The 72,089-nt window shown below is 38.4% G+C and overlaps 5 protein-coding genes across 5 annotated transcripts; 3 read left to right on the top strand and 2 right to left on the bottom strand.

The window, feature by feature from the left end:
- Positions 1 to 50,827: 50,827 nt before the first annotated feature.
- Positions 50,828 to 51,298, top strand: LOC105165882 (uncharacterized). Its single transcript, XM_011085038.1, has one exon. The coding sequence runs from the start codon at positions 50,828 to 50,830 to the stop codon at positions 51,296 to 51,298; it is 471 nt and encodes a 156-aa protein (XP_011083340.1).
- Positions 51,299 to 51,394: 96 nt separating this feature from the next.
- Positions 51,395 to 53,557, top strand: LOC148784679 (uncharacterized). The gene is made up of 4 exons (XM_088876506.1): positions 51,395 to 51,611; positions 51,923 to 52,110; positions 52,313 to 52,570; positions 52,787 to 53,557. The coding sequence occupies exons 1-4, from the start codon at positions 51,395 to 51,397 to the stop codon at positions 53,555 to 53,557; spliced, it is 1,434 nt and encodes a 477-aa protein (XP_088732632.1).
- A 105-nt stretch (positions 53,558 to 53,662) lies between these two features.
- Positions 53,663 to 54,135, top strand: LOC148784678 (uncharacterized). The gene is made up of 2 exons (XM_088876505.1): positions 53,663 to 53,864; positions 53,909 to 54,135. The coding sequence occupies exons 1-2, from the start codon at positions 53,663 to 53,665 to the stop codon at positions 54,133 to 54,135; spliced, it is 429 nt and encodes a 142-aa protein (XP_088732631.1).
- A 13,009-nt stretch (positions 54,136 to 67,144) lies between these two features.
- Positions 67,145 to 68,029, bottom strand: LOC105165883 (uncharacterized). Its single transcript, XM_011085039.1, has 2 exons — positions 67,923 to 68,029; positions 67,145 to 67,745 (listed from the first exon to the last, which is right to left on the bottom strand). The coding sequence occupies exons 1-2, from the start codon at positions 68,027 to 68,029 to the stop codon at positions 67,145 to 67,147; spliced, it is 708 nt and encodes a 235-aa protein (XP_011083341.1).
- A 2,051-nt stretch (positions 68,030 to 70,080) lies between these two features.
- Positions 70,081 to 70,730, bottom strand: LOC148784677 (uncharacterized). The gene is made up of 2 exons (XM_088876504.1): positions 70,439 to 70,730; positions 70,081 to 70,295 (listed from the first exon to the last, which is right to left on the bottom strand). Exons 1-2 carry the CDS (start codon positions 70,728 to 70,730, stop codon positions 70,081 to 70,083), a joined length of 507 nt encoding a protein of 168 aa, XP_088732630.1.
- Between the last annotated feature and the right edge of the window lie 1,359 nt (positions 70,731 to 72,089).

Genomic DNA, 72,089 nt, shown 5'->3' with positions numbered 1-72,089 from the left:
AGAGAAATCCATTTGATGCATATGCCCAAGGATAAATTGATTAGATTAAGTTATATTGGGCTTGCCCTTATTATTTAATAAGTTTAACTTATTATTTAATAAAGGCTTATTAGACTCATATATTTAATTGGATTAAATATATGATGGACTTAATTAAGTGGACTTTAATTAAATTGAATTTAATTAATTGAGCTTGGTATTTTAATTAATTAAAATCAGCCCAAGCCTATTAATTAAGTTGATGGAAATGATTGGAAAAGAAAATATTAATTGACAAAATCATGATCGGAAAATGCCATGTTAGTCATCCTTTATTAGGAATAAAGGATTATTATCTTATGGATTGTTAAATGAACCTAGACATGTTTTAACGCATCCATTCAATATATATATATATGTATATTAGTTATTTGCAATAACTAATTAATACATAATAAAGCAAGAAAATAATTTTCTACTCTCCTAATTCCACTCGGCCGAACCCCTCTCTTGTGCACGCTTGGTGTGTTCTTCTCCTCTATTCTTTTCTCGCAAATTGAATTGAAGAACCCCAAGTTTCGGTGTGGTATGAACACAATTTTAGAAAGCCTCTATGTTGAGATCTTGGGTGAACAAATCAACGAAGGTGGTTCGAAATAAATCAAGGAAAGGTAATTCTTAATTTATGATTTTTGCTCCTCTTATTTTTTTTCATTATACCAATAGCCCTGTTAATTTTATTGTCGTTTACTTTTATTAACTACATCGAATGCCCGGGAACTCCATGGTTTCATTATGATTTTATTTTATTTTAACCGCTTCCGCTTGCACGTTCCCAGGCTGATCCACTTGCACCTCGCTGTGCTCTTCAAGTGGTATCAGAGCCTGGTTCGATGTATGAGCTATCGTATTGTGTGAATAAGCATGAAAATATGTTATTTATTGCTTTTGAAGCATGATATATTTTTTGCTTATTCTTGGATAATTATAGGATAAAATTAATTTGTTTAATTTTTTTGCCATTTTGAATGATTTAAGTATTCTATGAAAATTGTACTTTCTGAAAAAATACTTATTTTAATTTCAGTTTAATTTTTGGAAATAAAAAAAAGGGGAGGAAAACTGGTACTGTAGCAGTGCACAGCGTGCGCGCAGGCCTGGGCAGCACGCACGCTGTGCGTTTTTAGCCTAAGAATAATAAGGCTTGCTATCTCCCTCCTAATGTACCCCCGACTTCTAATTAGGGTTTCTTATTCAATTATAATGAAAGTAGTATAGGACATTTTTGGTAAGATTTTTTATTTTGAGCAAGCCAATGGAGAAGAAGCTCACGAAGGAGGAGGTCCTAGAAGAAGGCTGCCCATGGAGATATCACAGGGCCTATCTATATGTTGATGGGTGATATTACTTTGTAATAGCATAGGAATACCTTAGACAGACTTTAGACTCATTGCAGGCTCAATGGGTCGCATAGGTTGGGCTTGTGATCATCCAACAAGGGTATGCTAGATTTCATTGTATGCGATGCATTTATTTAAATGCTTTAAATATTTGATAATTGTTGTTTCGAACATGGGATGATGCATGCTAAATCTTAAGAAACGAGACCTGCAAAAAAAGACGTTAGCACTCCGGTGCCCAAGTTTGTACTAGATTTTAGAAGAGATAATCGAGAAAATAAACAAAATAAGAGATTGAAATATAAAGATCGAATCATTCTAGAAAACATGTTTATCCTGCAAAAGAATGCTCAAGTGAGTGTTAATAAGAATGCTTGAACGTCTGGAAGGTTTTCCCTACCTGGGGACCAAACCTGTAATTATAGAGGGATGCCCCCATATAATGGCGATCTGTAGAAATTCCTTGATTTTCGGAGGAAGAGGATAAAGGTGGTTTAGATAAACCAATCCTGCCTTAATCTACTGCTAGGGTCATTTTTCACCGCTTATCTTCAGGTTGGGGGAGACCTTCCATCGGTGAGGACTCTTAACTGCCAAGTAGTCCAAGGCTCTAGGGTGACCTTCCCTGAAATGTGTCTTCCCAGCTGATAGGGAAGCACACCTGGGAAGCCAAGTGTATGCCACGTGGGGATGGCTAGGTGCGGACCATGGGCAATCATCCTTATTAGGCCATACTTCTAGGCTGAATTCAGGGACACCTTAGACTCCTATCCTCCTTCATGGGCCATTAAGCCTTCTGGGCGGTTGGCGTTCAGGTACTAGTCATCCTTGATCCTTTTTATACTTCTTGGGCTAAGCTTTATTTGGGCTACACACATAATTCATTCCCCTCCCCCACTCTATAAGTGATCTCTAACGTTTAAATAGAAACGTGAACGCGCCTTTACTTATTTTTACATCGCACTTGTAAAGAATTAGTTATGGTAGTTATTCAGCTAAGTGATATGTACATATAGACAAGAACAATTGTCTTCTTCGTTGTGAAGGAAACAAGAATCACTTTGTAACAATTCTCTCTTGCAAACACTCTCTCTGTAATTGTGAATTCATCAATGGAAGTCTTGACTTTCTTTGGGCAAACTGTCGCCATTTTTACATGATATCAGAGCGATCAATGATGGTCTTTGGTCTGTGTTAAACAATCTTTACAGCACTTAATCACAATATTATTTCATGAGACTTCAAAAAAATGGAATAGCTAAAGATCAAGAAGTTCTGAAGCTTCATCCTAGTGAAAATCTTGGTCAGAGCCTTGTGACAAACCCACTAGATAGGTCCAACTACCTGTCCTGGAGCAGATCAGTTAAAATAGCACTAGCTGCCAAGATGAAACTAAGTTTCATCAATGGAGAAGGCATTAAACCGACAGAGAATGGAAAACAATTAGAGCAGACTATATGATAACCTCTTGGATTCTTAATCTATATCCAAGGACATTATAGAAAGTTTTTTATACACATCTACAGCTAGAGAATTGTGGATTGAGCTTTAAATTAAAATGGTTGTGGGATGAATTGGCATGTATTACACCCACAACTCAATGTACTTGTGGTGAATCTAAGGAAGCAGCAAATACTAAAATGGGGGATCAATTGATGCAGTTTTTAATGGGCTTACATGATGACTATGATCATATAAGGAATCAAATACTTATGATGGATCCACTTCCTAACACTAGTAGGGCCTATTCTATGGTTTTTGAGGATTGAAAAACAAAAGGAAATAAACTCAGGGCATTGCTATACAAGTCTCTAAGAGACTAGAAATTCAAAGAAATTTTCAGAGGAAGAGGAATTTTACATACAAGAGAAATAAAATATGCAAAGAATGTGGTAAATCTGGACATCTAAAGGAGGTCTGCTTCGAAATACATGGGTATCCGAATAGGTAAAAGGCACTAATTGAGCAAAGAAAGAAAATAGGCCCTACAGTAAATAAAGTTGCAGCAGCCACTACACTTGAGGAAACAGTGCATAGTGTGGTTGATGGAAGATCCATGACAGAGATTATAAGGTCTAAGCTTCATAGATACTTTGGAGGGATGGAATCAGAAATACCAGCCTCTTCAAAAGAGGACAATACAGAATTTTCAAGTAAGTATTCTAGAAACACAGTTTTAGATAATTTGTTTGTTAATGCCTGGATTTTAGACAGTGGAGCAAGCACTCACATATGTAATGATTCTTCACTCCTTGATGAAGTTAAATTATGCAATGGCTCATCTATCAAATTCAAATTTTCCATGTCTTATTTTGTGTGCAGGACCACAAGACTAAGATCATATAGAGGTTGTTATAGTTTCTTCCAGCAGAGAATGTCGACTTAATCCACCTTATATTTCGCCAGAAACTTGGAATAGAAGACTAGGGCATTCATCACAGAATGTAATGCTTCATGCGGGAATGATAAAAGGCAATGTAACACAACCTATACTTTGTGAAGTCTGTCCTCAAGCTAAATAGCAAAGGCAGCCTATTCCCACTAGTACAACTACTTCCTATAATTATTTTGATCTAGTTCACATAGATATATGGGGACCATATACAGAGTATCCAATTTCAGAATGTACATTCTTACTGACCTTAGTTGATGATTACAGTAGAGCTAGGTGAACCTTTTTAATGCATTTCAAATCTCAAGCTATTAATTTGCCAATTGACTTTCACAAAATGATACTCACTCTATTCGATAAAAGAATTAAGGTCATAAGAAATGATAATGGATCTGAGTTGCTTGGTGAACGGTGTCAAAATTTCTTTAAAAGAGAAGGAATAATACATCAAACATCTTGCATTTATACTCCCCAATAAAATGGTGTTGTAGAAAGAAAGCAGAAACACCTTTTACAAATAGCTAGAGCATTGATGTTTCAATCAAATGGGCCTAAAATGTTTTGCACAAATTCAATTCTTGCATCATATATAATTAATAGGATACCTTCACATGTTTTACAATGGAAAACACAATATGAAGTGTTATATAATAAACCAGTGAATTACAATCATTTCAAAACTATTGGGTGTTTGTGTTTTGCAACAAATGCACTACCCCATAAATCCATTTGATCTTAGAGCACATAAGTGTATATTCTTATGCTCCAAACCAGCTATATGACTTGAATAGAAGGATTAATTTAATCTCTAGAGATGTAACATTTAAAGAGGATGTTTTTCCTTATATGGACAACAACCTGATCCTGTGACTTGTCCCATACCTCAAATGCTTGACGATCTGGACCAGAAGGAAACTGTTAACTCTGAGCGTGCCTCAGAAACTGATTAGAACAATGAAAATAGGTATTCTGCAGACAATTCACTTGAAGAAGGAAATGAAGAAGTTAATCATAGACCTAATGAAACACTTTGAAACACTAAGAAGATCTTCCAGATTAAAGGTTAGACCAATAAAGTTCCAAGACTTTATATATTCTAGCAGCCTTAATTCTTCAGACTTTATCCACAACCACTCAATGCATACTTGCTTACTCACAGCTTCCCAGCTTCCAAAAGAGCCTAGAACTTATGCTCAAGCAGCCAACAAATGGATTTTTAAGATCAAGGTCAAACCAGATGGATCTATATAAAGATATAAAACTGGATTAGTGGCTAAAGGTTATAACCAAATAAAATGTATAGATTACATTGATAGTTTCTCACCTGTGGCCAAGGGTGTAACAGTGAGAGTTCTTATCGTTGTTGCTACTAAACTAAAATGGCATTTACACCAATTAGATATAAATAATGCATTCTTGCATGGAACCTTAGATGAAGAAATATATATGAAGCCACCTGAAGGATATAATGTCCCTGAAGGGAATGTTTGCAAACTAAAAAGATCTCTTTATAGCTTAAAACAAGCCTCAAGACAATGGAACTTAGAATTTACAACAAAATTGGAAAAATTTGGCTTCATTCAGTCAAAACATGATCATTGTTTATTTACTAAACTAACACCTGCAGGATTTTTTTTGTTTGCTTGTATATGTGGATGATGTCTTAATTGCAGGTCCATCACAACTACTTACAGAAATTAAGTAATACCTAGACAGGTTTTTCACTGTTAAAGACTTTGGACTAGCAAGGTTCTTCCTTGGTCTGGAAATTGCAAGGTCTAATCAAGGGATTACAATCACTCAAACAATATATATAAGAGAAATTGTCAAATACAAGACTTATGCAGGCTAAAGCCACTTCAACCCCTCTGCCAATAGGTTTTAAACTCACATTTTTTGAAGAACAACAAATGTCAAATCCTGAATCCTATAGAAGGTTTCTGGCAGACTATTGTACTTAGGGTTCACAGGCCTGATATTTGCTATAGTACTCAACAACTTAGCCAGTTCATGCAACACCCTTGCAAGGCACATTGGAACACAACACTTTTTCTTGTGAGATATCTTAAAGGGACTATGAATAGAGGATTGTATCTTCCTTTAGAAGCATATTTCAATATCACTGCATTTTGTCATGCAGAATTGGCTACATGCAAGGACACCAGAATGTCCGTGAGAGGTTATTGTGTGTTCCTTGCAGAAACTTTGATATCATGGAAGACGAAGAAATAGACCATCGTGGCTCGCTCTAGTGCTGAAGCAGAATATCGAAGTATGGGATCAACTACTTGTGAGCTTATATGGATATACAACCTTCTTGCAAACTTATAGATTACAGTACTTACTCCAATTCCATTCTTTTGTGACAACCAAGCAGCCCTTTACATTGTAGCTAGTCTTGTCTTCCATGAGAGAACAAAATACCTTGACATAGACTGTCATTTAGTGCAAGATAAGTACAAACAATGATTCCTTGCACTTAAACACATTCCAACCAAACATCAACCTTCTTATGTTTTTACCAAAGTTTTATTGTACAATTCTTGAGAAATTATTATGTTTATTGTACAATTGAAAAAGTTAAAACTTTTAACTAGTATAATGGTATTTTAATTAGTACATGTCTATATTTTATGTATCTAAATATTTATGCTTTTTGTATTTAATATTTTATGCAGTGTATTTCATATTGAATCATTAGATTTGACGTTGAGATTTTTTGCATTAAAATGTGTTGATATTTCTGTAATTTGCATTGAATCTTAGATTTTACGTTGAGATTTTCTACATTGAAACGTGTCGATATTTTTCATTTATGTTCATTGTTTAGTTTCCTTCAAAGATAATCGAAATCTTGGAGAAATTATCATTTTGAATTCTTACATACCATCTACTAAACAAAATTTCTACTATAAAACCCCCAACATTGCCTCACTCTTTTCTCGTGCAATTTCTCCTTTGATCTCTTTTTCATCAACTTGCTCACTTATATTTCTTTCTTGTTCTGTTATTTTATATTAATATTATTCATTTTTATCTCTTTTTTATCTTAAATTACTCTTGATGGTCGACAAAATTTGAGTGCTTCATAAATGATGACAATATTTGATTTTTTTAAAAAAAATTTTGTATTTTATTTTTATTTTTCTTGGTATTTTTTCATACCCCTGAATAATTTCTTTGATTAATCTTAAGGATAAATGAGGACAATTCTATGTTGATTAATCAAAATAAATTAATTGTTATTATTATGGATCACTCCAGGTCCGAGGAGTGGAATTGCACTAAATCAGACGCCTATCTCTCTTCTTGATGGTAAAATTATTTTTATAAATTTTTTCATGCAAGTAAAGATTTTGATGGTAATTTTTTTTTCTTTGAAAAAAGAATAAGGAAGTCTTAATTATCTATAATCGAATGTTATTATTCTATATCTCAATTTTTAAGGGCTAGTGTTGTAAATTTTAAATGTCAATTGACCTGATTTTGTTTCTTAAGCATTTTTTTAATTATTTGTACACATATTTATATGTTACCATGATATTAGTCTTGACCATAATTTTTATTTTAATTTAAAAATTAGAATAGGAGAATTTTGTTTATTCCTAAAGTACAGCCCTATGTATCCAGTAACAAATTACGGCAATTCTCTGAGCTAGTCAAAAAAAAAAGAGGAAAAATTTAAAGAGTAAATTAATCCGCATACGCCTATAATAATATACCATATACGGACATGGTCAACAAAATTTTCTTCTATTATTTTAATTGTATGATGATGTAGCCGGTGATATATCCCTAGTTTGTTACTGGATACATTGGACTGTTACGTTAGGAGTACGCAAATTTGGGCTAAATTTCACCACATCAACTAGAAAGTACATGCTAAGCTGCAAGCTTGTGGATGTCGATGGGGATTAAGGAAATTATTAATGAAATCACACAAATGCCCTTAAAATGGGCATTTACTATACGTTCAGGCCGAAGTTCCTTGCACCGTCAATCGAGATCGGGTCTGACCTGCGACTCGGCTCAAAGGATCCATTACCGAGGGCCGTTGATTTGCCTGTTATCCTACAAAGTAAGATCACAATACATGGCACAATTCAAGTGAACCCCTTTAGATAGGCAAGGGGATCTAATCAAACATTATAAATGCATCATGTACAGTTCATTTATGGTAAGATATTCATTACACCGAAATCTACAATAAATACATTGAGATTCTATCTGAAACCCTTTTACTAACTTAAACATATGAGGCTTTTAGTTGTAAACCTCTCAAGCCTAATGATTTGCTCTTTTCTTAGGTCCGAAAACGATTTCGAGAATGCGAGGTAGCTGAGCGACCGGGATCAGATGCCAAAACTATAAAAATTATGAGGAGCATCAACTGCAAGCTTCACTTGTCATTCGCCTCAAAATGGGTTGCGCTATCACAAGGAACTCACGTTCGAGTAGGTTAGGGCATGACCCGTGGCGATTCAAGCTTGAGATTGCGGCACCTCAAAGGGGTTTCTTTTGCTTTTCAACTGACAGTATAAGATTATTAGTCTTGCCTTTGTTAGAATCTTCATTGTTACCGATACTTTCTTCAGATAACTTTGTGCTAAATTTTTTCCATTCTTTCTTTACAGTTATGATAAGTAATATAGTTTTGTTAATTCTTTTTTTTTTGGAGTCAAATTTAAAATAAATATATAAGGACTATTTGCGAGATTTAGGACAACGAATACTACGAGATGGAGTTTTTCATGTCAAGATTGGAGAAATTTCACTTACTTATTGGGTTAAATTCATTTTGACCCACTTGATATGTAGCACCCCCTTCGCTACAAGGGCCATATCTACACTAAACATCATACTTATAATAATCCCTGTGTTTATATATATAAATGCACATAATCATCTATCAATATGCATACGTAGTCACAACATCATAACGACATAGTCAACCCACAACATCACATATATACAAATCAAACACCACAGTTGATCGCTACGCCTATGTTCTCTTTATACAAACAAAATAAGATTTGTACTCTAGCTGACAAGAGGAGAAAACAGCATACTGGCCCGACCTGCCTGAGTATAGTGCGTAGACCTATTCTTCAACAGTCAGACACCTAAAAGTCTACTCTTGAAATAAAATGTCAACATAGGGATGAGCCTGCCACTCAATAGGTAAATAATCAGCCCTATCTATATATGTATATCAAACACAGCCCAAACAGAACAAGTAGGCAACATGCATGGGTTACAGTCAATTTAACTCCAACATAATCAATTGTAGTACACCACATAGCTATCTCACAATAAAATAATCAATTAAACTTCCTTTTTCCTAGTTTGCTTACCAGAAGGTGATATCGTGTTTTTCCCGTCAACTCAATCTCACCGTTTTATAAATTTAAGTGAATCCCCTTGACCGCCGGCTCATCAATCTCATTTTGCATCATAGCTCTTTCAATTCGCATCATAGCTCTTTTATTTCGCATCATAGCTCTTTCAATTCGCATCATAGCTCTTTTATTTCGCATCATAGCTCTTTTCACATCACATCTTTATCATATCGCATCAAAGCTCTTTTCATTTCATTTCGCCTTATAGGCTTTTCAACACATCAAGAGGTATTCACGCCACAATTATATTCAATTTCCAACACTCCCTCATTTACACATATCACCATTCTTGTAAGCAACTAGTAACGTAAAACAATATATTAACTCATTCTCATTTTCATACTTCCATAATACATCAAACAAAAAACATAGTATTTCAACGTATTTTTTCATTCCACATACACAATATCATCAATCAAATCAAATCATCCATCACTCATATACTTTCAGATAAATCCATGTCAGCAAAGATACATATATCGATAATACTAATTATTTACTTACCTCGACCTTACAATGTTTCTTTCTACTCAATTGCTAATTGTCAGTCCTTTCACTTCACCCCGTATCCTATAATGAGTTATACCACATACAATTAATATATCGAGAATATCGTGATTTTTTTTAAATATAATATTAAATATTATCCGTACAATTTCTACTAATTCTTTAATATTTCATTTCTATCGAAATACAAATCTTCATTTTTCCTCTTTATTAACATACCATTTATTAAATATAATTTTTGGAATATTTCTATGAATTTTCTATCAATTTCTCGCTATTATACTCTTTAGTTGAACAATAATACATATAATTGCGTATTTGGTTAATAATTCCGATGGAATTATATAAATGAACTATAGTAATACTCAAATCTAATAAATTTAACAATCTAATCGACCAACGATATCATTTTTATATCCAATTTGATATTTAATTCGACACTATTTTAAATAATCAAACTCGTAAAATATTCTGATTAAATGGTATATCGCTCAATATAATCAACATTTAATAAATGGACTAATCAAATAATATTATTATATAAATTAATAAAAAATAAAATAAAAACCTTACCTCCGCCGCGAATTGCCGAAACAGAAATGGAAATTGCAATTTGATAACTTGCAGATTATTCAACTTACATATATATATATATATATATATGTGGGGATGGGGCCACCCCCAAACCCTTTTGTCTTTTCTTTTTTCTTTTTTTTTTCTTTCTTTCTTTCATATATATATAATATTATTAAATAGTATATATTATATATATATATAATATTATTATTATTTTATTTATTTGATTAAACTTTTCTCAAAATATCATTTGCGTCCTTCTTAATTTTCTTAATTAATATAAGGCGTAATTGCAAAAATAGTCCTGTAAGTAAGGAGGGGTGGCGTTCTTGGTCCCGTAACTATAGGACTGGCAATTTTAGTCCCGTAAGTTTCAAAAAGTTCGTAATTTTAGTCCTCCGCACAAATCTGATAAATTTTTGGATAATTTTACCCTTTTCCAGCTTTAAAATGTGCAGTTTAGTCCAGTTTCAATTATTTTGCATTCTAATGTATATTTTCCACTCATGCTCAACAAGAATGGTATCAGAGCCTAGGTTTATTGAAGAAATATATGTTTATATTACATTTTGATATTATCCACTAATGGAGGAGACTTTTTCAAGAAAAAATGGAACCGAACGAAAGTTCGAGTTGCTCTGAAAACAGGGAATATTTCCAGATTCTGGAAATACAAAGAAGAGAATTTCTCATGAAAATTCTTGACAAGTGTGACAATGGTCCCAAGAGGATTGATCTAAAACTTCTCACGCCAGAAGAAGAACAAGAGTGGCTGAGAAATTTTGAAGTTCGACAAGTACTACCAGGAAATGCAGTGAGACGTCTACACTCCACTGAAGTCCATGGTAGAATTCCAGCCAGGAGAAATGGAACGGGTAAATTCCTACATAATTTCAGTTCAAAAAATTATGACTGATTGGAAGGAACTCGAGCCAGATACATCAAAGATCTCCCAAGATCTGAGGGAGATACAAAAGACGGTTCAAGACTATGGACATAGGTTAATACATATACCTATGAAAATAGAATCTTTGAGCCAAAGGGTGGACAAGATACTTAAGATCCTTCCGGATCTACATAAGGGCCTTACAGATCCGAGGATAAAAATTACAGATCTAAAGAAAAATCAGAGAGAAAACCCTGAAACCTCTAGATCCAGACAGGAGCGAATCAGGGACGCCCTCGGAACAGTACCCCTTCTACACCAGAAAGGGAAGGCCACGGAGATTCGAAAGCCAAAGTCAAGAGAAGATCTGATCATTGCATCTATCAGATCTATAAAATAATGGAGATAACAAGAGCAGATCTTTTAGATTTACAAGAACTGGCAGAATCCTTTTCCCAACTCAGGATCGTGGATTTAGTCAATATCCAAACAAATGAGCTCACTCCAGCACTACCACTGCCGGAAGGAAGTACAGGTTCTAATGATCCTCCACAGGATCAACCGATGAGGGAGAGTGGGGATTTCCACACTAATGCCACACCAACATTTGTGGGAACCAGATTAAAGGAAAATCCAGGAAGAAATCCAAAAAGAGCGCCGGAGAATACACCTTGGGCAAGGACCATGCTCCAGCCCTTACATCCATAAGGCGCTATACTAAACCTGGATATTATCGATTTCCGAGATACTGAGAAATTGATAAACGAATGGGTTGCAGCAATCAAGATAGCAGCGACTACCCTAGAACTCGACAAAGAAAACTTCATAAAGCTTGTGGAGTTGAGCTTGGAGGGATCTGTAAAAATCGGATGGGATAATACCCCAGAAGATACCAAAGCCAGCATCCTTGCCGGAGATTCAAAAGGCGCGATAGCTGACCGGCTAGGAAGGCTCATCAAGATACACTTCATTGGAGATGGATACTTCGAAGGAAGTAGGGCAGAAAAAGCTAGGGAATATGCACAAGCTCTTTTCAGCCTCGAATTAAGAAGTATTTGCGCAGTAGATGAATATATCTATTGGTTCCGCAAGTATTTCTTCCAAAGCGGAGTAGCAACAGAAGTAGCAGCTCCAATGTTTTTTGCAAAAATATGCAGTCCATGGAGGGAAATGTTGATTCAATCATACAAAGTACCTGAAGGACAACTAGATTCAGTGGCACGAAGAATGTCTTTCCTTAAAGACAAGTTGAAGGATTGGTGTTATCAAGCATCCATCCAGAAGAACATGAAAAGACTGAGAGGTAAAATCAAACGAACCCCTCTCTGTTGTGATAACAATGATTTTCCAACTATTATAGGAGAATCAAGTGAGCCAAAGAAAAGGAAGAAGCAGAATAATGACTCCTACACTAGGAGTTCCAGAAGAACTTTTTCCCGACGGAGATCATGGTGGTCCAAGTCCAAAGCCAGAACATACAAATCTGGACAAAGAACAGGACCAACAAGGGTTTCATCCCAAGGATCTAGACGAACAGATGCAAGATCCACCGGAAGAACCCCTACAAGAAGAACTTTCAGACGGGCCCATACCCGAGCCAATGAAAGTTTTAAAGATTGCAATTGCTGGACTTGCGGAGCAAAAGGACATATATCTCCCGATTGTCCACAAAAACGTGATGAATTAAGAAAATTTGAAGCCACGGATGACATCCTAGATGCAGTTTACTATGGTGACTTGGTACCCATCTACCAATTCGAAGATCTTCCTTCAGATGAAAGCGTATATGAGGAGGAAATAGAGACTGATTCAGATGGATCTTCAACCGAGTCAGAATAACTACAACGAAGGAGATAGGCTTCAAACCTCCGAAAGCCTATCATGATTCTTTTCCAGAATGACGGTGTCAAACAAAACCATGGAAAGAATCATGCGGTAAGATTCCAACCTCAGCCCATATGATGGATTTAGGATTGGAGGAATTGGAAAAGTCCTGAACCAGATAGGACTAAACCAAAGGAAGCATCACATAATCTACAAAGTAAGTTCAGGTGAGTTTGCTATACCTATGGAACTTACTGGTAATGTGATGGAAATGCAGTTAATTCCTAAAGAAGAAATTCTTGAAGAATTGAGTAAGCTTAGAGAAGAAGTAGCCATTACTATGAAATGGATCCACATAGGAACTATTGAAGTAGTAATAAAAGCAACTTTTAAGGAAGGAATTGATTCAGAAATACATTTATCAATAATGGATAGAAGAATCAATAACTTAAGAGATGGTTGTCTTGGAACAATGATAGGTAACTTGTATGCAGGAAAACTGATGTTTGACATTCATCCTAGGATTGCATACAACCTAGCAGACCAAGATTTTAGTAGAGTCTTAACCCTTCATCAAGATTTTAAAAGAAAAGATCTAATGAGAGAAGGAAATAGACCGTATTCTATAACTTATAGAATTGCATATGCCCTTTCCAATACGCATCATTCAGACTTGTTTCTTAGGAAAGAGTATATTGAGATTCCTAGAATTTTCAAGGAGTTCGCCAAAGTCATGACACGAGACCCTATTAGAATTCCTAGAATAGGTGGTGTTGATATTATTATAAAAGATCACCCAATCTTAGATCGGACACTTAACTCTAGGACTGAGTTTAATAGTCGAATGTCCTTTTCGGAAGATAGGATTATAGGCTACAAAGGAAAGGAGAAAGAGTTACAAAAAGCTTTAACTCCCCAAGAGATTAGGGTTGATAACGTAAAACTTAGATGCCCTGAAGGATGGAAAGAAATACAAGTTATATTTGACATCACTAAGAAAGAAAACTTTTTTCCTTGTGATGACTATATCATTTGCAGCAACCTGTTGTTGGAAAATATGAGGGCATGCTGGAAATAGCGGGCCATGAAATTTTAGTTGCAGGTGTTGCAGGAAGAGAAAATGGGAGTATGACTTTGGGGTTAAGTTTCCTCGAAGATCATAAGCCATGGGGAAGAAAAGGTAATGGAATGGAATTCAGTCTTGATGGTGTCACCATAAGGATTGAATGACGAGTCCCTTTTCTATATACATATCTGTTGGTATGTTGTATGATCAATATAAGACGGAGTAGTTTGCAGCTTATATTGATTCAGGATCAGGTATTTGCACGGCAAAACCTGGAGTTTTCCCTAAGGAAGCAAGGGAAACCTTACCCGTCATTGCAGGAAGGGGATTTTCACAAAAAATCCTGATACTCAATAAGGGAATACGAGAAGCCAAGATCATGATTGGAGGAGCATTCGGATCACCCTGGTTCAGGGTAAAAACACCTCCTATCTACTTTCATGATACAGGTGCCGATATCTTGTTAGGTAACAATTTTATTCAAACATTTGCAAGATATATGCAGGATAATCAAAGGAATCTGTTAATCTTTACTACTAACTGTGGTAGTGAGATACAGGTGTTGTGAAGAGAAAAGGCATTTAACAGGATAATGCCAATAAATTTTCGGAGCAAACATGGTGATTTTGATGCCAAATTAACTCATCCAAAAATGCAGGATAAGAGAAAATTTGGTAAGGTCCTTTTGTCTTTCAGACAACAGGGACTCATAGACAGCGATAGCTTCTATAAGAAATCCGAGGAGGAAATCCTGAACCTTAAAGAAGCACTATTGGGAATAAAAGCACTCGACATCAGCGAGGAGAGCAGACTTTCTCGAGAGAATGTCAAGAGGCTTATCCAGAGGAACTTCAGCGAAAATCCTCTGGCTTGGTGGGATAGGAACAAGATCGAAGCTACTCTGAAGGTCAAAGAAGAATGCAAATACGAGTATGTTAGATACAAACCTATCTAGATGAACATGGAAGATAAGAAGGATATGCAGATGATAATCAAAGAGCATATCAGTCTTGGACTCATCGAGCCTGGAATCTCTACCTATAGTAGCCCTGGATTTTTGGTAAGAAACCATGGCGAGATCAAGAGAGGTAAACCCAGGTTGGTAATTAACTATCAAGGCATTAATAAAATTTTAGAGTTTGATGGTTATTACATTCCTAGTAGAGAACACTTAATTGATTGCATTAAAGGAGCAAAATTGTTTTCTAAATTCGATTGCAAATCTGGTTTCTATCAGATTAAAATGGAGAGCGAATCAAAGAAATTTACTGCATTCTCCACACCACAGGGACAATATATCTGGAATGTGCTTCCAATGGGTTTAGCAAATGCACCCCAGATATTTCAAAGAAAAATGGATAATCTTTTTAAAGATTACTTTGAATTCATGTTTGTCTATATTGACGACATATTGATTGCATAAAAAAATATGAAGGAACATATTAGACATCTTGAAATATTTTCTGATGCATGCTATATGAAAGGTTTAGTACTTTCTGAAAAGAAAGCTACTATTATAGTCAATAAGATTGAATTTTTAGGAATCCTTATTGACGAAACAGGAATTGAGTTGCAGGACCATATTGTGGAAAAAATCCGCAATTTTCCAGATGTACTCAAAGACAAGAAGCAATTGCAAAGCTTCTTGGGAGTTGTTAATTTTGCAGGAATCTTCATTAAGGATCTTGCAAGATACAGAAAGGATTTCCGACCACTTCTGAAAGAAACGGAGAGTTCAAAGTGGAAATGGGAAGAAATCCACACCAAAAGGGTTCGTGAGCTGAAACAAGTTTGCAGTAACCTTCCAAAACTTGCTATACCGCAGGACAGGGACGAATTGGTAGTCTACACAGATGCCAATGATTACAGATGGGCAGCAGTGCTCATGAAGAAGACAACTACAGGGGAAGAACCCTGTAGATATACCGGAGGGTTGTTCTCAGAACAACAAGCCAAAGTTTGGCACATAAATGAGAAAGAATTCTTTGCGGTTTGGAAGGATTTCAAAAAATGGCCTTTATTTTACTTGCGAAAGAATTTACTTTAAAGGTTGATAATACTAATGTCAAGGCTTTCTTAAAAAATAAATTAGAATAAAAAATAGAGAAAGCTCGTATTATCAGATGGCAAGCAGAATGCCAATATTATTGTTATAATATTGTCGTTATAAAATCTCATGAGAATGTTCTTGCAGATTTCCTGACAAGAGATGGAGGCATCTGAAGCAAACTCCATCATGTTGAGACTCAGGCACCTCCGGGAAAACCTCGAGGAGCTTGACAGAAAGTTCGGACAGCTAGCAGTTAATGCTCAAGTTGCCGGACAAATCCAAAGAGCTGATCTAGACACGGTCCAGGTCGCAATAAGGAGTTCCTTATTAGCATTAACTTCGCTATGGAACGACTTACGAGAACCAATTCGAAAGGAATCACCTTCCGAGATGACTCGCGAGTTGAGGGAGCATGACCCAAAACATGCCTTTAGAGTACAGGGCTCTACACCTGTAGCGTCGGATTCAAGTACCGATTCCACAAGGCCATCACCAGACACTGGTGAAACGGCAACAATTGAGTCTCGGGAAGTGCAAACTCCTGTTGATTCAAGTCAACCCAACACCTCTGGGGTTAAAGAGGGAGAGATTAGCCTTAGGCCAATGACGGGCACCTCTAAGGCTAATACTAACGAATCAATATCTTCTTCTGCTTGGCAGGATTATCAACGTATGTGGGAAAAATTAATTTCCCGCAAAGGAGTCAATCCGGGCAAGACCATTATCGAAACGTTTGGAAAATATAACAGAGTCTGGATGTTAGAAGGGTCTAAACCAGAAGATGTAAGAGAATGGTATGATTTTGGAGCTCTTTCGGAAATCTCAAAACTCCCGGAATGGATTAGTGGGGCGGTCTTTGATTCATGGCAAAACAACCCCCACTTAAAAAGAGGCGATATTCTGGAGATAAAATTTATTTCAGTAGCTCCAGAAACTGCAGGAAAGGGGTCTCATCCAACATTCCATTTCATGAAGCTGCAGAGGCCAGATATGGTAGCTTTTAACAAAATCAAAGCTGTCTCAGGAGAAGTTCCCTTGGTATCAGCCATTAGTGAAGATAGTATCTCTACCAGGAGAGCTTGGGGACTATGGGTCTGTCTCACAGAGATGGACAAAGTCAAGTATCCATTCAAGATTTTCTCAAACAAAGTGAATGGATCATTCCTGTTAAATTCCATGACAGGAAAAAGCACGGAGTTTGCTGAAAGCTTATTCGAAAAGAAGAGGATGTTAATCTGGGAAAATAAGCTGCCAGCAACCGAAGCCACAAGGATGAAGACGTGCAACATGTTGCATGTTGGGCAATGACATAACCATCTGTGCCCTTGCTGCGAGAAACAAGAAAAGCCCCTGTTCGGGACAAAGATTCGGATAACGAAAAATAAACCCGAACCGGACCAAGACAAGGGAAAGAGAAAAATTTTTACCAAGAGAGGTAAAAGTTAAACGATGTAAAGGGTCGAAAGGATAAGACTGTCGGTAGAAAACAACAAAAGCCAACAGTCAACAAAACAAGGAAGACAGCTGGAAGTCACATGGCCGACAAACCATAATGACCAATAGCTGGAAAGGACGGGGCAATGACGTACGCAATGACGTCATTTGAAAAAGACAAGGTGATGACGGAAGCAATGACGTCGTCAAAAAATCAAGTTGGAGTCCAAGTTTGAAGTCCGCGGACCCCTATAAATAATGTGGCAATGAAGCAGAAGGGGATCATCAGAAAAACTTCTCCTACTCTTCAAAAGAATTATTCTGAGTGTTTTCAATATTTCTAGTATTTTAATCTTTCAGTTTATGGGGGTTTCCCCAACGAGTCTAGTCCTCTATCCTATGAGAGGCTAAACAGTTGTCTCCTCCAACGGAGGAGTAATATCTATGTAATATTTCTTATATTTCTTCAATAAAAAGTTAGGCTTCTGTTCAATTTGTTTATCCAAAACTTTATTAAGTCCCAATATTGGAGTCCCTTTCACGCCCTAAGGTAGGAAACGAAATAGGGCTGTGCTGTTTGTTGCTGAAGGAGCCAAGTACCTGCGAACCATCTATTGCGGTTGTGTGGTTGGAAGAAATCCATAAAATCAAGGACTTGGAATACCCGGGAACAAGGCGGTCGAAAAAAGGTATGAATTTATGAGGGCTTAGTTTATTTCGGAAGCATGTTGGGCCAAACTTGAAGCATGATAGGGGCTAAGGTTCATTTTTCGCTAGAACGGCAAAATGGTCCTAAAATAGGCTGAAGGACCAAAATTGCGAAAATTCGAAAGATACAGGACCAAAATTGCCACCGCGATAGTTAGAGGACCAAATTTGCCATACCCCTATACATACAGGACGAAAAATGCAATATTGCCTTAATATAAATTGTCCCAAAATATTATAACGAACTTCAATTTAATTCATTCAAGTGTTATTATATTTCAATTATGACCCATAATTTATTTAATAATTAACTAAATTTTATAAAAATTTATCAATTAATCCCCCAATTATATATATTATTATTTTTGGGGCGTCACAATTCTCCCCTCCTAATAAAAATTTCGTCCTCGAAATTTAACTAACTTACCGGATCAGGGAATAAATATGGGTATTTTTCTCTCATGTTCTCCTCAACTTCCCAAGTGGCTTCCCTTGGAGAGTGGTGACTCCATTTGACCTTCACCATTGGTATTTCTTTATTTCTTAACTTCTTTATACTCCGATCCAGAATTTCTATTGGCTTTTCTACATATGTCAATCCCTTGGATATTTCTATCTCTGGCTCATGCAAAATATGACTAGGATCGGATCGGTATCACCGTAGCATAGAAACGTGAAACACGTCATGTATCTGCGATAATTCTGTCGGTAATGCTAACCGATAGGCTAGTGGTCCAATTCGCTCCAGAATTTCATATGGCCCAATATATCGCGGACTCAGCTTTCCCTGCTTCCCGAATCTTAAGATTCCTCTCTATGGTGATACTTTTAGAAAGACTTTTTCCCCCACTTCGTATTCCATCTCTTTACAATGCTTATCGACGTAACTCTTCTGCCGATCCTGTGCTGCTTTCAAACACTTTTTAACTTTTTTTATCTTGTCCACTGTTTCTTGGACTAACTCCGGCCCTTCAAGCTGTCTCAACCCCTCAATATCCCAACAGATCGGACTTCGGCATTTTCTTCCATACAAAGCTTCATATGGAGCCATACCAATACTGGAATGAAAACTATTATTATAAGCAAATTCCATCAGTGGTAGATAATCATCCCAGTTTCCTCTGAATTCAATTACGCAAGCTCTCATCATATCTTCCAATGTCTGAATCGTCCTTTCTGACTGTCCATCCGTCTAAGGATGAAACGTTGTACTGAAATGCAATTTTGTACCTAGCGCCGTTTGCAAGCTTCCCCAGAAATGAGAAGTAAAGCGAGGATCTCTATCAGAAACTATAGAAGTAGGAATACCATGTAATCTCACAATCTCTGAAACATATAATTCGGCGAGCTTATCCAAGGAATCATTTTGACGAATTGGCAGGAAATGTGCAGATTTAGTCAATCTGTCAACAATCACCCAAATAGCATCATGTCTTCTGAACATACGTGGTAACCCAATGACAAAATCCATAGTAATCTTTTCCCACTTCCATTCAGTTATAGTCAAAGGATGAAGTTTACCAGCTGGTGCTTGGTGTTCTGCTTTTACCTGCTGACAAGTTAAACATTTCGCTACGAACTCTGTCACATTTTTCTTCATTGTTGGCACCAGTAATAGGGTCTCAAATCCCGATACATCTTGGTACTGCCAGGATGCATAGCATACGGTGCGTAGTGCGCCTCATGCATAATTTTCATTCTCAACTCCTCTACGTTCGGCATGCATATAAGTTTTCCATTGAACAATGTACCATCTTCTTAGATTATAAATTGATCGCTCTTTCCTTTTTGCACCTTAGCTTTCATCCTTTGTAGATATGGATCTCTAGCCTGTGCATCTTTAATTTTATCCTTGAGGGAGGGCTTCACTTGTATCGTAGCCAGTAGAATATCACTACAAATGCTAAAGTGTACATCCATAGCTCTGAGGGCAGTCAAATACTCCATGCTATAGCAGATCATACCCGCAAGTTGGTCCACCGTCTTTCTACTCAAAGCATCTGCTACAATGTTTGCCTTCCAGGGATGATAGTCAATGGTGCAGTCATAATCTTTCAAAAGCTCCATCCACCTTCTTTGCCTCAAATTCAACTCTTTTTGAGTTGGGATATACTTTAGACTTTTGTGATTTGTAAATATTTGAAACGTCTCCCCGTATAAGTAATGCCTCCAGATCTTCAATGCATGTACTGTGGCTGCTAACTCAAGATCATGGGTCGGATAGTTTATCTCATGTGGCCTCAACTGCCTCGAAGCATAAGCTATAACTCTCCCATGCTGCATCAAAACACACCCAAGTCCTTGTCGTGAAGCGTCAGTAAATACCACATATCCTCCATCTCCAGATGGCAAAGCAAGGATAGGTGCTGAAGTAAGTATCTTCTTCAACTCCTCAAAACTCTGAGCACATTTTTCATTCCAATTAAATGGTGCATTCTTCTTCAACAAGTTCGTCAGAGGTTTTGCGATTATAGAGAAGTCCTTTACAAATCTTCTATAATAACCAGCCAATCCCAGAAAACTCTGGATCTCCAACACATTTTTAGGTGGCTCCCATTCTAAAATAGCCTTAAGTTTTGCTGGATCAGGTTGTGCTCCTTCTTTGGAAACAACGTGCCCCAAAAAAGCAATTTCCTCCATCCAAAACTCACATTTGCTGAATTTACCGTACAACTGTTTCTCTCTCAGGATCTATAAAATTATTCGTAAATGTTGTTCATGTTCCTCGGGACTACTCGAATATATCAAAATATCATCAATAAACACAATCACAAATTGATCAAGGAATGGTTGTAACGTCTTGTTCATCAGAGCCATGAAAGCTGCAGGGGCATTCGTCAATCCAAATGGCATAACGACAAATTCATAGTGGCCATACCTGGTTCTGAAAGCTGTCTTTGGGATCGATCTTCCTCAATCCGTAGTTGCCAATATCCCGACCTCAAATCAATTTTAGAGAAAACAGTGGCACCCTTTAGCTGATCAAGCAGATCGTCAATCCGCGGCAGAGGATACTTGTTCTTGATTGTGATTCGGTTCAGCTGTCTATAATCGACACACAATCTCATACTCCCATCCTTCTTCTTTACGAATAATACTGGTGCTCCCCACGGTGAAATACTAGGTCGGATGAACCGTTTATCCAATAGCTCTTCTAACTGCTTCTTCAATTCTTTCAATTCTGATAGAGCCATTCTATACGGTGCAATTGAAATAGGTGCCACTCCAGGAATAATATCTATTTCAAATTCTACTTCTCGATGAGGTGGTAGTCCAGGTAATTCATCAGGAAAAACATCAGAAAATTCCCTCACCACTGGAACGTCTAATACACTCGGACTAACTTTCATGATATCGTGCACACTGGCTAGATACGCCTCACATCCTTCTTTAATTAGATTAAAAGCAGTCACAGCAGAAATTAAACAGTTAGGTATCACTTTTCTTTCCCCCACTATAACCGTCTTCATCTGCCCATTGACTTCAACCATCACCTCTTTTGTTTGACAATCCACTAGAGCATGATTACTAGCTAACCAGTCCATCCCCAGGATGACATCAAATTCCCTAAGGTCTATTACAACCAGATCTGCATATAAAGTAACACCCTCCACCACTATTGGACAAGATCTCACCACCGTATTCACTAATACAAACCCACCAGCAGGCATAGACACATGTAAATCATGTCCAAATGGTTCTATCTTAGCATGTACATGAGATGCAAAATCACGTGATATAAATGAACAAGTAGATCTTGGATCAATCAATACATATGCACTAAAATCGCAAATAGAGAAGGAACCAGTGATAACCTCGGGTGCCGTAGGAGCTTGTTCTTTTGTGATTGCATACACCCTGGCTTGTGCTTGAGGCTGACTACTTTGTCCTGTTGACGTCATGGAAAGATTCCTGCTACCTCGACCACCTCTACCTTGTCCTCTGCTCGTACCTGCCCGTTGTGTGTTTTCCGCCACATTGCTAAACTCTGAAGTCTGAGGTCTTCTGGAATTATCCCTCCATGTAGGACAGTCCCTGATAATGTGTCCTGGTTATGACAACGATAACATACAATTGGTTGAACTCCCCAACATTCACCAGTGTGTCTCCTACCGCAGTTAGCACAAGAAGGAATAGATCCTCCACTGAACGATCTAGCTGGACCCTGTCTTGCTCCAGATCCAATCGAAGTATGCCCGCCTCTACTCGAGAACATTGAAGAAGACCTGCTAGTTTGACCCACTCCTCTGCCTCTGAACCAACCTCTCTGCGGACCAGAGCCCCTAAAGGAAAATGCACCACTCTGTCCCACTGTAGGATTTAGGTTACCTGTTAATTTCTTTCGTTTAGCTTCAGTTGAGCTCCTTTCAATGGATGTCTCCTCTGCCCTCAGTGCCGCTTCCAGCAGCGCACCATACTTGGAGGTTTGTTTGCTATTTTCTCCCGAATCTCAAGTCTCAACCCCCTTTCAAATCTGTCTCTTCTCAATTCATCGGTACTCACTTCTTCTGGGGCATATTTTGATAATCTCACAAATTGCAGTGCATATTCAGCAATAGATAACTCATTCTGCCTTAATTCCAGGAATTCAACTTTTCTACAGTTTCTGTAACTGGTGGAGTATATTTGTCAGCAAATTCTTTCAAGAAGCCATTCCACGTCAAAGTGGCTGGTCGGTTTCTGCTCCCTGGGACTGTTTCCCACCAATCTAAGGCATCCTTCTCCAGTAAGGACACTGCATACCTCAACTTTTGCTCAGAAGTACACTCGATCCTGTCCAACACCCTTTCCGTGTTTCTCAGCCATTCCTCTACTTCAGCAGGATCAGTTGGACCGGCAAATACCTTCGCCCCCTCTCTCCTTACTATTTCATAATTTTTATCAATAATTGCATCATGCAGTTGTGATTGTGGCGATGGAGCCATCCTCTGCATCATTTCCATAAACTGTTGCATAAAAGGGTTTATTTCTGATTGTGGGACATTTCTATTTTGGGATTTTAACCCCTGATGTTCTGATCCTGAATCATGACCCTGCACAGACTCTATTGACTCAGTTGGGCCAGCAGCGTTTTCTCTTGACGCTTCCATCCTATATAAAATACACACATGTGAGTAGATTCCTAACATATACACCTTACATATAAAATGACATTTCATCTACTGTTGCCAAGAAAATCTAATCCCTGCTCTGATACCACCTAATGTAGCACCCACTTCGCTACAAGGGCCACAGATGATCCACCACAGTTGATCGCTACGCCTATGTTCTCTTTATACAAACAAAATAAGATTTGTACTCTAGCTGACAAGAGGAGAAAACAACATACTAGCCCGACCTGCATGAGTATAGTGCGTAGACCTATTTTTCAACCGTCAGATACCTCAAAGTCTACTTCTGAAAGAAAATGTCAACAGAGGGATGAGTCTGCCACTCAGTAGGTAAATAATCAGCCCTATCTATATATGTATATCAAACACAGCCCAAACAGGACAAGTAGGCAACATGCATGGGTTACAGTCAATTTAATTCGAACATAATCAATTGTAGTACACCACATAGCTATCTCACAATAAAATAATCAATTAAACTTCCTTTTTCCTAGTTTGCTTACCAGAAGGTGATATCGTATTTTTCCCGTCAACTCAATCTCACCGTTATATAAATTTAAGTGAATCCCCTTGACAGCCGGCTCATCAATCTCATTTCGCATCATAGCTCTTTTCACATCACATCTTTATCATATCGCATGAAAGCTCTTTTCATTTCATTTCGCCTTATAGGCTTTTCAACACATCAAAGGGTATTCACGCCACAATTATATTCAATTTTCAACACTCCCTCATTTACACATATCACCATTCTTGTAAGCAACTAGTAACGTAAAACAATATATTAACTCGTTCTCATTTTCATACTTTCATAATACATCAAACAACATAGTATTTCAATGTATTTTCTCATTCCACATACACAATATCGTCAATCAAATCAAATCATCCATCACTCATATACTTTCAGATAAATCCATGTCAGCATGAACCACAAATTCAAATAACAGTAAAATCAGAAATAAAGATACATATATAGATAATACTAATTATTTACTTACCTCGACCTTATATAGCTACATATATAGATAATTATTTTCTATGAATTTTCTATCAATTTCTCGCTATTATACTCTTTAATTGAACAATAATACATATAATTGCGTATTTGGTTAATAATTCCGATGGAATTATATAAATTAACTATAGTAATACTCAGATCTAATAAATTTAACAATCTAATCGACCAACCATATCATTTTTAATTCGACACTATTTTAAATAATCAAACTCGTAAAATATTCCGATTAAATGGTATATCGCTCGATATAATCAATATTTAATAAATGGACTAATCAAATAATATTATTATATAAATTAATAAAAAATAAAATAAAAACCGTACCTCCGCCTCGAATTGCCGAAACAGAAATGGAAATTGCAATTTGATAACTTGCAGATTATTCAACTTACATATATATATATATATTTATGTGGGGATGGGGCGGTGGGTGAGGGCCCACCCCCAAACCCTTTTGTCTTTTCTTTTTTCTTTTTTTTTTCTTTCTTTCTTTCATATATATATAATATTATTAAATAGTATATATTATATATATATAATATTATTATTATTTTATTTATTTGATTAAACTTTTCTCAAAGTATCATTTACGTCCTTCTTAATTTTCTTAATTAATATAAATTGTCCCAAAATATTATAACGTATTTCAATTTAATTCATTCAAGTGTTATTATATTTCAATTATGACCCATAATTTATTTACTAATTAACTAAATTTTATAAAAATTTATCAATTAATCCCCCAATTATATATATTATTATTTTTGGGGCGTCACATGATATATCAAAATATAAAAAATTTTCTTATAAAATTTAAATATAAAAAATCACCCCTACATTTTTAATAAATAATCACACTGCCCCCTGGTCAATTTGAGCCTATTATTTAGAAACAATGACTAAAATACTCCTTCTAATCAACCGATCAAACTAGGCCTATTAATATATAATTTATAACTAGTAAAATATATTAATGATATATATAATTATAATTTATAAAAAAAATTTAAAATAATAATTATAACCCCCACCCCCACCCACTTTGACCCCACCCCCACTCCCCACCCCTCACCACCTATCTAAGCGATGCAATTGCCCTCGCTGGAGATGGGCAACGACCGTCGCCGACGCCGCTGCTTTTTCTTTTTAACATATAAATTAATTTTTAATTAAAGTAATATTTTATTATACAAATAATTATTTTATAAAATAATATTTTATTATTAATAAATATATATAATATTATATATTAGATGTGGAGAAGGACAAAAGTATCAAAAAACAAGCACTTTCATAGTAATTTTGCAGTCAAACTCGTATGGCCCAATTACTGTAGGGAAGGAATTTTTTTAACTTTATTTTATATTACAGAGAGGTATTTGATTCTTTAATTTTCATAAAAAAAAAATTTAAACATTCTTATTATTTAAGAAATAATAATAAGTATATATAATATGTTATATTTTAAACATTCACAGAGAGGTATATATAATATGTTATATTTTAATATATATTTGTATTACGTTAAAATTTAATAAATTATAATTTAATAAATTTAACAACAACTTAGTAAATTATAATTTTGTATAATTAAAATTATTATTTAATATGACATATATAAACTTTATGTTATATTTAATATATATTTCTTAAATTGACAAGTAGTTCACTTATAATTTTTTATTATTTATAAATTTATATCAAAATTTAGTAATTCTTATGAATTAATCTAAAAATCATAATAATAATAATTATAATAACAACAATAATAATGATGATGATGGTGGTGGTGGTTGAACAATTCTAATTATTATTTTATTATATATATAATGAGATTAAAAAGTTTAATCAATAATTACTATATCTTAAAATTCGGGCACCTGATTCATACGAAATTTAAATATATACATGACTGTGTCCATTAGATCATATCCGACGGTATGATTTAAAATCACATGGCCCGATTCAACGATACACCCTCTTGAATGATTACTCTTATGTTTCTAGTACGATATCTCAATATCCGTATATCAAATAAATTTAAAACTTTATCAAATTTATTTTTTTGTGAGTTTTATCATATCTAACGGTTTGATCTGAATTTTGATGGCCCAATTAACCCATGTTGTTCAACAATGTAGATGATAGTTACATCAATGTTATACTAACATTTATAAATATATAAATTCTGTAGATTGTGAACATATATAAATTTCAACTATATCTATGTAAAAATTTTATAATTTGATTTCATGATTTAAAATAATAATAATAATAATAGTAGTAGTAGTAATAATGATAATAATAATAATAATAATAATAACAATAATAATAATAATAGTAATACAAGAAGTCAAAAATAAAAAACCCATCACTTTCTCTCTCTTGTTCTTGTTTCTTCTTCCTCTTTCTTTCTCTCTCTGTTTCTTCTCCATTTTTTCTCCTCTCTCAATTCTTCCCCAAATCCATCTTAGATCCATAATCCCAAATTCACGGCAACAAAGACGGCAGGTTGGCAACGAGTTCGGCGATGAGTACGGCTTCCATCTTTCTCCACTCATTTCTTCCCCAAACCCATCTTGTTTAATTTTTTTTTTCTTGGGTTTGGGTGTGTTTTTCGGGGACTATGATTTGTTTAATTGTTGTTGTTGTTGTTTGCTTTTGTAAAAGAGTTGTAATGTTGTATGGAAGACGATTATCATTAGCAAAATTTCTAAAAAATTTTGTATGTAATGTTGTAAAATTCCTCTCCTTCCCACCTCTATTCTGCTGCAATTTCTGGAACTCACTCAAGTTCGAGCTCAACCTCGGCAAGCTCGTCGAGCTGGAGCTGGAGCTCTAGCTCGAAGTTGCAGAGTCGACCTCGACTCGTTGACAGGCCTAAACATGACAGAGGTATCTCCTATGCACTTGGAGATGCGTCTACGCTCTATAAAGTTGTGCCCACACTCATTGGTCGAATACGAAGAGGATGTTCCTATGTCGAGCAATTTGGCATAACACGATTTCAAGTATTAAGCATAGACGCCTAGACCAGGATGGGAACTGATGCCCTATTTCATGCCCTAGACTATGGCTGGGAGATGATAGAAGGAATGACTATACCTATATGGAGTCGGCAGCCTAAAAGCACACATGGATTTTCGCTTAGTCTCTAGTGCCATGGACCATTGCTGGATAACCACCCATGGTGACGGACTTTCTTGGACAAGGTTTGATAAAAAAATATTAATTAAGTTAGATTTAATTAATAATAGTATTGGACACTAGCCCAAGTCTAGCTGAAAGGTGAACCTAGAGAGACACAAAAATCACCAAGAAGGGATGAGGAATTAATTGGGAATTCATTCCGTAAGTAATTGGATTACTTATATGTGAGAGGAATCCATTTGATGCATATGCCCAAGGATAAATTGATTAGATTAGTTTATATTGGGCTTGCCCTTATTATTTAATAAGTTTAACTTATTATTTAATAAAGGATTATTAGACTCGTATATTTAATTGGATTAAATATATGATCGACTTAATTAAGTGGACTTTAATTAAATTGGATTTAATTAATTTAGTTTTGTATTTTAATTAATTAAAATCAGCCTAAGCCTATTAATTAAGTTGGTGGAATGATTGGAAAAGAAAATATTAATTGACAAAATGATTATCGAAAAATGCCATGTTAGTCATCCTTTATTTGGAATAAAGGATTATTATCTTATGGATTGTTAAATGAACCTAGACATGTTTTAACGCATCCATTCAAATATATATATATGTATATTAATTATTTGGAATAACTATTGAATACATAATAAAGAAAGAAAATAATTTTCTACTCTCCTAATTCCACTCGGCTGAACCCCTCTCTTGTGAACACTTGGTATGTTCTTCTCCTCTATTCTTTTCTCGCAAATTGAATTGAAGAACCCCAAGTTCCGGTGTGGTGTGGACGCAATTTCAGAAAGTCTCTATGTGGAGATCTTGGGTGAACAAATCAACGAAGGTGGTTCGAAATAAATCAAGGAAAGGTAATTCTTAATTTACGATTTTTGCTCCTCTTATTTTTTTTCGTTATACCAATAGCCCCGTTAATTTTATTGTCGTTTACTTTTATTAACTACATCGGATGCCCCGGAACTCCATGGTTTCATTATGATTTTATTTTATTTTAACCGCTTCCGCTTGCACGTTCCCAGGCTGATCCACTTGCACCTCGCTGTGCTCTTCAAGTGGTATCAGAGCCTGGTTCGATGTATATGCTATTGTATTGTGTGAATAAGCATGAAAATATGTTATTTATTGCTTTTGAAGCATGATATATTTTTTGCTTATTCTTGGATAATTATAGGATAAAATTAATTTGTTTAATTTTTTTGTCATTTTGAATGATTTAAGTATTCTATGAAAATTGTACTTTCTGAAAAAATAATTATTTTAATTTCAGTTTAATTTGTGGAAATAAAAAAAAGGGGAGGAAAGCTGGTACTGTAGCAGTGCACGGCGTGCGCGCAGGCCTGGGCTGCGTGCACGCTGTGCGTTTTTAGCCATAGAATAATAAGACTTGCTATCTCCCTCCTAATGTACCCCCGACTTATAATCAGGGTTTCTTATTCAATTATAATGAAAGTAGTATAGGAATTTTTGGTAAGATTTTTTATTTTGAGCAAGCCAATGGAGAAGAAGCTCACGAAGGAGGAGGTCCTAGAAGAAGGCGGCCCATGGAGATATCACAAGGCCCATCTATATGTTGATGGGTGATATTACTTTGTAATAGCATAGGAATACCTTAGACACACTTTAGACTCACTGCAGGCTCAATGGGTCGCATAGGTTGGGCTCATGATCGTGATCATCCAACAAGGGTATGCTAGATTTCATTGTATGCGATGCATTTATTTTAATGCTTTAAATATTTGATAATTGTTGTTTCGAACATGGGATAATGCATGCCAAATCTTAAGAAATGAGACCTGCATAAAAAGACGTTAGCACTCCGATGCCCAAGTTTGTACTAGATTTTAGAAGAGATAATCGAGAAAATAAACAAAATAAGAGATTGAAATATAAAGATCGAATCATGCTAGAAAACATGTTTATCCTGCAAAAGAATGCTCAAGTGAGTGTTAATAAGAATGCTTGAACGTCTGGAAGGTTTTCCCTACCTGGGGACCAAACCTGTAATTATAGAGGGATGCCCCCATACAATGGCGATCTGTAGAAATTCCTTGATTTTCGGAGGAAGAGGATAAGGGTGGTTTAGATAAACCAATCCTACCTTAATCTACTGTTAGGGTCATTTTTCACCGCTTATCTTCAGGTTGGGGGAGACCTTCCATCGGTGAGGACTCTTAACTGCCAAGCAGTCCAAGGCTCTAAGGTGACCTTTCCTGAAATGTGTCTTCCCAGCTGATGGGGAAGAACACCTGGAAAGCCAAGTGTATGCCACGTGGGGATGGCTAGGTGCGGACCATGGGCCAATCATCCTTATTGGGCCATACTTCTAGGCTGAATTCAGGGACACCTTAGACTCCTATCCTCCTTCATTGCCATTAAGCTTTCTGGGCGGTTGGCATTCAGGTACTAGTCATCCATGATTCTTTTTATACTTCTTGGGCTAAGCTTTATTTGGGCTATACACATAATTCAGTCCCCCCCACTCTATAAGTGACCTCCAACGTTTAAATAGAAACGTGAACGCGCCTTTACTTATTTTTACATCGCACTTGTAAAGAATTAGTTATGGTAGTTATTCAGCTATGTGATATGTACATATAGACAAGAATAATTGTCTTCTTCGCTGTGAAGGAAACAAGAATCACTTTGTAACAATTCTCTCTTGCAAACACTCTCTCTGTAATTGTGAATTCATCAATGGAAGTCTTGACTTTCTTTGGGCACACTGTCGCCATTTTTACATGATATCAGAGCCATCAATGATGGTCTTTGGTCTGTGTTAAACAATCTTTACAGCACTTAATCACAATATTATTTCAAGAGACTTCAAAACAATGGAATAGCTAAAGATCAAGAAGTTCTGAAGCTTCATCCTAGTGATAATCTTGGTCAGAGCCTTGTGACAAACCCACTAGATAGGTCCAGCTACCTGTCCTGGAGTAGATCAGTTAAAATAGCACTAGCTGCCAAGATGAAACTAAGTTTCATCAATGGAGAAGGCATTAAACCGATAGAGAATGGAAAACAATTAGAGCAGACTATATGATAACCTCTTGGATTCTTAATCTATATCCAAGGACATTATAGAAAGTTTTCTATACACATCTACAGCTAGAGAATTGTGGATTGAGCTTTAAATTAAAATGGTTGTGGGATGAATTGGCATGTATTACACCCACAACTCAATGTACTTGTGGTGAATCTAAGGAAGCAGCAAATACTAAAATGGGGGATCAATTGATGCAGTTTTTAATGGGCTTACATGATGACTATGATCATATAAGGAATCAAATACTTATGATGGATCCACTTCCTAACACTAGCAGGGCCTATTCTATGGTTTTTGAGGATTGAAAAATAAAAGGAAATAAACTCAGGGCATTGCTATACAAGTCTCTAAGAGACTAGAAATTCAAAGAAATTTTCAGAGGAAGAGGAATTTTACATACAAGAGAAATCAAATATGCAAAGAATGTGGTAAATCTGGACATCTAAAGGAGGTCTGCTTCGAAATTTATGGGTGTCCGAATAGGTAAAAGGCACGAATTGAGCAAAGAAAGAAAATAGGCCCTACAGCAAATAAAGTTGCAGCAGCCACTACACTTGGGGAAATAGTGCATAGTGTGGTTGATGGAAGATCCATGACAGAGATTATAAGGTCTAAGCTTCATAGATACTTTGGAGGGATGGAATCAGAAATACCAGCCTCTTCAAAAGAGGACAATACAGATGTTTCAGGTAAGTATTCTAGAAACACAGTTTTAGATAATTTGTTTGTTAATGCCTGGATTTTAGACAGTGGAGCAAGCACTCACATATGCAATGATTCTTCACTCCTTGATGAAGTTAAATTATGCAATAGACATCTATCAGATTCAAATTTTCCATATCTTATTGTGTGATACAGGACCACAAGACTAAGATCATATAGAGGCTGTTATATTTTCTTCTAGCGGAGAATGTCGACTTAATCCACCTTATATTTCGTCAGAATCTTGGCATAGAAGACTAGGGCATTCATCACAGAATGTAATGATTCATGCAGGAATGATAAAAGGCAATGGAACACAACCTATACTTTGTGAAGTCTGTCCTCAAGCTAAACAGCAAAGGCAGCCTATTCTCACTAGTACAACTACTTCCTAGAATTATTTTGATCTAGTTCGCATAGATATATGGGGACCATATACAGAGTATCCAATTTCAGAATGTACATTCTTACTGACCTTAGTTGATGATTACAGTAGAGCTAGGTGAACCTTTTTAATGAAATTCAAATCTCAAGCTATTAATTTGCTAATTGACTTTCACAAAATGATACTCACTCAATTCGATAAAAGAATTAAGGTCATAAGAAATGATAATAGATCTAAGTTTCTTGGTGAACAGTATCGAAATTTCTTTAAAAAAAGAGAAAGAATCATACATCAAACATCTTGCATTTATACTCCCCAATAAAATGGTGTTGTAGAAAGAAAGCACAAGCACCTTTTACAAATAGCTAGAGCATTGATGTTTCAATCAAATGGGCCTAAAATGTTTTGCACAAATTCAATTCTTGCAGCAACCTATATAATTGATAGGATACCTTCACATGTTTTACAATGGAAAACACCATATGAAGTGTTATATAATAAACCAGTGAATTACAATCATTTCAAAACTATTGGGTGTTTGTGTTTTGCAACAAATGCACTACCCCATAAATCCATTTGATAGAGCACATAAGTGTATATTCTTAGGATATGCTCCAAACCAGCTATATGACTTGAATAGAAGGATTAATTTAATCTCTAGAGATGTAACATTTAAAGAGGATGTTTTTCCTTATATGGACAGCAGCCTGATCCTATCACTTGTCCCGTACCTCAAATGCTTGACGATCTGGACCAGAAGGAAACTATTAACTCTAAGCGTGCCTCAGAAATTGATCAGAACAATCAAAATAGGTATTCTACAGACAATTCACTTGAAGAAGGAAATGAAGAAGTTAATCATAGACCTAATGAAACACTTTGAAACACTAAGAAGATCTTCTAGATTAAAGGTTAGACCAATAGAGTTCCAAGACTTTATATATTCTAGCAGCCTTAATTCTTCAGACTTGCCTAAAATCATCCACAACCACTCAATGCATACTTGCTTACTCACAGCTTCCCAGCTTCCAAAAGAGCCTAGAACTTATGCTCAAGCAGCCAACAAAAGAGAATGGAGAGAAGCAATGGCTTTAGAACTTAAGGCACTTGATGGAAATCAAACATGGGAAATAACTAAACTTCCTCACAACAAAAGAAGTATAGGCAACAAATGGATTTTTAAGATCAAGGTCAAACCAGATTGATCTATATAAAGATAAAAAACTGGATTAGTGGCTAAGGGTTATAACCAAATAAAATGTATAGATTACATTGATAGTTTCTCACCTGTGGCCAAGGCTGTAATAGTGAGAGTCCTTATCGTTGTTGCTGCTAAACTAAAATGGCATTTACACCAATTAGATATAAATAATGTATTCTTGCATGGAACCTTAGATGAAGAAATATATATGAAACCACCTGAAGGATATAATGTCCCTGAAGGGAATGTTTGCAAACTAAAAAGATCTCTTTATAGCTTAAAACAAGCCTCAAGACAATGGAACTTAGAATTTACAACAAAATTGGAAAAATTTGGCTTCAGTCAGTCAAAACACGATCATTGTTTATTTACTAAACTAACACCTGCAGGATTTTTTTGTTTGCTTGTATATGTGGATGATGTCTTAATTGCAGGTCCATCAAAGCAACTACTTACAGAAATTAAGTAATACCTAGACAGGTTTTTCACTGTTAAAGACTTTGGACTAGCAAGGTTCTTCCTTGGTCTGGAAATTGCAAGGTCTAATCAAGGGATTACAATCACTCAAACAATATATATAAGAGAAATTGTGACAAATTCAAGACTTATGCAGGCTAAAGCCACTTCAACACCTCTGCCAATAGGTTTTAAACTCACAGTTTTTGAAGAACAACAAATGTCAAATCCTGAATCCTATAGAAGGTTTCTGGCAGACTATTGTACTTAGGGTTCACTAGGCCTGATATTTGCTATAGTACTCAACAACTTAGCCAGTTCAGGCAACACTCTTGCAAGGCACATTGGAACACAACACTTTTTCTTGTGAGATATCTTAAAGGGACTATGAACAGAGGATTGTATCTGCTTTAGAAGCATATTTCAATATCACTGCATTTTGTCATGCAGAATTGGCTACATGCAAGGACACCAGGATGTCCGTGAGAGGTTATTGTGTGTTCCTTGGAGAAACTTTGTTATCATGGAAGACGAAGAAATAGACCATCGTGGCTCGCTCTAGTGTTGAAGCAGAATATCGAAGTATTGGATCAACTACTTGTGAGCTTATATGGATATACAACCTTCTTGCAAACTTACAGATTACAGTACATACTCCAATTCCATTCTTTTGTGACAACCAAGCAGCCCTTTACATTGTAGCTAGTCTTGTCTTCCATGAGAGAACAAAATACCTTGACATAGACTGTCATTTAGTGCAAGATAAGTACAAAGAATGATTCCTTGCACTTAAACACAGTCCAACCAATCATCAACCTTCTTATGTTTTTACCAAAGCTTTATTATACAATTCTTGAGAAATTATTATGTTTATTGTACAATTGAAAAAGTTAAAACTTTTAACTGGTATAATGGTATTTTAATTAGTACATGTCTATATTTTATGTATCTAAATATTTATGCTTTTGTATTTAATATTTTATGCAGTGTATTTCATATTGAATCATTAGATTTTACGTTGAGATTTTAGGCATTATAATGTGTTGATATTTCTGTAATTTGCATCGAATCTTAGATTTTACGTTGAGATTTTCTACATTGAAACTTGTCGATATTTTTCATTTATGTTCATTGTGTAGTTTCCTTCAAAGATAATCGAATTCTTGGAGAAATTATCATTTTGAATTCTTACATACCATCTACTAAACAAAATTTCTACTATAAAACCCGCAACGTTGCCTCACTCTTTTCTCGTGCAATTTCTCCTTTGATCTCTTTTTCATCAACTTGCTCACTTATATTTCTTTCTTGCTCTGTTATTTTATATTAATATTATTCATTTTTATCTCTTATTTATCTTAAATTATTCTTGATGGTCGACAAAATTTGAGTGCTTCATAAATGATGACAATATTTGATTTTTTTAAAAAAAAAATTGGATTGTATTTTTATTTTTCTTGGTATTTTTTTCATACCCCTGAATAATTTCTTTGATTAATCTTAAGGATAAAGGAGGACAATTCTATGTTGATTAATCAAAATAAATTAATTATTATTATTATGGATGACTCAAGGTCCGAGGAGTGGAATTGCACTAAATCAGACGCCTATCTCTCTTCTTGATGATAAAATGATTGTTATAAATTTTTTCATGCAAGTAAAGATTTTGATGGTAATTTTTTTTTCTTTGAGAAAAGAATAAGGAAGTCTTAATTATCTATGATCGAATGTTATTATTCTATATCTCAATTTTTAAGGGCTAGTGTTGTAAATTTTAAATGTCAATTGACCTGATTTTGTTTCTTAAGCATTTTTTTAATTATTTGTACACATATTTATATGTTACCATGATATTAGTCTTGACCATAATTTTTATTTTAATTTAAAAATTACAATAGGAGAATTTTGTTTATTCCTAAAGTACAGCCCTATGTATCCAGTAACAAATTACGGCAATTCTCTGAGCTAGTCAAAAAAATAAAGAAGGGAAAATTTAAAGAGTAAATTAATCCGCATACGCCTATAATAATATACCATATACGCACATGGTTAACAAAATTTTCTTCTATAATTTTAATTGTATGATGATGTAGCCGGTGATATATCCGTAGTTTGTTACTGGATACATTGGGCTGTTACGTTAGGAGTACGCAAATTTGGGCTAAATTTCACCACATCGACTAGAAAGTACATGCTAAGCTGCAAGCTTGTGGATGTCGATGGGGATTAAGGAAAGTATTAATGAACTCACACAAATGCCCTTAAAATGGGCATTTACTATACGTTCATGCCGAAGTTCCTCGCACCCTCAATCGAGATCGGGTCTGACCTGCGACTCGGCTCAAAGGATCCATTGCCGAGGGCCGTTGATTTGCCTGTTATCCTAAAAAGTAAGATCACAATACATGGCACAATGCAAGTGAACCCCTTCAGATAGGCAAGGGGATCTAATCAAACATTATAAATGCATCATGTACAGTTCATTTATGGTAAGATATTCATTACACCAAAACCTACAATATATACATTGAGATTCTATCTCAAACCCTTTTACTAACTTAAACATCTGAGGCTTTTAGTTGTAAACCTCTCAAGCCTAATGATTTGCTCTTTTCTCAGATCCGAAAACCATTTCAAGAATGCGAGGTAGCTGAGCGACCGGGATCAGATGCCAAAACTATAAAAATTATGAGGAGCATCAACTGCAAGCTTCACTTGTCATTCGCCTCAAAATGGGTTGCGCTATCACAAGGAACTCACGTTCGAGTAGGTTAGGGCACGACCCGTGGCGATTCAAGCTTGAGATTGCGCACCTCAAAGGGGTTTCTTTTTGCTTTTTAACTGACAGTATAAGATTATTAGTCTTGCCTTTGTTAGAATCTTCATTGTTACCGATACTTTCTTACGATAACTTTGTGCTAAATTTTTTCCGTTCTTTCTTTTCAGTTATGATAAGTAATATAGTTTTGTTAATTCTTTTTTTTTTTGGAGTCAAATTTAAAATAAATATATAAGGACTATTTGCAAGATTTAGGACAATGAATACTACGAGTTGGAGTTTTTCATGTCAAGATTGGAGAAATTTTACTTATTGGGTTAAATTCATTTTGACCCCCTTGATATATCAAAATATAAAAAATTTTCTTATAAAATTTTTAATATAAAAAATCACCCCTATATTTTTAATAAATAATCACACCGCCCCCTGGTCAATTTGAGCCTATTTTTTAGAAACAATGACTAAAATACTCCTTCTAATCAACCGATCAAACTAGGCCTATTAATATATAATTTATAACTATTAAAATATATTAATGATATATATAATTACAATTTATAAAAAAAATTTAAAATAATAATTATTATAATTTAAAATAATAATAATTAAAAAATTTAAAATAATAAATATATTAATGATATATAAAAGAAGAAATTTTCTTTTGCATGCTATAGCTAGTGGCATAATGACCTGATTTTTGGCATTTATGACATATAATGGAATTAGGGACACTAGAATATTTTTCTTTATAAAAAAAAAATTTCTTTGGAAATTAGGTTTACAAGGGGGTTTAGTAGGGGATTTAAAAGGAGTTTTCTTTGATGATCTATGCCTATGATTGTTATAGTGTTTTGACTTTGATGATAATGATGGTGACCTTATTTTTTGAAATTCAAATTGTTCACACCAACTTCCTAACTCTTTTCTAGTAGCAAGATTTTGTTTTTTTAATTGGACTTTTAAGGTAAAATCATTGCATAATTATAATCCTACAAGATTAACATGATTTATAATTTCTCCATAAGAAAGGGATGCAATATTTTCGTATTTTTCTTTAATTTTTTTACGGACTTTTTCTGCAAACGATTTTTGTAATCCTAAAAAATAAACTTTTCTTTCCAAAAATAACTATCTGCATCATTTCTTTCATAAATTTTGGATAAAAAGACATCTTTATACCATCTAAAATCATGGAGTTTTCTACACTTTAAATTTTTTAAAAATTCTGTATTTCTTTCTTGATATATTTGAGGATTTCCAATAAAATGAATAATAATTGTATATATTAGAGAAGATATTGCATTAGAAATGGCTCTTCCTTCATCGTTATTGATAATATTTCCTTTTGAATCTCTTTTATCACTTGAAAGAATTTGAGTTTTGGCTTCATCAGTTATAGTATTATCCCACCAACCTTTTAATTGACCATTGAATCCTAATATAGGACTTTTGGCAGCATCTTCATCTGTTAATCCTGCTCTTTCTTTGTAAATATTTGATACTATAACCATTTGTTTACATAGGCTAAGAATTTGATATTCAGACAATGCATCTAAATTCCATTCATATATTGAATTTTCATTAAAAGACCTAAAATTTTGGACTTATTCTATTTTTAGGTCGGGGGAGTTGGTTTATAATAATTTTTATAAGGTGATAAATGTTGAACATATTAATAGAATTAGGAATTTGTTAATTATCAGAATCTTCATGGTTTTGTTCAATTGATTTATGACTTTGTCTTTACCTAGATCTCTTAGTCTCTCTTGGATTATTAAAAGAATGGATGTTTCTGGATTTAATTTTGGTATATAATCAGAAATTTGGAAAGGAAGGTTATTAGCAGTAATATGAAGAGTTTGATCTTTAGAAGTTATTAAGGAAGAGGATGCGGGCTCTTTTTTTTCTAATGTTTCTTCAATCTTGTTTTTTATTCGATCTAATTGTTTTCCTATAGAATGGAGAATTAAATTTGAAAAATTACTTTGTTTAATTTGAACAGTACTTACCTCATTGGTGGATGGTTCACTTACTGGAAGACACTTGATGACTTGGCCTTTTATGTAGATACCTGATTTCTCTAATGGTGGATGTTCGCTGGAGATTATTGACCCATCAAGCTTTGTCCATTTTTTGAGGGTTTTTCGGATGACTGCTAATTATCTTCTCCACATGTTTGGAATAAGTAGGAGAAAAATGGAATATACTCATACCATTCAGATGTGATATTTGCTCTTTGGGGTTAAAAAAGATTACTCATGAACCATTTTCTATTAGAAATATTTTCTTCAAAAAGAAAGTCTTTTTTAAGAAATTCTTTATCAATTAAAAATTCTTTGGTAATTGTAAGAATTTGTGATGGTGCAGAATTGGGTGATCTTGTTTCCTTATAATCTTGATATATTGGTTGTGCAAGATTTTGATCTATTCTTATTCTTTGAAATTTTTTGAGTGTCTAGAAGGGGTGATAGGATGAGAGTAGGAAGTTCTATTCGATTTTAATGAATTTTGACTACAAAAATTGACCCCTATGGATCCATCAGGATGTTGGGTAATTTGGTCGATTTCTGAAGTTTCTATGGGCTGAATAGGGGGAATTGATCCGGGTGGTAGATTCCATGTTTCTAGTAAAGTGACATTTTTTCATTCTATAATTTTTGGAGCTAAAGATTAGATTTTGCTCTATTTATTTACCAAAATACTGTTTGACCTGGTGACTTAATGTTGGATATGGCTTGAATATCTATGCCAGTATTAGTAATTTCATAATGTAGCCTATAGAATATTTCATAAATATGAGATCCTGACTTCATTTTATAATTGTAGTTTCTTACATTTAAAGTGAGAATATCCATAATATGAGGATCATTAAGAGAAATGGTAAAATTTGGAAAATAATTGAAATAAATTTGACCATGACAAAGGCTAGTTTCTACTAAACCAAGTAAGGAATCATAAAAATCTAGGTGTCTACAATCTCTTAAAGCAAGAAACACACTAGTGTCTAATCCTTCTCTTGTTAAAGCTTTTATAGCAATTGAACGACACCAATATGCAGGAATTTATAACCATTCTTAATATGTTTAATAATAGAAGATTTTGAAAACAAATGTAATATTTGTTGATCAGATACTAAAGGTAAAACTTGTTCTTCTGTCTTTATAGTGTATGCTGACTTAAAATCAATAAACGACTTCTTATAAATTTCTTTAGTTTTAATTTTTGGCGGTTTTCAGTCAAATAGATCACTGTCTTCCCACAATGTTTCTCCTGTGGTAATTATATTCGAATTCTCTTGGTTGTCCCCTGATTAAGAAGCTCCAGAATTCATGCCTCATATGAATTTATCCATAATGTTAGATCTTCATACTTTGCTCTATCAGAACAGACAATAATTTATCGCGGCACAAATAAGTCAAATAAGCCGACTTACAACGTCTCGAAGTCCGATTCACAAATTATGAATTTCTATATATGGATATATCCAAGAGTTGCATGGCTCTGATACTATTTAGTATCAGGATATCACAAACTAAGAATAATTTAAATATAACAACCATAATTGAAACCATGTAAGGAAATATGAAGATCTAAATATACAATAAATATAACAATAAATTATATAAAGATTATGCAAATAGAATTTGTATTAAAGAGAATTATGAGTAGAAGAAAACTTACTTTAACAAAGAATTTACAGAACAATTGAATGTAAAGAGATATTAATTATCCAAGCCATCCGATTTATGTAATATGAAAGAAGAACTGAATGAAGAAGAACTAGAAGAAGAGCAAGAGAAAGAACTTGGAAGAAGCAAATGCTAGTGAGTGTGTATGAGAAAAGCTATCAAAGATAAGTTGTGATTTTTGGGAAAAGTATCATTTTGGTCCGCTAAGTATGCCTAATTTTAATTTTTGTCCGATAACTATGTCCATATTTGTTTAGGTCCAATAACTTACGAAATTACTTACTTTTAGTCCTCTGGCATATTTTCGGACAATTTTACCCCTATGCAACTCTTAAAAGGCAGTTTTAGTCCATATGCACTCACTTCATAATTTTTTGTTAATGCTCGCCTAGAATGGTATCAGAGCCTAGGTTTATTGAAGAAAAATATGATTATATTACATTTTGATATTATTTATCATCTAATGGAGGAGACTCTCAGAGAGAAAAATAGAAGCGAACGAAAGTTCGAGTTACTCTGAAACAAAGAATTATTTCATATTCTGAAAATACAAAGAAGAAAATTTCTCATGGAAATTCTTGACAAGTGTTTTAACGGTCTCAAGAGGATTGATCCAAGACTTCTCACGCCAGAAGAGGAGAAAGAATGGTTGAGAAATTTTGAAGTTCGACAAGTGCTACTAGGGAATGCAATGAGGCGTCTACACTCCACTGAAGTCCATGGTAGAATCCCAACCAAGAGAAGCGGAATGGGTAAATTCCTATATAATTTCAGTTCTAGAAATTATGACTGATTGGAGGGAACTCGAGCCGGATACATAAAAAATCTCTCAAGATCTTAGGGAGATCCAAAAGACGGTTCAAGACTATGGACATAGGTTACTCCAATATCTATGAAAATAGAATCTTTGAGCTAAAAGGTAGACGAGGTCCTTAAGATCCTTCCCGATCTACACAAGGCCATTACAGATCTAAGGGCAGAAATTACAAATCTGAATAGAAATCAAAGGGATAACCCTGAGACATCTAGATCTAGGCAGGAGCGAATTAGGTACGCCCTTGGAACATTACCTCTTCTACACCAAAAGGGAAAGGCCACAGAGATTCCGAAGCCAAAGACCAGAGAAGATCTGATTATCGCATCTATCAGATTTATAAATTAATGGAGGTAACGAGAGCAGATCTATCAGATCTACTAGAATTTTCGAAATCATTTTCCCAACTCGGGATCGTGGATTTAGTCAATATCCAAACTAATGAGATCGCTCCGGCACTACCATCGTTAGAGGGAAGTACAAGTTCTAATGATCCTCCACAGGATCAACCGATGACAGAAAGTGCGGATTTCCATACCAATGCCAATCCAACGTTTGTGGGAACCAGGCTAAAGTAAAATCCAGGGAGAAATACAAAGAGAGTGCCGGAGAATACACCTTGGGCGAGGACCATGCTCCAGCCCTTACATCTATATGGAGTTATACTAAACCTGGATATTATTAATTTTTGAAATACCGAGAAATTGATAGACGAATGGGTTGCAGTGATCAAGATAGCATAAACTACCCTAGAGCTCGACAAAGAAAACTTCATAAAGCTTATGGAGTTGAGCTTGGAGGAATCTGTGAAGATTGGATGGGATAATACCCCAGAAGATACTAAAGCTAGAATCCTTGCTGGAGACTCAAAAGGCGTGGTAGCGACCGGCTAGGAAGGCTTATCAAGATACACTTCATCAGAGATGGATACTTCGAAAGAAGTAGAGCAGAAAAGGCTAGAGAATATGCACAAGCCCTCTTCAGCCTTGAATTAAGAAGTATTTGTGCAGTAGATGAATATATCTATTAGTTCCGCAAGTATTTCTTCCACAGTGGAGTAGCAACAGAAGTAGCAGCTCCAATGTTGTTCGCAAGGATATGCAGTCCATGGAGAGAAATGTTGATCCATTCATACAAAGTACCTGAATGACAGCTAGATTCAGTGGCGCGAAGAATGTCTTTCCTTAAAGACAAACTGAAGGATTGGTATTATCAAGCAACCATCCAGAAAACATGAAAAGACTGAGAGGTAAAATGAAATGAACTCCTCTCTATTGTGATAACAATGATTTTTCGACTATTATAGGAGAATCAAGCGAGCCGAGGAAAAGGAGGAAGTAAAATAGTGACTCCTACCCTAGGAGTTTTAGAAAAGCCTGTTCCTGACGGAGATCATGGTGGTCCAAGTCCAAAGCCAAAACATACAAATCTGGACAAAGAACAGGACCAACAAGGGCTTCATCGCAAGGATCTAGACGAACAGATGCAAGATCCACCGGAAGAACCCCTACAAGAAGAACTTTCAGATAGGCCTATATCCGAACTAATGAAAGTTTCAAAGACTGTAATTGCTGGACTTGCGGAGCAAAAGGACATATATCTCCCGACTGCCCACAGAAACATGGTGAATTGAGAAAATTTGAAGCCACGGATGATATCCTAGATGCAGTTTACTATAGCGATTCGGTACCCATCTACCAATTTGAAGATCTTCCTTCAGACGAAAGTGTCTATGAGGAGGAAATAGAGACTAATTTAGATAGATCTTCAATCGAGTCAGAATAATTACAACGAGGGAGATAGGCTTCAAACTTCCAGAAGCTTATCAGAATTCTTTTCTAAGATGACAGTGTCAAACAAAACCATGAAAAGAATCATGCGACAAGATTCCAATCTCAGCCCATTCAATGTAGGATTGGAGGCATTAGGAAAGTCCTGAACCAGATAGGATTGAACCAAAGGAAGCATCAAATAATCTACAAAGTAACTTCAGGTGAGTTTGATATACCTATGGAACTTACTGGTAATGTGATGAAAATGCAATTAATTCCTAAAGAAGAAATTCTTGAAGAATTAAGTAAGCTTAGAGAAGAAGTAGTTGTTACTATGAAATGGATCCACATAGGAACTGTTGAAGTAGTAATAAAAGCAACTTTTAAGGAAGGAATTGATTCAGAAATACATTTATCGATAATGGCTAGAAGAATCAATAACTTAAGAGATGGTTGTCTTAGAACAATGACAGGTAATTTGTTTGTAGGAATAGTGATGTTTGACATTCATCCTAGGATTGCATACAACCTAGCAGACCAAGATTTCAGTAAAGTCTTAACCATTCATCAAGATTTTAAGAGAAAAGATCTAATGAAAGAAGGTAACAGACCATATTCTATAACTTATAGAATAGCTTATACCCTTTCCAATACTCATCATTCAGATTTGTTCCTTAGGAAAGAGTATATTGAGATTCCTAAAATTCTCAAGGAATTCGCCAAGGTAATGACACCAAATCCTATTAGGATACCTAGAATAGGTGGTGCGGATATTATCATAAAACATCACCCAATTTTACATAGAACACTTAGCTCTAGAACTGAGTTTAGTGGTCGGATGTCCTTTTCGAAAGATAGGATTATAGGCTACAAAGGGAAGGAGAAAGAGTTATTAAAAGCTTTAACTCCTCAAAAGATTAGGGTAGATAACGTAAAACTTAAATGCACCTGAAGGATGGAAAGAAATACAAGTTATATTTGACATCACTAAGAAAGAAATTTTTTTCACTTGTGATGACTTATATCATTTGTAGCAACCTATTGTTGGAAAATATGAAGGCATGCTAGAAATAGCAGGCCATGAAATTTTCGTCATAGGTGTTGCAGGACGAGAAAACGGGAGTATGACTTTGGGGTTAAGTTCTCGAGGATCATAAACCATGGGGAAGAAAAGGTAACGGAATGAAATTCAGTCTTGATGGTGTTACCATAAGGATTGAATGACGAGTCCCTTTTCTATATACATATATGTTGGTCTGTTGTATGATCAAATAAGACAGAGTATTTTGCAGCTTATATTGATTCAGGATCAGGAATTTGCATGGCTAAACCTGGAGTTTCCCTAAGGAAGCAAGGGAAACTTTACCCGTTATTGCAAGAAGGGATTCTTCGCAAAAAATCCTGATACTGAATAAGAGAATACGAGAATCCAAAATCATGATTAGAGGAGCATTTGGATCACCCTAGTTTAGGGTACAAACACCTCCTATATACTTTCATGATATAGGTGTCGATATCTTGCTAGGTAACAAATTTTCGCAGCAAACGTGGTGATTTTGATGCCAGATTAACTCATCAAAAAATGCAGGATAAGAGAAAATTTGGTAAGGTCCTTTTGTCTTTCAGGCAACAGGGACCCATAGACAGTGATAGCTTCTATAAGGAATCCGAGGAGAAAATTCTGAACCTTAAGGAAGCACTAGTGGAAATGAAATCGCTAGAAATCAGCGAATAGAGCAGGCTTTCTCTTAAGAATGTCAAGAGACTTATCCAGAGGAACTTCAATGAAAATCCTCTGACTTGGTGGGATAGGAACAAGATTGAAGCTACTCTGAAGGTCAAATATGAATACAAATACGAGTATGTTCGATACAAACCTATCCAGATGAACATGGAGGATAAGAAGGATATGCAGATGATAATCAAAGAGCATATTAGTCTTGGACTCATTGAACCTGGAGTCTCTATCTACAGTAGCCCTAAATTTCTAGTAAGAAACCATGGTGAGATTAAAAGAGGTAAACCCAAGTTGTTTATTAACTATCAAGGTATAAACAAAATATTAGAATTTGACGGTTATTACATTCCTAGAATAGAACACTTAATTGATTGCATCAAAGGAGCAAAAGTGTTTTCTAAATTCGATTGCAAATCTGGTTTTTATCAGATTAAGATGGAGAGTGAATCAAAGAAATTTACTGCATTCTCCACACTACAGGGACAATATATCTTGAATGTTCTTCCAATGGGTTTAGTTAATGCACTCCAGATATTTCAAAGAAAAATGGATAATCTTTTTAAAGATTATTTTGAGTTACAGGACCATATTGTGGAGAAAATTCATAATTTTTCAGACGTACTCAAGGACAAGAAGCAATTGCAAAGCTTCTTGAGAGTTGTTAATTTTACAGGTATCTTCATTAAGGATCTTACAAGATACAGAAAGGATTTCCGACCACTCTTGAAAGAAACAGAGAGTTCAAAGTGGAAATGAGAAGAAATCCACACAAAAAGGATTTGTCGGTTGAAACAGGTTTGCAGTAACATGCCGAAGCTTGCTATACCACAGTATGAGGATGAATTGGTAGTCTATACGGACGCCAATGATTACAAATGGGCAGCAGTGCTCATGAAGAAGACAACTACAGGGGAAGAACCTTGTAGATATACAGGAGGGTTGTTCTCATAACAACAAGCCAAAGTTTGGCACATCAACGAGAAAGAATTCTTTGCGATTTGGAAAGCTTTTAAAAATTGGCCTTTATTTTTACTTGCTAAAGAATTTACTTTAAAAGTTGATAATACTAATCTTAAAGCTTTCTTAAAGAATAAATTAGAATCAAAGATATAGAAAGCTCGCATTATCAGATGGCAAGTTGAATGCCTATATTATTGCTATAATATTGTCGTTATAAAATCTTATGAAACGTTCTTGCAAATTTCCTAACGAGAGATAGAGGCATCTGAAGCAAACTCCATTATGTACAGACTCAGGCACCTCCGAGAAAACCTCGAGGAGCTTGACCAAAAGTTTGGACAGCTAGCGGTTAATGCCCAAGTTGCAGGACAAATTCAAAGAGCCGATCTAGACACTGTCCAGGTCGTAATAAGGAGTTCCTTATTAGCATCCACCTCGCTATGGAACAACCTACGAGAACCAATTCGGAAGGCGTCACCTTCGGGGATGACTCATGAGTTGAAGGAGCATGACCCAAAATATGCCGTTAAAGTACAGGGCTCTAGACCTGTAGCGTCGGATTCAAGTACCGATTACACAAGACCATCACCAGACTCTAGTGAAACGACGACAATTGAGTCTCAAGAAGTGCAAACTCCTGTTGATTCAAGTCAACCCAGCACCTCCAGGGTTAAGGAGGGAGAGATTAGCCTTAGGCCGATGACAGACACCTCTAAAGTTAATACTAACGAGTTAATATCTTCTTCTGCTTGGCAGAAATACCAGCGTATGTGGAAAAAATTAATTTCCCGCAAAGGAGTAAACCCAAGCAAGACCATCATTGAAACATCCGAAAAATATAATAGGGTCTGGATGTTAGAAGGATCAAAACCAGAAGATGTTCAGGAATGATATGATTTTGGAGCTCTTGCTTCAGTTCATACTATGTCACCAAGTTTTCCGAAAATCTCAAAACTTTCGGAGTGGATTAGTGGGGCTGTTTTGGTTCTTAGCAAAATAACCCCCACCTAAAGAGAGGCGATGTTTTCTGGAGATAAAGTTCGTATCAATTGCCCTAGAAACGATGGGAAAGGAGTCTCATCCAGCATTTCATTTCATGAAATTGCAGAGACCAGACATGGTGGCTTTCAACAAAATCAAAGCCGCCTCAGGCGAAGCTTCCCTGGTATCGGCCATTACTGAAGGTAGTATCTCTACCAAAAGAGCTTGAGGTTTATGGGTCTGTCTCACGGAGATCGACAAAGTCAAGTATCCATCCAAAATCTTCTCAAACAAAGTGAATAGATCATTCCTGTTAAATTCCATGACAGGAAAAAAGCACTGAGTTTGCAGAAAGCTTATTCGAGAAAAAGAGGATGCTAATCTGGGAAAATAAGCTGCCAGCGACAGAGGTCACAAAGATGAAAACGTGCAATATGTTGCATGCTGGGCAATGGCATAACCATTTGTGCCCTTGCTGTGAAAACTAGAGAAATCCCTATTCGGGACAAAAATTCAGGTCACACAAAATAAACTCGAACCTGACCAGGACAAGGGAAAAAGAAAAAATTTTACAAAAATGAAGTAAAAATTAAAAAATATAAAAAATCAAGGATAAGACTGTCGGTAGAAAACGATAAAAGACAACAGTCAGCAAAGCAGGAAAGCAAGTTGGAAATCATGTGACCAACAAACCATTATGACCGACAACTGGAAATCACGAGGCGATGGCTAATGCAATGATATCATCACAAAATAAGTTTGGAGTCTGAATTCGAAGTTCGTGGACGCCTATAAATAAAGATTCAATGAAGCAGAAGGGGGACTTCAGAAAACTTCTCCTACTCTTCAAAGCATTAGAATTTTGAGTCTTTTTCAATCTTTTGTAGTATTATAATTTTTTAGTTTATGGGTGTTTCCCCAACAAGTCAAGTCCTCTACACCATAAGAGGCAAAAACAGTTGTCTCCTCCAGTGGAGGAATAATATCCATGTAATATTCTCTATATTTCTTCAATAAAAGTTAGGCTTCTGTTCAACCTGTTTGTCCAAAATTCTATTAACTCCCTATATTGGAATCTCTTTTATGCTCTAAGTTAGGAAACGAAATAGAGTTGTGCTGTTTTGTTACTGCAGGACCCAAGTTCCTGCGGACCATCTGCTGCGGTAGTGTGGTTGGAGGAAGTATGTAAAATCGAGGGCTATGAATACCCGGAAACAGAGCGATCAAATCAAGATACGAAGTTATGAGGTCTTAATTTATTTCAGAAGCATGTTGGGCCATTTTTAGAGCATAAAATGGAGTATTAGGTTTTATTACTTAAGAAGGGCAAAATGGGCATAAAATTGGTTGAAGGACTGAATCAAAACAAAAAGGAAAGGTACAGGACTAAAACTGATATTGTCAAAGTTAAAAACCAAAAGGATTTTAGGACATAAATAGAGGACCATTCGAATCTTTCTCCCGTGAATTTTTCTCTTACAATTGCTTCTATTTTATAGAAATAAAGAAATGATTGATCTTCTCCTCTATCATGCACTTGAATTATTTTGCTAATTGTTACTGTCTTTCAAGCTTCCGTAATATAGCTAGTGGGCTGCAAAAGTTAAAATGAATTTTTGGATTTTTGATTTATATATATATACACTCCAATTCTTGTCCATCAAACTAGAGATTTTAAATTGATGGAGAAGAGAACGAATGAAAGAGAAAGTGAAAGATTGAATTAAACAGACAAGAAAGAGAGAAAGAAGAAGGGAAGAAAGAAACATTTTAATTTCATCTACAAAGTTGAAGTTGTCCTTCTATTCAATTCCAGTCACAACCTTTTCAAATATTATTATACTAATGTATTTGTTTTCATTGTAAAAAGACAAGTATACCCCCACTTAAATATTATTAATTATATTATCGAATATTTAATATTAAAACACTAATATTTTTTAATCCAAAATATTTAAAAAGAATTTGAACATGAATGAGTCCAATTACAAAAGGTAATTTAATATCCCATAACAATTGAAAATTGGGAAAAATGCAAGTAACCCTCTTGTGATATTGCAAATGAGTAAATTACCCCCTTATGAAAAAGCAAATAGTGATTTACCTTCCTATGATTTCTAAAATGAAGCAATTTACCTCTCTATATAAGAAGGTAAATTGCTTTATTTTAAAAAATATAGGGGATAAATTATTATATTCTTTTTTCATAGGGGTGTAATATATACATTTTTAATATTATATGGGGATAAATTGCTATTCACCCATTGAAAATTTAATAACATACATAAAATTTGAATGAGTCCAATCACACAAGACACTTCAATAACCTGCTTCGAGTTAATTACACAATGTTTTTAATAAAATTGTTGGCTTTTGAAAGAATTCTGCTTTGCAGCACCAAGGGCAATGAGTATCATAGACAATAGGTTGTGGAAGAGCCCGTGACTGATCCAGTTTCAGGAGATAAGCCAATACAGAAACTTTTTCCATTGTATCTGCTATTTTGTTTTATGTGGATTAATAAATCCACTCATGCTCCATGATATACACTTATTTAATCCTTGATCTTGGTATTTCATCTTATTGCATCATATTCAACGGTAGAGGATTGGAAGAAGCCTCCAGTTCTTGACTCTTAAGGATAAAGAATTCTTCATTAAATCAATTCTGCCATAGTGATACGTGGCTAGGAGGGGATGCTGTTGAAATACCAAAAAAAACCCTTCATTAAGGGCATTTCTGTCATTTAAGTAAGGATCCGCGTCTTTTCCATTAGTCGGGTCGAACATGACCCGACCCGGGTCCATCTGCCTTTGAAGACCCGGACAATCATAGCCGTCTGATCATAGATGCGGGTCAGTAGGATGAGACCACGTGGCTGGTCAACGCAATCCTATTGAGCCCTATATATAGACCCGAAACGCCGTCATTAAAGGTAACTGTTGCGCATTAATTGAGATCGAACTTTGAGATAGAACACTTTTCTCTCGATCAACCTAACTTGAGTGTCGGAGAGTCATTGTCTGGGACGTGCCCGACGAGCTCACTTCACTTGTTTCATTCTCAGGGAACCCAAAATCTGGTGTTGGAAGAATCAACAATCTTAGTGGAGATCGAATCTCGAGATCACATTATTCGACCCGGATCAGTTGGGCGCCCTCTGTGGGAATGTCTGAGAATTACCATGGAAGGTTCATCGAGGACAAACGCCGAAGAGGACGAGACACCGAGAAAGGGAGGAACGACTATTCAATTGACGAAAGAAGAGCTGTAGAGAATGATAGAAGAAGCTAGTAGGAATGCCATTGTGGAATACGAGAGGAGGATTGCGACCCCACTGGGCAAAGAAACTGCAAGGAAGCAATTGTTCGAAACTACTGAACCCCAGAGAGAGTCACGGGTGCAGTGCAAACCAGAGCGTAGAACTAAGAAACCGGTCTCGTCAGATGCGAGGTCCAGCAGCCATGCTCGGTTGAAGAGAAGAGAACCAGTGATCTCACGGGCAGAAGTGGAGAGTGTGGGGAAGCAAATAGAGAACCTGAACAAACAAATTAACAAGCTGAAAAAGTGAGGAGAGATAGTCGCACATAACAAGAACTCCCCTTTCAACAATGATATTTTGGTTCAAGTGGTGGAACTAGGGTTCAGAGTACCTGATTTGCCGAGGTATGATGGGACGAAGGACCCATACGAGCATGTGGCAGCCTTTGATATGGTGATGAATCTGTATGGGCAGCCAGGTCCCATAATGGCCAAGTTATTCGCTACTACGCTAACGGGGAAGGCACAAATGGTTTACCAACTTGCCCCGAGGAAGCGTCGATTCACATGAGCAGCTGGTTCAGAAATTCTCTTTCCACTTTGCGAGCCGGAGAAAGCAAAAGAGGCCAGCCACCCACCTCTTCACTATACGACAAAGGGATGATGAGACGCTAAAGAGTTTCGTGGGTAGGTTTAACAATAAGATGATAGAGTTTGCGCATTGACATGATGACTAGTATCCTAATCCACGGATTGAAAAAGGGCCCCTTCGCATCTGCGCTCGCACACGACCCGCCCGGTGATGCAGAACAACTAATGGCCCTAGCTCAAAAATACATAGACGAGGAGGAGATGAACGCGATGAAAGATTATTAGCGAAGGGAACGCGAGTAGTTGTACAGACGACCGAGTGATACAAGGGAAGGTGGAGGGAGCAAGCTTAACCAGGATAAGCCTAAAGAGCCAAAGTATATACCAAAATATCACAATTACACTCCGTTACCAATGTCCCGAGAAAAAGCTCTAATGATGGTCGAGAATGCTGATGTTCTCAAATGGCCGAGGCACACCAGGTACACTCCCTCGAAGAAGTTTTCTAATAAGTATTGCAGGTTCCACAGGGAGAGGGGACACAATACCGAAGAATGCTTCCAACTCAAGGATGAAAATTGAAAGGCTGGTGAGGCAAGGATACTTCAGGGATCGAGTTCCTCAAAACTGCAAGACTAGTAAAGATGAGACAAGGAGAAGTAGGTCGAGGAGCCGAGATCGAAACCTTGGCCCCTCGAGAGCGACCAATACCCAGATCACCGGAGGTAATGCACCAACAAAAGGAGTGATCTACACTATAGCAGGGGGTTCTAGCTCGGGAAATTCGAACAGGGACAGAAAGAGATGTGCTAGGACCCTGAGTTCAAGCAGAGGATGGGAGTTCGTGCTAAAGGTCGAGGAGGAAGAAGCCATCTCTTTCAATAGTTCGGATAAACCAAAAGAAAGTGGCTAGATGAACGATCCGATGGTTATCAAATTGGACATTGCAAATTTCACGGTTCACAAAGTACTGGTAGATAGTGGAAGTTCTGCAGACATCATCTTCAAGAACGTGATCGACAAGATGGGCTTGGAGAATATTCGATTAGAGCCAGTGAAAACCCCACTAGTCGGTTTTGGGGGAAGCGAAGTGGCGTCGATAGGGATGGTCAAATTACCAGTATCCATGGGGGACGAACCGAAGCGAAAAACTACGATGGTGAAATTCCTGGTAGTGGACACGCCGTTCGCGTACAATGTGATTTTAGGCAGACCGGGCTTGAATTTGTTCAGAGCAATCATCTCCACGTATCACATGAAACTGAAATTCCCAATGGATAATGGGGTCGCCGAGGTCGCATGCGATCAGAAGGAGGCTCGGAAGTGCTATAACTTATCGCTGAGAGGGGAGCCCGGACAGAAGAAAAGAAAAGTCAAGGAGGACGCTGAACCTTAACCCTATGAGGTCGAACATTTGAAACCTAGCGATGAGTACAAGGTCGTGCAGCTCACACCTGACGAGCCGGACAAGACTACCAGGATAGGTGCAAGCATGAAGGAAAAGGAGATGGCCATGATCAGTTTCTTAAGGGAGAACATGGACGTGTTCGCGTGGAGCCCGTCTGATTTCACAAGAATCAACCCCGAGGTGATCATACATAGGCTAAATGTAGATCCGACAATGCGACCTGTGCAGCAGAAGAAGAGGTCGTTCGGGGGCGACAAAAATGAGATCATAAGGGAGGAGGTGGACAAGCTGCTAAAAGCCGGTATGTATCGGAAATTCACTACACCGATTGGCTTTTTAACGTGGTACTTGTTCCCAAATCTTCCGAAAAATGGCGGATGTGTGCGGATTTCACAAAACTAAACAAGGCTTGCCCGAAGGATCCGTATCCATTGCCCAGAATTGACGTCATGGTAGATTCCACAGCTGGTTTCGAGATGTTCTCAATGACGGACGCCTACCATGGGTATCACCAGATCTACATGGCGGAAGAAGACAGAGATAAGACCTCTTTCATTACAGAAAAGGAAATTTATTGTTATAATATGATGCCCTTTGGTTTGAAGAATGCAGGAGCAACATACCAGCGGCTGGTGAATAAGATGTTTGGCGACATGCTCGGAAAAACAATGGAGCTTCATGTCGACGACATGCTCGTCAAGAGCAAGAGGTCGCAGGATCACCTCGCGGATCTCGCACAGGCGTTCGCTATCATGAGATCATACGGGATGAAGCTGAATCCGAACAAATGCACTTTACGAGTAGGAGGAGGAAAATTTTTTGGGCTATATGGTAAGCGAACATGGGATCGAAGCTAACCCGGAGAAGATCCAGGCCATCGTAAACCTGCGATCACCAACCACGATCAAAGGGGTGACGAAGCTAACAGGGAAGATCGCCTCACTAAGCAGGTTCATCTCGCGATCAGCAGACAAGAGTCTTCCCTTCTTCATGGTCCTGCAGAAACCTAAGAGCTTCGAGTGGGACGAAGAATGCGAGAGAGCATTGCAGGAGCTGAAAGAATACTTGACAACACCTCCCCTGCTCGCGAATACAAAAGATGGAGAGGCACTATTCCTATACTTGAGTGTATCAGAGAACGCAGTCAGCGTAGTATTGGTTAGGGAAGAAGGAGGCCAGCAGAATTCGATTTACTATGTAAGTAAGATGCTCCAAGGCGCAGAGTTAAGATACATGGAGATGGAGAAAGTTGGTGCTCACGTTAGTGGTCACCGCTCGAAAGTTGCGACCATACTTCCAGTCGCATAAAGTGGTAGTATTAACGAACCATCCCCTTAAACATATAATGTCGCGACCCAAAGCCTCGAGCAGGATGATCAAATGGGCAGTAGAACTGGGGCCATATGACATAGATTATCAGCCCAGGACAGCACAGAAGGCACAGGTGTTGGCAGACTTTGTGATGGAGCTATCTAGCGACCCCAAGTCACCCTTGGTCGCCGAGGAACAAGTCTCGAAGTGGATGTTGCATGTGGATGGAGCTTCGAACGCCAACAACAGGGGGGGGCAGGAATATTAATCCAGGGACCAAAGGGAGTTGAGATCGAGGTAGCAGCTCGCTGGTCCTTCCCAGTGACCAACAACGAGGCAGAATATGAGGCGCTCATAATAGGACTGGAGCTCGCATACGATGCCGGAGCCCGAGACTTGGCAGTCTTCATGGATTCCCAACTAATCGCCCTACAAATCGAGGGGACATATGAGATGAGGGAAAAAACGATGACATCTTACAGAGAAATTGTCAAACAATTGATGAATAAATTCGACAAGTGTTCGGTTTTGCAGGTCCCTAGAACAAAAAACGATAAGGCAGACGCCTTATCCAAATTTGGGGCCGCAATGGACGGAATCAGAGATCGCAAAATCACAGTCCTGGTTCGCGAGCGATCGTGCCTCACGAACAAAGCAGACGTTCAAATGGTCGCAGAATCCGAGTCATGGAAAGACGAGATTATCAAGTACCTCGAGGACGGCATCCTACCAGCAGATCCCATTGCTGCAAAAAGGGTTAAATTCTGGGCTACCCGATTCACCATGATATTAGGCCAGCTATACAAACGAACAGTGGATGGACCCCTCTTGAAGTGCTTAGACGAGGAGAGAGCCCTGTACGTGATGCGCGAAATCCATGAAGGGAGTTGTGGTAATCATTCGAGCGCGAGGTCGTTGGCTCAGAAAATAATTTGACAGGGATTCTACTGGCCTACGTTGGTAAAGGATTCCAAGGAGTTGGTGAAGAAGTGAGAAAGCTGCTAGAGATATGCGTCCCTGATACACCAACCTGCGACCCCAATGGAGCCGATCAAGATAGCCTACCCGTTCGACCAGTGGGGGATCGACATTGCCGGACCCTTCCCCCCAGCACAGGCTCAGAAGAAATTCATCATCATGGCGGTGGAATATTTCACCAAGTGGGTCGAAGCAGAGGCTGTCGCGAAAATATCAAAGAAAGAAGTCATCAATTTCATCTGGAAGAACATCATCTCTAGGTTCGGTTTGCCCCGGATTTTAACTTCTGACAATGGTACTCAATTTTAGGGGAGAAAAATTACCGAATGGTGAAGGAGCTCAAGATCGCGCAACACTTCACAGCGGTTGCGAACCCACAAGCCAACAGGCAGACGGAGGTGACCAACAGAACGATTCTCCAACACTTGAAAACACGCCTGGAAAGTAAAGGATCATGGGTTGACGAACTGCCTCGAGTGCTATGGGCTTATCTAATGCCACCACAAACAGCTAGAGGAGAGACCCCATTCTGTTGAGTATACGGGACGGAAGCTATCATCCCGGCGGAGATCGGTGAAGAGTCTCAAAGGGTCGCAATGTATGACTCTGAAACTAACCAGCAAGAACGAAGCTTCAACCTCACCGTGATCGAAGAGAAGAGGGATGCAGCATATGCAAGAATTTTGCACCACAAGGGATTGATGATGAGGAGCCACGACCGAAGAATTCGACCAAGGCAGCTCCAGGTGGGAGATTTCCTGCCAAAAGAGGTCGAAGCCTCCAAGCATGTGGGCAAGCTGGAACCACCTTGGGAAGGGCCATACAAGGTGACCGAAATCAAGAAAAAAGGGACGTATAGACTGCAGGACATGCAGGGACGAAACATGCCATGCCCTTGGAACATACAGAATTTGAAAAGATTCTATGCATGAGCCCGAGAGTCTGAATAAGGAGCCTGTGAAAGGCCATCAACTGCGACAGGGTCGCACCAAAAGGGGCCAGTGAAAGGCCATCAACTGCAACAGGGTCGCACCAAAAGGAGCCTGTGAAAGGCCATCAACCGTGATCGGATCGCATCTGGGGTGCCTGTGAAAGGCCGGTCAACCTTTCAAAGACTAAAGGAGCCTGTGAAAGGCCATCAACTGTGGCGAGATCGCATCAAAAGGAGCCTGTGAAAGGCCATCAACTGCGACAGGGTCGCATCAAAAGGAGCCTGAGAAAGGCCACCACTTACGGAGATCACGACAAAGTATTTGTGAGTTCGCAAGTTCATATGATACGGAGCTCGAATACTTTGTAGTAGAAAAGGGGCAGTAAAACTTGTACGGATTGTAATCCCCTTGGAATAATTTTAAGAAATCCATTTTATCTTTTCATATTACTTGGATCCATCTTATATTGCAGACATCTTATGTTTCATCTTCATCTGCTATTAAATTCCTCAATGCACCTTACACGCGAACTGAAAAAGAGGCGTTCAACAAAACTGCGGTCTAGGAAAGACGCAGCCCAAAAGTGCGATCTGAAAGAGATGCACTTCACACGCAAACTGAAAAAGACGCGTTCAACAAAACTGCGATATGGGAAAGACACAGCCCAAAAGTGTCATTTGAAAAAGATGCACTTCACACGCGAATTGAAAAAGACGCGTTCAACCAAACTGCGATCTGGGAAAGACGCAGCCCAAAAGTGCGATCTGATAAAGGGGAACTTCACACACCAACTAAAAAAGAGGCGTTCAACAAAACTGCGATCTGGGAAAGACGCAGCCCAAAATGCGGTCAGAAGAAGACTGATATCATGCGATCTGAAAAGAGATGCAATTTACAAATAAAAGGAAAGCATTCAATAAACAGAGACGGGGAGAAGCAAATATACGATATGCCAAAAGATTTCAAAAATTTTCCATTGATAAAGTATCATTTACAGGGGCAGCCAAAAATTCGTACCCCAATGTTCAGATCCCAAAAATTACATGTCAAAATTTGACCCCTAGGATTTACAATTCGAGAAGATGGTTCGAACAACATTAAAATTCTATGACAAAAAAAAAGCTAAAAGGCAGGAATTCCTCAAGCATCAGCCTCAGCCTCCAGTTCGTCCCTCAGGGACATAAACTCATCATCCTTGAGGTCGGGTTCGGCAGGATAGGGCTGGAGGTCGCCGTCGAGTGTGATGTCCAGTTGACCGCGGTCGAAGGACTCTTGAAATCCACCAAGTTTGGCAATTTGGGCCTGATAGGTCTCGTAACCCTTGGTGAAGGAATCAGCTGATTTGATCTCAAGGGCAGTCGTGAAAGTGTCGGTCTTCAGAAAATCACGAACTGCGGACATCCTAGAGTCGGCCAAGGCCTGATGATGCTCTTCAACAGTAATGCGACCGGCTTGGCCTTCCTCTAATCCTTGCTTGTGGCCTTCGACGAGGCCGACCTCTCTTCCAGTGTCGAACCTTTCCTTCTTCCCTTCAGCAACAGCGACCTCCTTTGCCTTGTCAGCTTCTGCCAGGCGGCCCTCCAATTCCTTGACTTTCTCGGACAGGGCCAGCATCTCATCTAAATGCCTGAGGTCTACCGCATCTCTCCTTTCAAGCTCGGTGGAAAGATCCTTCACCTTCTTCTCGGAGACCATGTGATTCCAACGATAGCTCATGCACCTCATCGAGAGGCTACGGAGGAAGTTACCCCACCTGCAAAAAAGGGTAAAGTGAAGAAAACCCCAGAAAAATTCGAATAAGGAAAATTCAAACAAGAAAAAGTACCTGCATCAAGGAATGAGCGGCATATTCCTCCAGACTGGAGGGAGTGTTGGTAACTATTGAAGCTTGGTCGCGTGGGAGAATGCCCGCCTCGTACAACTCCCAGGAATCCTCCCCAGGCTGCGAGAAGAGGATAGAACTGGAGGTAGAGATGTTCCACCTAGGAACTCGAGGCAGAGATCTCCCTTGAGCTCTGGTGGCTGGGCTGACTGAGCGCGATCCCCCTTTAGCTCGGCATGCATCTGCTCCCAACAAGCAGAGAGCCGCTCCAATCGTTGGAACCGATCTCGCTTATCTGGCTGGTCGGCCTTCTCCGCAGCATCACGAGCCATCCTGCTCAAAGGTTTGGCCCACTTATTCTGACCAGCAGGGACGTTGGTCGGTGAAGATTTGGAGGATATCGAAGGTTCTGCTGGCCCCTTTCCCTTCTCCTCATCCACCTCCTTTTGAGAGGACCTTTTCCGCTTCTTAGATTTCTCGCCGCTGTCGCAATCAGGCCTCTCAGTAGTTTCCTCTCCTTGGACCTCGCTCAGATCGTCCAGGTTAAGGTCGAGGTCGGAGGAGTTGTATCCGTGCAAAGGAAGAGGAGGGGTCTCCTCGCTGTCGACCTGGATGGGATGATGGTCGGCAGGGCTCACGGCTTCAGGGACGCGAGAGGGGATCGATGCGGGTGCGATCGGGGAGAGCGGCAGAAGGAGCGACCTGCTTCCCCTTCTTCAATTTATTCTGGGCCGCCTTCAGCCGCATCGCATTACGAGTACTCATGATTAGACTACCTGCAAAACAGAGGGGTCAGCGAAGTCGAACCAAGCAAAGAGGAACATGCGAACACAGCAGCAATAGAATAAGTGAAGCAAGAAAAGGAGAATCACCTAAGGACTCTGCGATGTGGATGGAAGCTGGAGAGAGCCCAGAAAGTTGCAAAACATTCTCAGTGAGAAGCTTCTTGGGATCGTATTTATATACAGTTAAACTGTTTATTTGATCACCCTCCAGCCCTCCTCCACTCATTCTGGGAATCGGCTTATACTTAGTCCATTCTATGGTAAAGGGCCAAACCCGGGGAGGTCGAACAAAAATGTAACGATCTAAACAAGCCCCTACGTTCGACTTCAGAGGTTCTAAATATCCACAGTGAGGCTTGGCAGAAAGATCGAAGAAACCCCTCTCAGCGGATCGCTTGCAGGTGGTGAAAGAATACAAGCTCCAAAAGTTATCAAAACTGGGTTCTAGATCTAAGTATTGCATTATTATGATGAAAAGAACAATATGGAAAATGGAATTAGAAAAGAGTTGCATAGGGCACAACTCTAGTTTATTCAAAATTCTGGCCAAAGGAGGGGCCAAGGGAAACCTCAACCTGGTATCAAAGTGTTTAACAGAAAAGGCGCAAAAGCCAGAAGGAGGACGATGCATACGATCGAATGTCCTAGGAATTCTGATTTTGTACTCAGGGGGTATGAAATATTTTGCCCTAATTTTTTCAATGGGAGTTCTAGCGCTGCTAACTACCCCCTCCCATGGATTCCTAGTGAGCCTATCTTGGAATTTCTCTAAAGTTGAAGGCCCAGCCTGCTTATCGGAAGGATTTTGGGAAGTTTTGAATTTTTTATTCCTCTTAGGGGAGATGGAGAAAGAACCATGTGCAGACCTAGAGGGGGTCGCAGACGACCCGGAGCCGGAGCTCGAACCAGAATTTGAAGAAAAGCTAGAAGTCATCGCACCTTAGAACAGGATGGCTCGGGATGCAGCAGGTCGAATGCGAACTCGAAATTAGTAGTGCTGGTCGCTGGAAGCTTGTATGTGGGGTAGAGAAGTATGTTTGAATGAGGGGGCTATATATAGGCCCAACCCTCTAGAGAAGTGCGCCGCAGGCGGACCCATGAGATGGCGACACGTGTACACGCAGCTGGCGGATAGATAGACGCGACCGTTAAAACTTCTCCAAAAGTGGTAACCTCACTTTTCGATAAGTGCTGGAGTAATGATATGTGGCTAGGAGGGGATGCTGTTGAAATACCAAAAAAGCCCTTCATTAAGGGCATTTCTGCCATTTAAGTAAGGATTCGCGCCTTTTCCATCAGTCGGGTCGAACGTGACCATCTTTGAAGACCCGGACAATCATCCCCATCTGATCATAGACGCAGGTCAGTAGGATGAGACCACGTGGCTAGTCAACGCAATCCTGCTGAGCCCTATATATAGACCCGAAACGCCATCATTAAAGGTAACTGTTGCGCATTAATTGAGATCGAACTTTGAGATAGAACACTTTTTTCTCGATGAACCTAACTTGAGCGTCTGAGGGTCATTGTTGGGGATGTGCCCGACGAGCTCACTTCACTTGTTTCATTCTCAAGGAACCCAAAATCTGGTCTTCGAAGAATCAGCAATCTTAGTGAAGATCGAATCTCGAGATCGCATTATTCAACCCGAATCACATAGTCTTTCATACTCATATTCTGCTAAACACAAGCCAATATTCATATTCAAATCAATAATTAAACAAGAAAATATCTATAGTATTTAAAATTTATAACATAACAATTGATGATATTTAATGGTTATTTACAAAATATTGTTCAGTAAATAATTAAATATCGAATTTTATACAAGTTTAGACTATTATATATAGGAAGAATGTCATTGAAATGACATAATTATATAATTCGAAATTTATAAAAATATTATAGAATTTATAAAGTTGCGCGCATAGCACGAGCTTCATGCTAGTTCATAATATAATGCAATTGGTGCTCCTAAAATCACTTGAAATTATATTTCTAGGTGCGTTACTGCAATGCTATTCCTTTACCTTCTATATCTGTTTTTAGTACAATAATTTGATGCCAAATTAAATTTGTTCTTCCTTCATCTCTATGACAGAGACTGAAAGTAACGGATTGAAAGATGAAGTCTCAACATGATTCCTCTACTACAATCACTCCAATCAATTTCCTATAGAAACCACATAGATCAATATGATAAAAGTAATGGTCCTGCGATAGACAATCCAATCAACACACAAAAAAACAAAGAAGGCAAAGCCATTGAGAAAAGTCATACTTGTGGATGATCAGGTATATTAAATACGCAAACTCTGTACCGCAAATAAATCACACACACATATATATATAGGGTAAAATGCAAGCAACACCCTTGTGATATTGCAAATGGGCAAATTATCCCCTTATGGAAAAATAAATAGCGATTTTCCTCCCTATATTTTTTAAAATGCAACAATTTATCCCCCTATGATTTTTAAAATGAAGCAATTTATCTCCATCTATAAGGAGGTAAGTTTCTTTATTTTAAAAAGTACAAGGGATAAATAGCTATATTTTTTTTTCATAAAGGAGTAATGTGCTCATTTTCAATATCAAAGGGAGTAAATTGCTACTCACCCAATATATATATATCACTTCAACCCACTGCTTTTTCAGGGAACAAAAATATATGGCCTGCTCTTCGATCGTACTATCTAACAATTCAAGAACTTATTGTTGTACAATAAGACTTATTTAATAATAATTGCAGTTGTCAATGAAATCAACAGAAACTTCCAGAACGTACATCTAGAAATAGAATTGATGATTCAATATAATACATCTGATGTAGGTCACTCGAAATCTGGATATCCGGGTCGAGTCGCTAGATCGGATCGCTGAATCCTACTTTCGAGTTACCTGAAGTGGATCCTGAGAACACAACAAATGTAAGACTGGCCGAGAAGTCCTCAGCGATGGCCCTCCGATGCTTAAGCTAGAAAAGGTGGGGTCGAAATTATGATGACGAGATCGAGTGAGATCACAAGTGTGCAGTAAAAATAAGTGGTGAAAACGTATTTGAATAATCATAAATAAGGCTATTCATACTTGTACGGTACCCTCTATGTGTGCGACACGCGGCTCCAATGAAAGCGGGCCACGTCACCCCTGTAAATCCTGCTACCGCCGCTGTTGTACCTATGAACTGGGCCCCACCTGCGCAGTCATAGGGTGCAGTCATAGGATGCATGTAAAAGTGCTAAAAATAGAGGGGTGTTACTGTAATTATGTAATTTCCCTCGTCATTACTCCCCCACTTCTCTTAGTGTCATTAATGACACTAAGAGAATTGAACAGTCACTATGTCCGCATGCAGGATCTCGGTCGTTCGTCCTAGGCCGCGTGTCTCCATCTGCGGGAATGTGGAAAGGCGCGTCACCTCCAATATTCCCCTATATATAGTCCCCCATTTGAACTTTCCCCACTAATCGCATTCGATCTCTCCCTGCAAGCTACCTCCATTTTCCAGGTACTCCTCAATCTTCTCTTATTCCAGCTTTCGATATCATGTCTTCTAGGTCTAGGAGTCTCTCTGTTCATGTATTTGTTTCTGAGTCTGCATCGAGCTTAGATACGAGCTCGACATCGGGATCGTCAACGACCTCCCCGAGGGAGACCGCTGGTACTTCTCGCGATCCTACTTCTTCCATTCCCCAACACTCTGATCTTCCCGAGGAGGTAGCTGAATCCGATGAAACTCCTGTCTTTCAAAAGTATACTGAAATGATGCAACAAAAACCATGGTTAGGAATAGCAAGCAACATTAAAACGACCCCTGTAGCGTTAAAAAGAAAATATTATATCCCTTCCGACTATGATATTATCATTCCTCGTTCATTTGATCGTATGCACCAGCCTCCAGTGGGTTATTGTGCTTTATCTGTACTTCATTTAGATGCTGGACTGCATTTTCCATTACCGCGTGAAGTGAATAACATTTTGATCCGCTTAGGTGTTTTTCCAATGCAATTGTCCCCCAACTCGATCAGCCATATCCTTATGTTCATTATCGTCATGAAACATCTTGATTTGCCTCGTTCTTTTGATAATTTCTGGTCCTTATATTATATTACTGCCTCGAAGAGGTCGGGGGAGACTGGGTGGTTTTACTTGACCGCACGCAAGGACTGCCGTTTTTTAGACGATCTGAGGTCTAATGTCGGTCCTTGGCGTGATAGATATTTTTTTATACGACCTCCACCCGGGCAATCTTGGAATTTTTATTTAGGTTGGCGTGAGTCCAAACCACACCCGAAACTTTTGGGGAGGGGTTCAAGAGCGACCTCATAAATTACATTACTCTGTTTTGGTACCTTCCGAAAGTACTGTTACAGGAAAAAGTCTTGAAGCTCGCGGGCCTTTCCCCTGCTCCTATACTAGTCAAAAGCACTTTAGGTGAGTTCATAAATCTCATCTGCTTGTTTCTTTCTTCTCTTATCCGACCCCCTCTTCTACGGACGCTACAGCCTCCAAACAACCGTCCACTCCACTCGAGGCAAGAGATCAAATACCTGACGAGCAGGTTGAAGTAGTGGAGATATCTGAAGATCGGGGGCTAAAGAGGAGAAGGGGTAAAAGGACAGCGATCCCTAAAGCAGTGACCACAGGTGAGCAGACGATCGAGCTAACAGAGAGTAGGAGTGATCCATCTTCGAGGTCCACTAAGCAAGGTAGACCCGAGGCCAAACTTGCTGCTGATTGGGTTGCTGAACCTGAAAGTAGAAAAAGATTTGCCACATTCCAGGAGGCGTGGCAGCGGACGAGAGACGAGCGACCTGCTTCTGCTCGAAAAAGCTAAGATGTCCGGAGAGAAATGGGTCCTCGACTGGAATATCTCCAAGAACAGTAGCGTTCGGCGGACCTTTGCTGGACAAGACTCATGGGAGGTCTATAAGGCTGCCTGCCTCAAACGCGATCAAGTTATCCTTGCGTAGACCTCTCTCACCTCCCTCGAAGAACACGTTGCTCATAATATAACTCAGGTACCCAACCATTTACCCTTCTCATACACTAAGATTATAAGCTAACTTTTTCTTTTTTAGGCCATGGCTTTCGCGCATCACATCTCCCTCCAAGGCTCGATGTGGAGACATGACAAAATTCTTCTTGAAGCCAAGACTATGGAGATGGAGCAGAAGATTCTGGAGCAGCAAACATTGATCGAGTCTCTGCGATCAAAAATCCTAGAGAAAAAGGAGCTCGCTTCCAGGTTAGAGATTTCTTAAAAGGAGTTGAATGAGGCCAGATACACCGCTCAATCAGATCGCGCTGCTACTTTTGAGGCTGGCAAGGAACAAGGATCAACAGAAGATCGGGATCAGGGCATAGCTGAAGGTCGGGCCCTATTTCTGTAGAGCTAGGAATTTCAATATATGATGGGTCAAGCCTGTTTAAATGGTGCTCGCGACTTCTTAAGATCGACGACCTTTCGTGAAGCTGTGGAGAATCAAGCCTCAGATTTTATGATCGAGGGATTTGAAAAGTGTCAAGGCCAGATCCAGAAGCTTGATGGATTTGCGGAGGCTTTCGATCTGGAGCAGCTGGATGTCTCCCTGGACAAGAATCTTGAGCCCTATCCTCCAGGCCCCAAACCTACTGATGATTTCCCTGAATTTGTACCTCTGATGGATGATCTACCACCCCCATTCCCCATTTCATAGATGCATAGGGATAAACGAACAGATTTTTGTAAACAATCTGTTTGGAACTGATGGATGATTTTGGGGATTACTTCCCTTTTTTGTAAGTTTATGGTCATCAATATCAACATCTTTTCTTTTTTTTTTTATCCGAGCATCGAGCGGTTTATGCTTTATATACTTGCGGAAATTCCAGATAGCCGATTAACTTTCAGATTCTTGCAAGTTTAACATCTCTTCAGGTCATTTCGCAAGACTTTTTCATAGAACTCCCGCATGCTGTTCACAAAAAATCTTTTAAGAAATCCTGCCACCCGTTTGAGATTGTGTAAGAGCTTCCAGAATAGATAATTCAGATCACTTATGAACCTTTTTCAAGTTAGAAACCCTGCGTTCTTTTTCAGATCGCTTGTGAACCTTTTTGAGGTTAGATATTCTGCGTTCTTTTTCAGATCGCTAATGAACCTTTCTCAAGTTAGATATTTTGCGTTCTTTTTCAGATCGCTTATGAACCTTTCTCAGGTTAGATATTCTGCGTTCTTTTTCAGATCGCTTATGGACCTTTCTCAGGTTAGAAACCCTGCGTTCTGTTTAATATCGCTTGTGAACCTATTTTAGGTTAGAAACCTTGCGTTTTTCAGAACGCTTATGAACCTATTCCAGGTTAGAAATAATACGTTACTTTTTTAGATCGCTGATGAACCTTTTACCTTTAGTCAGCTTTGAACGAACTTAATAAGACGGTAGATGCAAAATGACCTTTTTCAGGTCGTCTTTTTCAGACTATTGAAATGTCTTTTTCAGACAATTACAAAGCCTTTTTCAGGAAAAATCTTGCTATGTAACTTACATTTATCTAAGCATAAAATTTTTTCATGTTATGCACATTCCAAGGTCGCGGTAGATTTTTCCCCTCCAAATCTTGTAGGATGTATGTCCCTTTTCGTCGGATCTCCACTACCTTATATGGGCCTTCCCACGTCGGGTCGAGCTTCCCAACATGCTTCGACACTTCCACTTTCTTCAAGACCAGGTCGCCGACTTGAAAACTCCTCGGTCGTACCCTTTGGTTATAATTTCTGGTCGTCATGCTTTTATATCGCAAGATCTTCGCATACGCACGATCTCTTCCTTCTTCGATCACTGTTAGATCGAAAGACCGTTCCTGAGCATTTCCTTCTGCTTCATATTGGGTGACCCGAGCTGTTTTTTCGCCGATCTCCGCGGGTATGATAGCTTCACTACCATATACCAAACAAAAAGGGGTCTCACTTGTGGCAATTCGCGGGGTCGTTCGATATGCCCAAAGTACTCCGGGCAGTTCTTCGACCCATGCCCCTTTTGCTCCTTCCAACCGAGTCTTCAAATATTGTAACAAAGTTCGGTTTGTGACCTCCGCCTGCCCGTTTGCTTGTGGATTCCCGACTGCCGTAAAGTTCTGCTTGATTTTTAGTTCCTTACACCATGCCATGATTTTCCTTCCTTGGAACTGAGTTCCATTATCCGACACTAGAACCCGCGAGATCCCAAACCTGCAAATAATGTTTTTTCAAATGAAATTTATTACCTCTTTCTCAGAGATCTTTGCCAAAGCTTCAGCCTCGATCCACTTGGAAAAATATTCGACCGCCACAATCAGAAAGTTTTTTGGCACCACCGCTTGAGGAAACGGACCAATGATGTCGATTCCCCACTTATCAAAAGGGATGCAACCTTCAAGCGCTCTAGAGGGGTCACTGGAGAATGCAATAATCCTGCATATGTTTGGCAACTTTCACATTTCCTTGCGAACTCCTTCGCATCTTCTACCATCGTAGGCCAAAAATAACATTGCCTAAGAACCTTTTGGGCCAACGACCTTCCTCCTGAATGATTTCCACCACTGCCCTCGTGTATTTCCCTCATAACATACTGCGACCTCTCCGCATCTAAGCTCTTCAGTAAAATACCTTCTGGAGTTCTCTTGTATAAGTCATCTCCAACCAAAGTAAAACGATTAGCTTTGAATTGCAACCTCTTAGCAGCGATCACGTCGCTCGGTAATTCCCCATACTTCAAATATCGAATAAAAGGCGTTTTCCAAGAATCCGCCGTCTCGACCACATGGATCTCTGCTTCATCTATTATTGGTTGAGACTTCACCATTACCATAATCTTCCTTTCCTTAATCCCTTCAACCGACGACCCGAACCTCGACAAAGCATCTGCTCGCATGTTCTCATCCCTTAGGATTTGGCTGATCGTGCATCTGTCAAACCTCCTCATCATGTCCTTCACCCTCGCCAAGTATTGTGTCATTGACCATTCGCGGGTTTCATAGGTGCCCTGCACCTGCATCGCAACAAGTTGTGAGTCCTTATAAACATCTACCCACCTTATGCCTCTATCCAACGCTGTCTGCAATCCTTGAATCAAAGCTTCATATTCAGCTTCGTTATTTGTAGCCGGAAAATTTAACCTCGCAGCGATCTCGATCTCAGCACCATCTAGTTCCTGCAAGTAAATACCGGCTCCTCAATTCTTTGAGGTCGAGGACCCATCCACATGCAACAGCCATCTCTCCTCCTTCTCTGGTTGTTCACCCGCAAACTCGACTAAGAAATCGGCAAACACTTGCGCTTTGATTGCATTCCTCGTATGGAATTTAATGTCAAATTCTCCTAGCTCCACCGCCCATTTGATTATCCTACCGGATGTATCCAGTTTTGACATAACCTGCTTCAAAGGATGATTAGTCAATACGACAATAGGGTGGAATTGGAATTTGGAAGTAAGGTCGCAGTTTTCGTGCTATTATCACCAAAGCCAACGCTCGCTTCTCGATCTAGATATATTTCTTTTCTGCCCCTTGTAGCATTTTGCTTACATAGTAGACAGGATTTTGTTTGCCATTCTCTTCTCTAACTAGCATCGAGCTCACTGCGTTATCTGAAACAGCTAAGTACACATACAACTTTTCCCCAATCATGGGATTAGAAAGTAGTGGTGGGGTAGTTAAATACAGTTTTAATTCCTGCAGAGCCTTCTCGCATTCCTCATTCCATTCAAAATTATTTGCTTTTCGCAAACCCTTAAAGAAGGGTAAGTTTTGATCAGCAAACCTAGCTATGAAACGATTTAGCGAGGCGACCTTCCCCGTTAACTGTTGCACCTCCTTTATCGATTTTGGTGATCCCAACTGCATAATCGCCTTTATTTTTTCAGGATTTGCCTCTATGCCCCATTCGCTGACCATGTAACCCAAAAACTTTCCTCCTCGCACCCCGAAGGTGCATTTAGATGGATTCAACTTCATGCCGTAAGATCGGATAATGTCAAAAGCCATTCGCAAATTTGTCAAATGATCACATTCCTGCTTGCTTTTAACCAGCATATCATCAACATACACCTCCATCGTACTTCCGATGTGATATTTAAACATGCGATTGACTAATCTCTGGTAGGTCGCACCTGCGTTTTTCAATCCGAATGGCGTTACATTGTAACAGTAGACCCCTTTCTCGGTCACGAACGCAGTTTTCTCTGCATCTTCCTTAGCCATAAAAATTTGATGGTAGCCCTGATAAGCGTCCATCATGCTAAACAGTGCACACCCCGTGGTTGAGTCCACCAACAGATCGATCCTCGAAAGTGGGTACGGGTCTTTTGGACATGCTTTGTTAAGATCAGTATAATCCGTACACATTCTCCATTTCGCAGCTGCTTTTGGAACGATAACCACGTTTGATTACCAGGTCGTGTATTCATCTTGCAGAAGCTTATTGACTTCTTCTTCAATGATCCTGTTCCTTTCGACCCCGAACACTCTCTTTTTTTGTTTCACCGATTTAACCTGCGAATCAATATTAAGTCGATGTACAATTACCTCGGGGTTTATACCTTGAAAACCAGAGGAGCTCCACGCAAAGAGGTCATTACTGCTCGCAAAAAATTAATCATCATTGTTTCCATCCCAGTCGTCATTTGCGACCCAAATGGGTTGTTTTCTGGAAATTTCCTGAAAAATTAACTCGACCTCCTTGTACTCTTCTGACGGTTCGATCCTTTCAATTTTTCCTCGTTTCACCTCCTCACCTTGGCTCATCTCTTCTTTTCTCTTTTCTTTTTTCATCAACTCTCCCTGTTTCACAGCCAAGTTATAGCATTGCCTAGCTGTTCGTTGATCGCATTTTACCTCTCCGACTCCCTGCGGTGTTGGAAATTTCATCTTTAAATGGTATGTAGACACCACTGCCTTGAACTTGTTCAGCCCTGGTCGCCCCAATACGACGTTATACACAAACAGGCTGTCGACCACCAGGAATTGGACCATGCATGTCTTTCTTCTAGGTTTTTTCCCCCAACGAAACTGGCAGCTCAATTACACCTTCAGGAACAACCTCACTGCCTCCAAATCCAACCAAAGGTGTTCGAACCGGCTTCAATCTCACGCTGCCCAAATCCATTTTCCTGAGAACATTGCTAAAAATAATATCAACAGAACTACCATTATCTATCAACACTTTGTGTACATGATAGTTGGCAATGTCCATTTTTATGACCATGGGGTCATTCTGGTCGAAAGAATCTGAGCTCAAATCCTCGTCTCCAAAGACAATGCTTTCCTGGTTTTCCACATGCATCATTAGTTCCCCATGCTTGAATCTGCTTTCCCTGGCATACTTTTTCCTTGCCCTCATGGAATCTCCAGCTGTTGGTCTGCCAGAGATGGTATGGATAACACCCTTTGTGGGTGCATTGTCCCGTGCTCCACTTGTTCCTACCTCATCTCTTTGATGCCTTTCACGACTCCGGGATCTACTCCGTCCGCGTGTCTCTATACTCTTGTCAATGAGATGTTTAAAATAACCTTGTCTTACCAACCGTTCGATCTCATCTCTCAATTGATAGCAGTCTTCCGTATTATGGCCTTTGTCTTTATGGAACCTGCATTATTTATGTGAGTTTTTCTTAGCCGGTGTATCACGCATCTTACCCGGCCATTGAAGGAGGCCCTCTTTCTCGACCATCGCCATCACCTTCGCTCTGGTGGTCGTCAAGGGGGTGTATCTATGATATCGGGGCAAGTACGGCCCTCTTCGTTTGCGATCTTTTTCAGATCACTGCTTACCATCTCTTGATCGTTCTCCTCTCGATCGTCCTGGGTCCCTCGTCCAGTCATTGTCCTTCATGGCATTCATCTCTTCCTCGTCGATGTATTTTTGTGCCATTTCCATCAACTATTCCGTGCCTGATGGCGGGTCGCGAGCCAACGCTGATGCAAAGGGACCTTTCTATAGACCATGTATTAATATAGTTACGATCATATCGATCCTCAAATCCTGGACTTCCAATACCTTATTATTGAATCTCCCCATAAAGGCCTTCAATGTTTCGTCCTCCCTTTGTCTGATCGTGAAGAGATGGGTAGCTGATCTCTTTGCTTTTCTTTTGCTGGCAAAATGAAAAAAGGATTTGTGAATTAACTGTTCGTAAGAATCAATGGTTCCACTACCTAGGCTCGTGAACCATTCCTAGGCCTTGCCCTTCAGCGTCGTGACAAACAGCTTAGCTTTGATCGGGTCCGTCTGGCCATAGAGATTCATAACCAGATCGGATGCAGCACCTTTTTAGATCGCACTATTTGGATGCCTCTTTTTCAGTTGGCCTTTAGAGTGCATCTTTTTCAGATCGCACTATTTGGATGCCTCTTTTTCAGTTGGCATTTATTGAGTGCATCATTTTCAGATCGCATTATTTGTTGTTGCCTCTTTTTCAGATGGCAGTGTTGAGTGCATCTTTTTCATATCGAACTATTTGGATGCCTCCTTTTCAATTGGCATTTGTATACTCCATACCAAGAATACCAGCAAATAATAAAGAAATAAAACTGCACAAAATTTTTGAACTGATGTATTATATAAGGGAACACGGCCTTTTTTAGGCTCCTATACAGAATTCTAGATCTTTACAAGTGAACGGCCATTCTCAGGCACCAAAATAGGAATGAGTCTTCGAACATTGTTTATGGTCTTTTACAAGCACAATAGCTAATCAGCCTTTCACAGGCACCAAAATAAGAAATCCTTCTTCATGAGCAAGCTCGATGGCCTTTCGTAGGCACCAGAACAAGAAATCCATTGGCGAAGTTGACGGCCTTTCACAAGCATAAAGTAAGCGATCTCTTCTAAGTTGTTGATGGCCTTTCATAGGCACCAAAATGAGAAATTCGTCTTTATGCACAAGGTTGATGGCCTTTCACAGGCACAAAGTAAGCGACCTTCTTCGACTTCACCTGTAAAATTTCTTCAGATTCTGAATATTCCATGGTCATGGTAAGCTCTGCCCCAGCATGTCCCACAATTTCTATGTACCCTTCTTCCTGATCTCGATCACTTTGTACGGGCCCTCCCAAGAGGGATCAAGCTTACCCCACGTGCTTTGAAGCTTGTACTTTCTTTAGCACAAGATCCCCTACTTGCAGCAGCCTTGGTCGAATCCTTCAATCATCATTTCTCATCATATGCAGCATCTATCTTTTCTTCTATGACCGTCAGGTCAAAGTTCCGTTCGTTCTGATTTGATTCAGGGTCGTACATCGCGATCCGCTGGGACTCCTCTCCTATTTCTGTAGGGATTATTGCTTCAGTTCCATAAACCAAGCAAAATGGGGTCTCACCTGTTGCTATTCGAGGTGTAGTGCGATAAGCCCATAGAACTCCTTGCAATTCTTCGACCCAAGACCCCTTGCTCTCCAACCGTATCTTCAAATGCTGTAAGATCGTTCCTTTCGTCACCTCAGTTTGTCCGTTAGCTTGGAGATTGGCGACTGTTGTAAAATGTTGTACGATCTTGAGTTCCTTGCACCATTCAGTGATTTTTCTTCCGTGGAATTAGGTCCCGTTGTCCGAAATTAAGATTCTAGGTACTCCAAACTTGCAGATGATGTTCTTCCAGATGAAATTGATGACCTCTCTCCCGAAAATCTTGGCTATAGCCTCCGCTTCGACCCACTTAGAGAAGTACTCCACTGCTACAATGATAAATTTCTTTTGAGCTTGGGCAGGAGGGAAGAGTCCTACAATATCTATCTTGATCGGCTCGATGGGGGTCGCCGGTTGATGTATCAAAGATGCGTATCTCTGGCAGCTCTCGCATCTTTTCACTAGCTCTTTCGTGTCTTTAACCATCATGGGCCAAAAGTATCCTTGGCGTACAATCTTTTGTGCTAGCAATCTTGCCCCTGAATGATTTCCATAACTTCCGTCAGGAATCTCACGCATTACATATCAGCTCTTTCTTCATCCAGGCATTTCAAAAGTGGTCCATCAACTGTCCGTTTATACAATTGACCAAATAATAAGGTGAAACGTGCAGCTCGAAATCTCACTCTCTTTGCCTTAAAAGGGTCTTTGGGCAAGGTGCCGTCCTCCAAATACTTGACAATTTCGTCTTTCCACGATTCGACCTCAGATACTGCTTGCACCTCAATCTTCTCTGTGATAACCGATTGTTCTCAAACTAAAGCTGTTATCTTCTGATTTTTGATTCCTGTATGGTTGCTCCAAATTTTGATAAGGCATCTGCTTTATCATTTTCCGTTCTTCGTACTTGTAAGATAGTGCACTTGTCGAACTTGCCCATCCACCTCTTAACTATATCTCTGTATGAAGTCATCATTTTTTCTCTTGTTTCATCTGTGCCTTCAATCTGCAATGTGACCAGCTGAGAATCTGTGAAAACTTCTAAATTCGTGGCTCCAACTTCATATGCGAGCTCTAATCCTTGAATCAATGCTTCATACTCGGCCTTATTATTAGTAACAGGGAATGATAGACGAGCTGCAACTTCTATCTCTACCTCCTTTGGTCCTTGGATTAATATCCCAGCACCCCCATTATTGGCATTCGAGTATCCATCCACATGCAGCATCTATTTGCAACTCCACTCTTCAGGATCGCTAGATAGCTCCATTACGAAATCTGCTAACACTTGTGCCTTCTATGCTATTCTGGGCTGATAGTCAATATCATATTACCCTAGCTCAACTGCCCACTTGATTAACCTTCTAGAAGCTTCTAGTCGTGACATCACCTGTTTCAATGGATGGTTTGTCAGCACCACTACCCTGTGCGATTGAAAATACGGTCACAGCATGCGAGCTATAACAACCAGTGCAAGTGCCAGTTTCTCCATCTCCGAATATCTCGATTCTGCTCCATGTAGCATCTTGCTGACATAATAAAACTGGACTCTGATTTCGTCCTTCTTCCCGCACTAGCACCGAACTGACTGCACTCTCTGACACAGGTAAGTATAGAAATAATACTTCTCCTTCCTTAGGATTAGCGAGCAGCATAGGCTTCACCAAATAATCCTTGAGATCTTGTAGGGCTTTTTTGCACTCTTCATTCCACTCAAAGTTTTTTGTTTTTCTGAAAGAAGGGTAAACTCTTATCTGCATGTCGAGAGATAAATCTATTTAATGAAGCAATCTTACCCGTCAACTTCTGCACATCCTTGATCGTGGTCGGCGATCTCAGGCTCATATGGCCTGAATTTTCTCAGGACTAGCTTCAATTCCCCGTTTGCTGACCATGTATCCCAATAATTTTCCTCCACCTACTCTGAATGTGCACTTGTCTGGGTTTAACTTCAACCCATACGTCCTCATGATATTGAACGCCTGCTCGAGATGTTGAAGGTGATCTTGCGACCTTCTACTCTTAACTAGCATATCATCCACGTACACCTCCATGGTCTTTCCAATAAGCTCATGAAACATCTTATTCACCAATCTTTGATAAGTTGCACCTGCGTTCTTTAGACCAAAACACATAACGTTATAATAGTAAATAATGGCATGGGTAATGAAAGATGTCTTCTTGCGATCCTCCTTAGCCATATAAATCTGATGCTATCCTTGATAAGCATCCATCATAGAGAACATCTCAAAGCCTGCTGTTGAGACAACCATGACGTCAATTCTGGGCAAGGGATATGGATCCTTGGGGCATGTTTTGTTCAAATCAGTAAAATCAGTGCACATTCTCCATTTTCCTGATACCTTTGGAACAAGTACAACATTAGAAAGCCATTATATATATTGTATTTCAGAAACGTACCCAGCCTTCAGCAGTTTTGCCACTTCTTGCTCAATTATTCTATTCTTTTCAACCCCTAACGACCTCCTCTTCTGTTGTATAGGTCGCGCCATTGGATCCACATTTAACCTATGCACAATCACTTCTGGGTTGATGCCATTAAAGTCTGCGGGGCTCCATGAAAACA

The sequence above is a fragment of the Sesamum indicum genome, linkage group LG12 (assembly GCF_026168435.1).
Source record: "Sesamum indicum cultivar Baizhima isolate 11 linkage group LG12, ASM2616843v1, whole genome shotgun sequence".
NCBI lineage: Eukaryota > Viridiplantae > Streptophyta > Magnoliopsida > Lamiales > Pedaliaceae > Sesamum > Sesamum indicum.
The sequence above is the reverse complement of the archived record's forward strand: the minus strand, read 5'-3'. Positions and strand labels throughout refer to the sequence as shown.

What these genes read in the sequence shown, in the direction of transcription:
- LOC105165882 (XM_011085038.1), top strand. Translation starts at nt 50,828, where the DNA reads ATGGTTATCAAATTGGACATTGCAAATTTCACGGTTCACAAAGTACTG.
- LOC148784679 (XM_088876506.1), top strand. Translation starts at nt 51,395, where the DNA reads ATGAAGGAAAAGGAGATGGCCATGATCAGTTTCTTAAGGGAGAACATG. An exon ending in CGAACAAATGCACTTTACGA is followed by an intron (nt 52,111 to 52,312) that starts GTAGGAGGAGGA and finishes ATGGTCCTGCAG; the next exon opens with AAACCTAAGAGCTTCGAGTG. An exon ending in TGGAGAAAGTTGGTGCTCAC is followed by an intron (nt 52,571 to 52,786) that starts GTTAGTGGTCAC and finishes GGAGCTATCTAG; the next exon opens with CGACCCCAAGTCACCCTTGG.
- LOC148784678 (XM_088876505.1), top strand. Translation starts at nt 53,663, where the DNA reads ATGGAGCCGATCAAGATAGCCTACCCGTTCGACCAGTGGGGGATCGAC. An exon ending in GAACATCATCTCTAGGTTCG is followed by an intron (nt 53,865 to 53,908) that starts GTTTGCCCCGGA and finishes ACTCAATTTTAG; the next exon opens with GGGAGAAAAATTACCGAATG.
- LOC105165883 (XM_011085039.1), bottom strand. Translation starts at nt 68,029, where the DNA reads ATGGCACAAAAATACATCGACGAGGAAGAGATGAATGCCATGAAGGAC. An exon ending in CGATCAAGAGATGGTAAGCA is followed by an intron (nt 67,746 to 67,922) that starts GTGATCTGAAAA and finishes TAAATAATGCAG; the next exon opens with GTTCCATAAAGACAAAGGCC.
- LOC148784677 (XM_088876504.1), bottom strand. Translation starts at nt 70,730, where the DNA reads ATGCTGCATGTGGATGGATACTCGAATGCCAATAATGGGGGTGCTGGG. An exon ending in TATAGTTAAGAGGTGGATGG is followed by an intron (nt 70,296 to 70,438) that starts GCAAGTTCGACA and finishes CGGTTATCACAG; the next exon opens with AGAAGATTGAGGTGCAAGCA.